The 72089-nt window shown below is 44.5% G+C and overlaps 1 protein-coding gene across 1 annotated transcript; it reads right to left on the bottom strand.

Annotated features, from left to right (window-relative positions):
* Positions 1-41652: 41652 nt before the first annotated feature.
* Ccdc25 (coiled-coil domain containing 25) lies at positions 41653-71785 on the bottom strand. The gene is made up of 9 exons (XM_048421919.3): positions 71632-71785; positions 70127-70174; positions 65460-65499; positions 58659-58710; positions 53853-53928; positions 51420-51523; positions 51059-51261; positions 47278-47323; positions 41653-43051 (listed from the first exon to the last, which is right to left on the bottom strand). Exons 1-9 carry the CDS (start codon positions 71657-71659, stop codon positions 43022-43024), a joined length of 627 nt encoding a protein of 208 aa, XP_048277876.1. The 5' UTR covers positions 71660-71785; the 3' UTR covers positions 41653-43021.
* Positions 71786-72089: the final 304 nt, after the last annotated feature.

The raw sequence follows: 72089 nt of genomic DNA, 5'->3' as shown, positions 1-72089 counted from the left end.
TCACATCTTCACATTATTGAGGTGATAGCCAACCAAACTCAGAAAGATCCAGTATCTTAAATAAATGTCACAGAAGGTAAGAGAGAAAAATGTTACACATTAAATAGACTTGAAATTCATCTTCAAATAGAAGTCTATTGAAAATAAAGAACTTAAAAACATGTCAACAAATGCAAGATATAGCCAGGGTTGGACCTTACTTCAAACAAATGAACTTACAAAAGTATTTTTGAGAAAAAAGAAATAAATTTGAATCTACATTTATTATTAGGCCACATTAAAAGTAGTGCTAAATGAGGTGATGGATCATGACTATGGGTTTTAAATGTCTGTATTTTAGAGAGACATCTGTAAAGGTCAATGAAGGAGTTGGATGTAGAGATGGAGCTTTAGCGATGTGGTTGGCTCATGAGGCCTTTGCCTTCAGCGAGGGATTAAGCCATTGATGGGTTTAACAGGAGTATTTTTATACAATATATTTTGGTCATATTCTTCCCCCTTCCCAACTTCTCTCAGACCCTTCCCACCTCTCTATCTAACTTCAAGTTCTTTTTCTATTTCTCAAACACAAAATAACAAAGATGAAATTCAAAACTAACAAACTAAAATATAGAAAATAATAAGACCAAAACAAAGCAAAACAACAACAACAACATACACACAAAGTCCATTTTGTGCTGGTCAGATAGATGATCCTGGGCGCTGGCACTGCCTTTGAGTGTGGTAGATAAAACCAGTGAGACTTCATTTGAGAAAACTGATTCACCACCCCCCCCCCTTTCTCAAGGCTATCAATTGCAAATAACTTTGGCTTGGGGTAGAGCTTTGTTTCCACTTCCCTTTCTCAGTGCTGGGCTTTTGTCTGGTTTGAACCTGTGTGGGTCTCCTGTGTGCTGTCACGGTCACTATGAGGTCACATGTGTGTTAATCCTGTTGTATGTAGAAGACTCTATTTCTTTGGCGCCGTTCGCAACCTCTCGCTCTTACAATCTGTCGGCCTCCTGTTCCACGTAGATCCCTGAACCTTGAAGGGAGGGGTTTGGTAAAGACATCCCACTTAGGGCTGAGTTTATCCAAAGTCTCTTACCCTCTGCACATTGTCCAGTTGTGGGTCTCTGTGTTAATTACCTTTTCCGGCAAGAAGACGCTTCTCTGATGAGAGCTGAGTGGTGCAGCTCACTACGGAGTATAGAAATATGCCATTATGAGTCATGTTATTACTATATTTCTTTGTCAGAATAAGAGTAGTAGGTCTTTCTCTAGGCCTATGACATATCTAGTTTCAGGTTCTTGACCACTTTAGCAGTATCAGGGTTGAGCACCACCTTATGGGGTGTGCCTTAAAACCAATGGGAAAAAAAAGTGGTTGGTTACTCCTATAATGGTTTTGCAAGTATTGTACCAATATACCTTGCAGGCAACTCTCTATTGTAGGTCTCAGAATTTGGTGATATTGAACTGGGTGATACTGGCACTTCTTTTTCTCCTCCAGTAGTGTGCAATGCACCTTTTAGCACTACGAATGCTAGTCAGCAGGGGTGAAGTTCTAATTGAGCACCAGCTTGATTTCTCCAAGTTCAAAGACAAGTAAGTTGTATCTTTAACAATAGGGCCTTACCATCAGGTTATGAAGAGTAACCAATAAATAACCTTAATCTGTGATATTTGAGGGTGTCTATGGGCTTTTGGTCAATGAGTCAAAAAGATGTAACTTGACAGATTTTTTTTTTAGATAGGGTCTCACTGTGTTTTTCTGGCACTAACTGTATAGACCAGGCTGGCCTCAAACTCATAAAGATCCACCTGCTTCTGCCTCTCAGCACTGGGATTAAAGGCATGAGTTACCATGCCTGACTTATTTGATGTGTGTTAAATTTGAATGGACTATGCTATGTGGGGTAGCAGAATTGTGAAAAGTAGGGTCTCATTGGAAAAAGTGAATCCCTGGAGTCATCCCTACTAACAGTTAATCTTCATTTTCAACCTGACTATATTTGGAACCACCTCAGAGACACACATCTTGATGTGTCTGTGAGGGTGTTTCCAGAGAGGTTTAACTGAAGATGGAAAACTCACCTGACTGTGGGCAGTGCCATTCAACAGTCTGGGGTCCCGCACCAAATAACAGAGATGAAGAAAGAAAGGAGTGGACAACCAGTGTCCATATCTCTCTGCTTCCTGACTGTACATGTGATGTGCTCAGCTGCCTCATGCTCCGGCCACTGTGCCTTTCCTACCTGCCGTGAGGGACTGTATTCCCAAACTGCGGTCCAAAATAAACTCTTCCTTCATGTTTACATTGCCATGTGTTTAGCCACAGCGATGAGAAAAACAATGAACACGTTCTGGAAAGACCTATTTGTCCTTGGCAGTTCATGTGGTTCTCCCTGCTTCCTAGCTGCCATGAGATAAGAAGCTTCTTATGCCCCATGCCTTTCTATCAGACCAGAAACATACTGTCAGGTGACCATGAACAAACACATCTGGATCTGCAAGCCAGAGGAAAGTTTTCTTTTCTTAAACTGTCTCAGTGATTATGTCCCTGCAATGAGAATGAACTGGTACAATACCGGACAGGTTTAGAGGAGGCATGATGTGGTGTCTGGGGTTTGTTTTAAAGCACTTCATGAGGGAAGATCAGCAACCTAAAATCGGTAGAACACTCATAATTGAAAAGCTGGGTAGCAGACTCAAGTGGGTTGGTTATCTAGTCTGTTTTGTCTTTGGGTTTGTTTAAAGCCTTCCATCATGAAACTCAAATGGTGGGAAGAATGGCCATGACAATAAGAGATGCAGCATATGATATTCTGAAAAGAACAAAAACAGTTTCTTTCCCTCTTTGCCATCATAAAGCCCCAGGGGACCAAGCTGCTGGACCTTGTGCTTTTCCCATGTCCTCCCAGAATGTTCTTCCTTTCTGTTACTCATGCCCAGCTTTATGTGGGATGTCCTTCTGTGTATGTAGTACTTTGATTGGCTAATGACTAAAGCTGCTTTGGCCAATGGCTTAGTAGAGTAAAACCAGGTAGGAAATTCAGAGTTATAAAGAGAAAGTAGGCAGAGACAGGGAGATGCCATATAACTGCCAAAGGAGAAAGATGCCACCAGAACCTTACTGGTAGGTCACAGCCTCATGGCAATGCACAATGAACAGAAATGGGATAATTTAAGATGTAGGAGTTAGTTAATAAGAAGCCTGAGCTAATAGGCCAGACAGTTGCAATTAATATAGTTTCTGTGTTTATTATTGGGGTCTGGCCATCCAGGAAACAAACAAGCAGTCTCTGACTACAAATGGTGTCCCATATGGGGGAACCACATTCACATAAAAACTGAGAAAGCTTGGGAAGAAATTCTAAACACAAAAGAACAGAGTTAAGCACAACTTCTTGGTAGCTGCATTTTTTTTTTCAGATAGCCTCTGTTTGCTGGCAGCGAGCAGAGCCACAGCTCCTCTAAGAGATTTCTAACTCAGCATAGGCAGCAAAAAGTGTGAAGCTTCTTTTAAAAAAAAAAAAAAACAAAAAACAAAAACAAAAAAAAAGCAAAACAAAAAAAAAAACAAAACAAAAACAAAAAAAAACCTTCCTGGCTTGTGCTGGCAGCATGGATGTTCCTGGTCAAAAAATGATTACAAATATACAATAAAGAAAAATTCAGACAGAAAAAAAAGCCCCTCTAAACAAGTCACAATGTGTTTTTAAAATGTATGTAGGCTTGAAAAAGAGGGAAAAAAGAGTATAGACAGTTATAAAAAAGTAAATAGGTTTTAAAAACAAAGTTTTTAAAGAGACAGTAAAAATAATAAAAAAATACAGACAGTCATAAATTCAAGTAAAAAATAAGCCACATAAAAATAAAATATTCACAGAGAGTCTAAACTATGTGTGTTATTATGTTTTCTTTAAATTTTTTGACTGCAAAGAGACATTTGATTCTGGGGGTTGCTAAGTTAAAGCAACATAAAGATATTTTGACTTCAAAGTTTGTGTCTACAGATATGTTGCTTTGGAAAAGAGGTTCTGTTTTTGTTTCCACAGAAGATTAAAAAAAAAAACCTGTGGATTCCTTGCAGGCTAATGTAGTTAGATGGAACAAGAACCCCTCTCCCCAAATGGTTTCCATACACTTTAAAAAATACTTCATCCTAAAAACAGCAAAAAGCAGTTTGGAAAGAGCTATACCCAAATTCCCAAAATGATTGTTTATAAATGTTTGTTTTCACTTAAAGGGGGATATGATGTAGAGATAAATACTTTACATTGGTATGAACTTTGGTTTATTGCCAATGGTTTAGCAGAGTAAAGCCAGGCAGGAAATTCTAACAGAGACATAGAGAGAAAGCAGGCAGAGTTAGGGAGACGCCAGAACCTTACAGGTAGACCACAGCCTCGTGACCATAAGCAGATTAATAGAAATGGGTTAATTTAAGATGTAAGAGTTAGTTAATAAGAAGTCTGAGCTAATAGTCCAAATTAATATCATTTCTGTGTGTTTATTCATGTCCGAATGAGCAGCCTCTGGCTACACCACCTCAAATGCTCTCTGTGGCAGATAACTGCTGGGCTGGGCTGTCAAGCATCCTTTCCACCCACTCCAGCTATCAACACTCCTGTCCTCCTATGAATAAACACTTTTAATAACATCATGTGGTTCACATGAGACTGACCTCACCACCCACATCCCCTCCAGGTCTGGCTGTTGGCAAAGCCACAGTGACTACAGCAATGGGCGTGTTGCCAAGGCTGCCCATGAGCATCAGATTAGCTCCCAGACTTACTGGAAGTATTAGATAAAAGACACTCCCCCCACCCCCGCCCCACCACGGGGTTGCTAACTCAGAAGGTGAAAGCAAGCCTGGACTTCTTGGGGCTATAATCATACACACACCCAAACCAGTCTCCCCCTCAGCTCTCCAGCATATTAATTAATAAAGGACCCCTTGGCTTGAGAAAGGACAGACAGAGCTAGAACAACAAAGATGGGGGAAGGATGCTGGTGGTGATGATGACTTCCTCAGCAACAAGCCACAGCATGCATGTGGAGCGCAGAGGCCATCTTTCAGGAGTTGGTCCATCCTTCTGTTGTGAGGTCCATCCTTCTATTGTGGGTTCCATGGATCAGAGACCATCAGGCTTAGGTGCAAAGTGCTTCTTCTCATTGATCCTAGCAGCTCAAATTCACACATTTCGTAAGGCTCCTGGACTATGCTTGCCTAGGACCTACCGACTTCCCCATCCTCTCTGGCCTTCAGCCTCTGCCTTGTTTTTTCAAACACATCACCTTCCTGATCTCTCTCACGTGGGTCTAGCGGGTACCATTCTCCATTCTTCCCCATGACCTTTGTATGGCTGGCTCTTCCCAGCCTTCACATCTACTCAAAGGTCAGTGTCTCCTCTGAAAAGATCTCCCTGATCACTCTTTCTAAACTAGAGAAATGCTTTGGTGTGGAGGTGGGTGACTTTAAACAGGGCCTGTTTCACATGCACGAAGAGCATTTTTCACATGCAATTGGTACCACAGCGGTCTGAGCACGTATGTGCTCCAATGACAAACTGCAAGTCCCCAGGGGCATCTCTCCCTTCCCAGACTGACAGAAAATACTTGGTCTTTGTGAGCAGAAGTAGAACAGATGTGATCCAAGCTCCTGGTCTGAGGAGGACTGGTCTTGTTTTGACCTGATGATCACTTGTGCCAGTCAATAAACTCTACCCCTCAGCCTCAGATCTAATCTTCCACTCTTACCATACTGGGAAAGAACTCTTCCCTTGCCCAGCCACATACACCTTGCCTAGTTGGGTCTACCTTACTGAAATGAAGCTGAAATGCAGAACACCACAGTCCTGGAGTTCAGAAAGAGATTCCCCTCTTTTCCCATCTGCCCGCTGCTTGCTACAGGGCTGGTTCTCATCCTCCAAGCACTGGGCAGCCTCCCATCTCATTCTGAAATTGCAATAGAAATTCCTTTCCATGGCAGCCAATGAACCCATAGTAGTTTCCCCAAGACAAAATCATCCATGCACCCTTCCCCTGTTGAAATCCTAACACCAGCCTCTTTTCAGATGTCTGGGACTCCTTTCTCCAAGATCAGACAATAGCATTAGAGACACCAGAACTGAGACCCCTTCTCAGCTCAGTGGGCCCTTGCTCAATGTTTTTGAGCTTTGACAATGGAGGCATTCTCCCTTGTTTCTCTAGCCTAGGAGAGTGAAGGCTTCCTAGGGTGGCAACTTCCATGATATTGTAGGGTTTTCCCTTGCCTTTTCTTTAGGGGATAAGTCCCTGACATTAAGTCTTTTTATCAGCCTTCCCCTACTACCTAGTGTGGTCTCTGCTCCCAACTGGATTCTGAACTGTACAGTCACCCAGAGAGGCCAAGAGGGAAACAGGGTATGTAGGTCAGTCAACAAGGAGAAACAAGGAATGGCTAGGGATGTGATAAACCTCCTTAGGATCTGTGGGAAGAGAATGCTAGAATAGAGTAATAAAGATGAACCCGAGAAACTCATTCATCAAAAATATGTATTTAAATGCCTCTGTACTTCATGAATCCTGGTATTTGGTAACTGGTCTTTGTGTCTATAATTAATGACGCATTTGGGTTTGTTCCCCTGTAATTGCTCCCATCTACAGGAGGGAATGTGTTGTACTCATGACTAGTGATGAGTGGTGACTAATGATGAGGAAGAAAAGGAGAAAGGGGACAAACGGAACACAAAAAAAGGAGAGAGTGATCTCAGAGACCCAGAGAGACGCCAGCACTGCCCATGTCTGTGTGCAGTGAGGACTTCTAAGGATGTATCAGGAAAGAACACACTAGAATGAGCATTTTCCAGATGTGCCTAGGAAGGGAAATCTTACCTGCAATTTCCACACCAAGTGGCTAGGGAGGACGGTACAGGGAGCTGTTGAGGTGGGAGCTGCAATCTCCTATTTCTTGACCTGTATAAAGGGATACACGATTGACTTTATAGTTACTTTTAAATGTATGTTTTCTGCTTCTTTGAATAAATACTTCACAATTAGAAAAAGAAAGGAAAGAAGAAAGAAACAGAGAGAGAGAGAGAGAGAGAGAGAGAGAGAGAGAGAGAGAGAATGGGTGTGGAGTTCTGTGTTTGAGGATGTTTTCCGTAACAGCCTCCAGATAACCAAACTTCTTAGATGCTGGAAGTCCGTCGTACACACTCTGAACACAAGTCCAGAGCAAGTCATTAAGAAGAGGGCTTGCAGGCCGGAAGCAGAGTCTTGTAGGCACATTCCAAGTAACCTCAGAGCGTCCCAAGAAGAGTGATTTCCTAAATCACTTGCAGAAACATCCAGCAGAATAAAGCCACCCTCCAGAGCCAGGAGTCTCTAGACCCCGCTCCCAACCACAGGATGGGCTTGAGGGTAATGGCAAAGGCTGCTCTTGTTTGCGTCCAGCACATTAAGCAGAACAGGCCTTTGACCTGGCTGGGGATGGAAGTCTCTGAGCAATAAGGAAATGAAACAGGAGCTGATGCTAAAAAGCCCGATTATTCTGTGACCCTTCCCAGCTAAGCCAGTGACTCAGCTCGGCACTGATGCTGTGCACTGAGCTGAGGCATATTGTCCCTCATAATCTTCCCACAACACAGACGGGGAGGCAAGTGGGAGAACAGGATTCCCAAGGCACTGCGCCTGGGACACAAAAGTCCTGTTGTGCTTGGATGTAAAAGTGCAGATGACGTCTAATCAATCTAGAATCTGGGGGATCCTGTGCCTGGAAGGGTGGCCCAGCCAGGTTGTCTCAAACCTCAGGCTTCATAGACATTCGTGACATAGAAACAGGCACAGGTGGGTTGTCTTGGCTCTATACAAGCTAAGTTGGACCCAGCAGAAGCCTGTGGGTCCACATCCAAGACCAATTCTGTAACAGAATCCTGGCCCCAGGATGCATACTTTCAGAAATGAAATAGATGGACCTTTTATTTGGAGACCTGCCAACTCTCCCAGTGCACATGAACCTGAGGAACTCACCAGAACTTGCCCACTTAGTCTGGGATTTCTAGCCCTTTCTCATCTTGAGCATCTGGAATGAAATAAAGGAATTACATATAAGTATAAATATAGGGCATGCCTTTTGGGTAAGCAGCAAAAATGGCACTCTTTGTTACCAGTTTCCTTTGACAGTCGGATGGTTTACAGCCGGTTCCACCTGTTCACACACAAGCAGTTGCCGGGCAGTGGTGGCACATTCCTTTAATCCCAGTACTTGGGAGGCAGAGGCAGGCTGATCTTTGAGTTCAAGGTCAGTCTGATCTATGGAGTGAGTTCCGGGACAGCCTAGAACTACACAGAGAATCTCTTGCTCAGGAAAAAATAAAAGTAAAAATAAAAAATAAATAACACACACAACCATTTAAAGGAGAGCTGTCTCCATTTGGAAAAGCTATGACCTTTAACCCTGAGGTCCCACACCTACTCTCTCGTTCTCTTATTCTGTTTCTCTCTCTCTCTCTCTCTCTCTCTCTCTCTCACACACACACACACACACACACACACACACACACACACACACGGGAAATGATGCATTCCAAAGGTTGTGTATAGCACCGCATGTAGTTGTAAACACTGGAGATTAATAGGAGATAGGAGAACAGGTCAGCTGTGATGCAGCTGTAAGACAGGAAATTATGTAGGTGTTAAAAAAAAAAAAGCAAAGCCAGGGATAGCTGGGCACGTCTGTAATTCCAGCACTTAGGAGGCAGAGGCAGGAGATTGTGAGTTTTAGGCAAGACTGAGCTATAAAGTGAAGCTCTGTCTCAAACAAACAACAACGACAAAACAACCACAAGTTTAGGGTGCCGCTCAGCAGTTCAGGGTAGAGCTTGCATGAGGTCCTGAGGTCAAGCTCCACTATGGGTTTAAAAAGAAGTAATCATGGACCGGCAAGATGGCTCGATGGGTAAAGACGCTTGCTGTCAAGGCTAATGGCCTGAGTTCAATCCCTGGAACCCACGTGGTAAAAGGAGAGAATTGGCTTCTGCAAATTGTCCTCTGACCTCCGCCTGTGCATCACAGCAAACACGCCCATCCTACACAGAAAAGAAATACGTCAGAAATGAATAACTTTTCAAAGTAACCAGACAGCCATCTTCTGGACTAGTAAGGAATTTTAAAAAGGACAATTTAAAAGCTAATTCTTTTTTTTAATATGCCAAGGTCCAAAAAAATGCATAGTAAGTGTCTACACTTATGTAGACACTTCTAATGTAGACGCTTCTTATGTAGACACTTCTAAATACTGAGGCACCCATGGAAGTCTCCTTAAAGCCAGGTGATAGAAGCTGTCAATGCCAGAGATTTAGGAGCAAAAGCTGACCTCTCCTTGTGTTTTGTGCCTTTGGGTTTTTATAGCTGTGTGAAGAACTGTTTTCATTTTTCATTTTTTTTTTAAGTCAAGATGGGGCTGGAAGTGTAGTTCAGCTGGTAGAACATTTACTTAGGATGCACAAGGCTCTGACTTTGATCCCCAGCACAGCAGAGACAGGACATGGGGATCTACCCCTGTAATCTCGGAGCATGGGAGGTGGGGGCAGAAATGAAATACAAGGTCATCCCTGGCTACAGAGGGAACTTGAGGTCAATTAGGGATGCATGAGAGACTTAGCCTCCCCCCACTGGCTCCTTCCAAATAAAAGTTAAGTAGGTGGGTTGCCTTTGCAAAACAGGAAGTATTTGCTTTTAACCAGCTTGGGGACAGTTTGGGAAGTCAGCAGCTCAAATTCTCTTTCTTCCATGATACTTGTCATGACATCATGATTCATTGTAACACACTTCCATAGCCTCTGACTCTTAGTCATTTCGTGATGACAATGACTCATGCTGACAGCCCCTGCTAGCAAGGGGGAGGCTGGCTCCCGACCATGTTGCCCTCTCTCCACCTGTAAGCTGCTTTATAGGAAGGCCCTTATCTGCTACATTAAGCTTATCCCTGCTGGAATTCCTGTAAGTTAAGTTTCGGTGCACACATGACTCCTGTATCCTTCCTCTGACCTCATTCGCAATTGCAGATCCATTTCCTCGTGACTCCTAGAATTCCCTTTCTGCATTCTGCATGTGCTTAAATCCCTGCCCCCTTCACCCAAGTTATCCCACCAGGTCACTCAGGTTTCCAGGAGGAACTAACAATGAGAGACTTTTAAAATCACCCCAATTTTGCCAAGGAGGCAATGCTGGACTACGAGTCTGCTTCTCTATTCTAGCTTCTGCCCTTCATGCCAAGATCATTCTCCCTCTCTCTGCACAATCTCCAGGAGCATGCTGCCACTTCCGGCCCCAGGAAACTGTCCCCAGACCCCAGGAAACACTAAGTAGAGTGGTACTGACTTGCAATCACAGCAGTGAGAAAGTGGGGTCAGGAAGGTTCTAGAGGCTTCTGGGCAGCCATTCTAATCCAGTTGATTAACTCCAAGTCAATGAGAGTTCCTGTTTCAAAAGAGATGGACAATGTGGTAACTGGAAAGAAATTGCGCCCCCCCCCCCTTAGCTCATAGGGAGTGGTACTTTTAGGAGGTGTGGCTTTGTGAGGAAGTGTGTCACTGCATGGGCGGGCTTTGAAGTTTCCTATGCTCAAGATACCACCCACTATCACAGTCCTTGCTGGTGCCTTCTGATCAAGATGTAGCCAGCACCATGTCGGCCTGCAGGCTGCCGTTGCTCCCTGTCGTGATGATAATGGACTGAACCTCTGAACTGGAAGCTGCCAACTCAATCAAACGCTTTCCTTTGTAAAGTCGCCATACTCCTGGTGTCTCTTGACAGCCATAGACACTCTGAGAGACAAAATTCCTGAAGAAGACATTCCAGGTTGTTCTCTAGGCTTCACATGTACATACCAGAATGTGCATGTGATTATGTGTGTGCGTGTGTGCTCACACACATGTACACATCACACATGTACACACATCCACTGTTAAAAAGTTGTTTTCTTTTGTTTTAATGCTAATCAAGATGCAGTAGTAGTCTGACTGGGTACAGTGGCACATTCATCTAATCCAGCTCTCATGGGGCAGAGGCAGGTGGATCTCTGTGAGCTCAACAGTGAGTTTCAGGACAGCCGGGACTATAGAGAGAGACCCTGTGTCAAAGATAAAAATGATCCCGTAGTAGTCCAGTTAGCTTTAGGAGTCAGAGTTGAGGGTGTGAGTCAGCTAGAGGAACTGTGATCTGAAGGTAGGGCATTGGAGAAGACAGGTCTGCAGAGTAGGGGCCAGACACTGTGTGGAATTGAAGAGAAGTCCTGGTAACACCGGAAATCAGGACCAGAGAGGAGGAAAAGAATGTCATCAATGAATCACTGGTATCTCAAACATCAGGCTGAGGAACGCAGAGACTAAAGCCTACACACCAGAAAAAGGTCTGTCATCCACCCGAAAGAAAGAACCCAAAGACAAACTCTGAAACAAACAAACAAATCTAAGAATTGAAGCATTGTTAATCCCTCCGGTTGAGAATAAGACCTCTACCACAATTTAGAGCCAAATTCGATGCAAGTTTTAATTAAATACTGGCCAGGAAGATGGACTCTGGCTAGGCTCAGTCCTGGGTTCCCAGGAAATGGCAATGAGTTACATTCTATAGAAGCTTCAAAAGGCAAACCTACAAGGTCACCATATTTCCAATCAGATCCAATCAGGAGCAAGGATATATCCTGACGCATTCCCTGCCTACATACCTCCCACCAACATGTTATCGAGTACATCTTGTGCAGTTGGGTCAAACGAACTTATTTAGGGGCTTGAAAACAGGTAGCTTATTATCTCCCATAAACAACAGGCTCTAACATTTCAGGAAGTCCCTATCCTTGGGCCAGGGGCTTGCAGATCAGAGGCATTCCTGTTTCATGGATCTTTTAGACACCGTAATTAAGACTTAAAATGTAACTTTGACGCTCATGGCATGACTTTAGAGACCAGGAAAAAATGTGTGGGTTTTTCTCACAGCTATACCTAAAATAAGTCAAGGCAAATATGAGGGGCTAAGCCCATGATTGAACTGTGCAATGGATCCAAAAGTAATGCTCTTCAGGAGAAAATAAGAGATCCCATGGTTTCTAAAAACACATCAATAGCAATATTCAATTTAAAAAAAAAAATAGAAGTTTCCTAAGCTTGAGAAACAAAACGGTGTGACCCTGCTGTCAATAAAAACTAGAAGACATCGAAAGGATGGGCACCTAATGTCAGCAGACAAAAACAAAAACAAATCTTGATAATAGTATGTTCAAATAACTAAAGGGAAATACGGTCATAATGGCTGACTAAATAAGGAATCTTAGAAAAGAATCAAAAGATTTTAAAACAGGAAAAAAATAGGAATTCTAAAATTAAAAATTAGAAATACACACTGGATGTCTTCTATGGCTCCGCAGAAGTGAGCAAGGAAAGCGTGTATTTGAAAACACATACAAATCAGTAAAAATTGCTCAAATTAGAGGACGAAGAGGAAAAACTAGAGCAGGTGGGAATTTTTCAAATGGTCTAACACACATGAAGTTAGGTACTCGGTGAAGAAACTTCAGAAGAAATACAAAGAAAAACCACAACTGTGTGGTGATATATTTTCTGAAAATATCTCTTGTCTTCAAAGAGGCTGAAGTTTTTCTGGCCCTTGAAGTCAAGTTAATAATATGCTTTGCTATCTAAGACTGTGTACTTAACCTGGTGTCCTACCGTGTACACAGTCTGTTTAAGTTGAACCTCCCTTTAAGAGAACAATAGAACCAACCTGGCCTTGGATCCCTTCTACCTCAGTTGAGACAGAGTCTCTTATTGTTTGTCCTTATAAGTAACTGTGATATGGCAAATGGGAAGTAGATAATGAAATGTGAAGGGGTACAATATGGACCCTGAGTAGACATTTAGATGCTGCATGTAATAGTTATCCGTTCATCTTGACCAAACCTAGAATAACCTGGGAGCAAGGCCTCTGAGGATGCCCGTGACATGATGCTTTGATTGTGGTAGCTGAGATAGGAAGAACCACTTGGAGTGGTTGACACCATTCCCTAGGCGGGGTATCCTAAACTGGACAAGAGTGGAAAGAGTGAGCTGAGCCCTGGCATGCAAGTATTGCTCTCTTTGGACTGTCGGCTGCTCAGGCTCTGTCCGCCTTGAATCCCCCACCACGATGGACTGCATCATGAACTGTGAACTAAACTTTCTCCTTCTATTTTCATTAGAGTGCTCTATCACCGCTACCATAAAAGCAACTAAGACACTAAGCATTCACATTATTAACCCTGGAACAAGAACTAAAAGAAAATATGTCACTCATAAGACAAAAGAAAATTAAGGTGGGTATTTAAAACTGCTCTGTTAACTCATGAAGAAGCAAAAACAGAGCAAAAGATGAGCAAAAAGCAAACAAATGGGAAAAAAGGTGATAGATGGGCTCCCTATTCTAAAAAAAAAAAAAATGGCCTCCATACTGAGTGGCACTGTTAGGAGGTGTAGCCTTGTTGGAGTGGGTGTGGCCTTGCTGGAGGAAATTAGTTAGTGTGGAGGCAGACTTTGAGGTTTTAGACGCTCAAGCTATGCCTGGTGTGACACAGTCTCTCCCTGCTGCCTGCAGATCAAGTTTAGAGCTCTTAGCTCCTTCTCCAGCCTCCAGCATCATGACGGCCTTCATGCTGCCATACTTCCTGCCATGATGAAAATGTACTACACCTCTGAAACTGTAAGACAACCCCAATTAAGTTTTTTCATTTATAGGAGTTGCTGTGGTCATGATTGTCTCTTCACAGCAATAAACACCCTAACTAAAACATTTAGTTTGGTACCAGGGTACTGAAGTATTGCTGTGATAGGCCAGACCATGCTTTTGTTTGAAGGAATATGAACTTTGGAACTGGATTAGAAAAGCAGTTGAAGGTTTTAAGTGGGGCTTAATGGATAATACTAGTAGGAACATGAAGGGCAGTGGTATTGAAGGTGGTTTGAACTGTAGGTATCTGTCTCAAGAGGTTTCAGAAGAGAAAAATATCAATGTGTGGTCTAGAAACTGTTCTTGTGATATTTGGGCAAAGAATGTGGTTGCTTTTCTCCCTTGTCCAAAAAGTTTGACTGAGGCTAACTTGAAAGGTTTTGAATTAATTCCATTGGCAGAGGAAATTTCAAAACAGCCTAGTATTGACTCTGTCATGTGGTTATTAGTGTCCACTATTATGAAGATTTGTAATGAAAAGGAGCAAGCTAAACAAGTAAAAAGATAAAAAATACATAGGTTAAGGAGAAAAGAAGTGCCGGGAAATAGAATGGAGCTAAATCTTGTGTTCAAGGAGATAAACAGATTAAGGAATGGAGTAAATAGACTGGTGACCTCAGGGCAAGACCTCACCCAGTTAAGCTTCCAATTTGTGGGGGAAAAAAAATTAAAAGGGAATTAAAGAACTGCTTAGGGCCAGGCAAGGTGGTGCACACCTTTAATGTCAGCACTCAGAAGGCAGAGGCTTGTGGATCTCTGAGTTGGAGGCCAGCCTGGTTTACCGAGTCAGTTCCAGGACAGCCAAGTTTAGGCAGTGCAGGCAACCATCAAAACCAGAAAGCTGGTAAATGGGTAACTAAACGAGGGGACCTTGTTCCAGCTCCAGCAAGCAGCAGAATGTGGCAGCTTCGGTCTCTTGGTTCTGGCTTTTGAGTCAAGGACAGAAGAAGGGGGATATGGAGTTTTCTTCTACAATTAACGAAAGTTGTTGAGGCCAGCTGTGTGGCAGGGCTGTCCCTGTATGTAGGCCCAGAGCAGACATTGTGTGAAGCTTGGGAAGGGGAAGCCTGGATTGCCTTGGGGACCCCCAAGATGCTGGAGATGCCAGAGTCGTGGGGTACCTGCTGAGGAAAACTGCTAACAACGCTGAAAGGAATTGGAGCTCTGAAGTGCGTTTTGACATCAGACCTGAAGATGTAGAGTTTAGAGCTTGCCCAGCTGGTTTTGGCCTTGCTTTTGACCCACTATTCCCTCACTATTGCTCCCTTCCCTACTTTTGGGAATGGTAATGCATACCCTGTGCCATTGCACTTGCTATTGCAGAGGACCTAGATTTGTTTCCCGGCACCCACATGGCAGCTCACAACCATCTGTAACTCCAGTTCCACGGGATCCAATGTCCTCTTCTGACCTCTGTGGGCACCAGGCACACATGTACTGCATAGACATCAATGCAAGGAAAACAAGGAATAAATCTTTTTTTAAAAAAAATTAAAAATTCAAAAACGTGTCTCCTGTGTCAATGTGTTCAAGATTGTTCCCCTTCTCTTCTATCAGGTTCAGTGTAACGGGATTTATTTTGAGGTCTTTGACCCACTTGGACTTGAGTTTTGTGCAGGGTGATAGATATGGATCTATTTACATTTTTCTACATGAGACATCCAGTTATTCCAGGACCATTTGTTGAAGATGTTTTCTTTTCTCCATTGTATAGTTGTGGCTCCTTTGTAGAAAATCAAGTATCCATAGGTGTGTGGATCTATGTCTGGGTCTTTTATTCAATTCTTTTTATCCACCTGCCTGGTTTTTATACAAACCAAGCTGTCTTTATTGCAATAGGTCTGTAAGAAAACTTGGGATCCGGGATGGTGATACCTCTGGCAGTTTGTTTGTTTGTTTGTTTGTTTGTTTGTTTTATTGTAAGGATAGTTTTAGCTATCCTGGGTTTTTTGTTTTTCCATATGAAGTTGAGTGTTGTTCTTTCAAGGTCTGTAAAGAATTGTGTTGGTATCTTGATAGAGATTTAGATACTTTTGGTAGGATGGCCATTTTTACTTTGTTTATCTTACCAATCCATAGCATGGAAGATCTTTCCATCTTCTGATAGCTTCTCCAATTTATTTTTTCAAAGACTTGAGGTGTTCTCAACAATTAATACATGGGATATCATGAAACTGAGACATATCTGTAAAGCAAAGGACACAGTCAACAAGACAAAACGGCAGCCTACAGAATTGGAAAAGATCTTCACCAACCCCACATCTGACAGAGGGCTAATCTCTAAAATAAATAAAGAACTCAAGAAACAAGACATCAAAAAACTAAATAATACAATTTAAAAATGGGGTACTGACCTAAACAGAGAATTCTCAACAGAAGAATCTCAAATGGCAGAGAAACGCTAAAAGAAATGTTCAACATCCTTAGCTATCAGGGAAATGAAGATCAAAAGGACACCTGTCAGAATGGCCAAGATTTAAACACACACACACACACACACACACACACACACACACACACTACAACTTATGTGGAGCAAGAGGAACATTTCTCCATTGTTGGTGAGAGTGCAAACTTGTACAGCCACTTTGGAAATCAGTATGGCAACTTCTCAGAAAATTGGGAACCAATCTACCTCAAGACTCAGCAACACCACTCTTGGGCATATACCCAAAGGATACTCGATTATATGTTAAGGACACTTGCTCAACTATGTTCATAGAAGCCTTTTTTGTAATAGCCCAGAACCTGGAAACAACCTGGATGACACTCAACCAAAGAGTGGATAAAGAACATGCGGTACATATATTCAATGGAGTATTACTCAACTGTTAAAAACAATGACATCAGGAAATTTGAAGGCAAATGAATGGAATTAGAAAAAAAATCTTGAATGAGGTAAAACAGACCAGAAAGAAAAACATGGTATGTACTCACTCATAAATGGATATTAACTGTAAAGGATAGCCATGCTACAATTCACAGACCCAGAGCCTAGAGAGGCTAAGTAACAAGGAGGGCCCAAATGGGGATCCATGGATTTCCCTGGGAGGGGGAAATAGAGGAGATTTTCTGGTTGGACTGGGAGCATGGGAACTTGAGGGATTTTGTTAGGGGTGGGTAGAGGGGAACAGTGCTGACAGAGATGACTGGAAAGGGGTTCTTTATGGAGCTGGATAGAAGTCTGAGGCAAAGGAAACTTCCAGGAGTCTGCAAGGCTCCAGCTAAGACTTCCGGCCACAGTGGATGGGTAGCCTGAACTGGCCGTCACCTGTGATCGGATTGGTGACTACCCACATTGTCATCAGAGGGCCTTCATCCGGCCACTGATGGAGGCAGATGCAGAGACCTACAGTCAAAACCTGGGCTGTGCTTGGGGAGTCCTGCTGAAGAGACAGAGGAGAGATTGTAGGAAACGGGGGGGGGGGGGTCAGGAACATCGCAAGAAAACCCACAGAAACTGCTAGCCTGGCTCATAGGAACTCACAGAGTCTGAACCGACAACCAGGGAGCCTGCATGGTGCAACCTAAACCCTCTGCACATATGTGACAGTTGTGTAGCTTGGTCTCTATGTGGAACTCCTGGCAATGAGAGCAGGCTCTGTCCCCAGTGCTTTGACCAGTTACTGGGAACCTAGTCCTCAGGCTGGATTGCCTTGCCCAGCCTGAATACTGGGGGAGTCGCTTGATTTTATGGCAACTTAATATGCCATGCTTTGCTGCAGATCATGGGAGGCCTGCCCTTTCTGAGTGATCATGGAGGAGGGGTGGCTGTAGTCAGGTTGTGAAATAAATAAATTCTAAAAAATTAAAAATATCCACCTTAATGTTATCTACATTAAGTACACTTCAACTACAAGGGTAGATTTGAAGTAATGATTGGCAGAAGATACACCATGGAAATAGTCTGCTTAAGAAAGCTGGCATGGCAGGGATGCATCATCCAGCCTTGATGCAGGGGGAGGAGCTTGATCCTGCCTCAATGTGATATGACATGCTTTGTTGACTCTCCTGGGAGGCTTGCTCCTTCCTGAATGAAGGAAGAGTGGATGGAGGGGCAGAATGGTTGGAAAATGGGGGGAGGGAACGAGAAGAGAGGAGGGAGGGAAACTATAGTTAGTATGTAAAATAAATGAAAAAATTAATGAAAAAGAAAGAGAGAGGAGGAGAGAGGGAGAAAGAAAGAAAGGAAGGAAGGAAGGAAGGAAGGAAGGAAGGAAGGAAGGAAGGGAAGGAGGGAAGGAGGGAGAGTGAGAGAGAGAGAGAGAGAGAGAGAGAAAGAAAGAAAGAAAGAAAGAAAGAAAGAAAGAAAGAAAGAAAGAAAGACAGACAGACAGACAAGCAAGCTGGTGTGAGAGCCAGGGCTGGGTCTCATTTGGCAGCATATTTGCCTAGCATGGAGAAGCCCTGAGTTCAGTCTCCAGCTGATACATGCCTGTAATCCCAACACACAGGAGATGAATGCAGGAATATCTGAACGAGTTCAAGGCCAGTCTAAGTTACTTAGCATGTTTGAACTTGGCCTCCTTGGGTTACAAGAGACCAGGTTTCAAATGAAAAATAAATATGTAGAAAAGGGAAAATTAGACCCAAAGTAAACACAATTACTTTGTGATAGCCATGGGAACAGAAATCAACAACAACCAAAAACGCCACAGGAAATAGAGTTAGAAAACACAGGGTTATTTGAAGAAATTAATAAAATTGATAAATCCCTAAAAAAATAAAAAACCTCTAATTGAATATTAGAGAAAAACATAGTCTAATACCATAAAGGAATGATGTTATTATGTAGACAATATAGACATTAAAGGGAAAATAAGGAAATAATGTGTACAACTCAGTGCAGGTGGCTTTGATAATACATAAAATGGATATATCTGAATAACACAATAATTAAAGAAATTAATTTTTTAAACTAAAACAAAATGTCCTTACAAAGAAAATATGGCTTTGACATTTCCACAGGTGCAGTCTATAAAAGACTTAAACATGATGCAATGCAATTCTCATGAATACTCAGGATATAAAAGGCAATCTCAGCTTATGTTATAAGGCCAGTATAAATCTGATAATAAAATCAGACAAAGGCAATAAAGAAAACTGCAGACAAATGCCGTAAAGAACTTAGGAACAGTATTTATTAAGCAGCACAGCCAACAATTATTAACAAATCGAAGGACGGGAAGATGGCTCAGTTAGTGTCCCGCAAGCTCGAGGATCTGAGTTTGCTCCTCAGAGCCTGTGTGTGAAGCTGGTGTGGCCATGTGCACCTGCCATCCCAGCCCGGAGGAGGCAATGACAGACGGCTCTATAATGTGGTTCATAGGTCAGTCAGTCTAATCTACAAAGCAAGCTTCAGGCCAGCGAGAGAGCCTGCCTCAAAGAACGAGGTGGAGCACTCCGGAGGAACCATGAATGAGGTTGAACTCTAGCCTCTACACACATCTGTGCATACACAAACACACCCACACGCATGCATACACACGCATGTGAACCACACTGAATCTAATACATGGAAAGAAGCTATAATGTATGATAGCCAAATGGGCTTTATTCCAGGAATGTAATGCTGCGTTGACAATTGAAAACCAGCTCACGTCACTCACCACTCCAACAGAACAAAGGAGGAAAACCACTTAGCCATTTCTACTGAAAATCATTTGACAAGTCTCAAAACCCCCTTTGAATGTAAAAAGCAAATTATAAATGGAAAATTTCCAACTTAATAAAGAGCATTACTTTATACGTTTCAGTCTACAGATAACAAGGTGCTCTGTGGTAAGAGAGGAAATGGTTTGGTTTTTCTTTCTTCTATAATCAGGAATGAGATCATACCTTCATCTCCACTTCTGTTCAATACTTTCCTGGGAATCATTTCTGAAGTCACAAGATCGGCAAATACATCTTGGAAAAGAAGAGGCGAAATTGTCTTTATCCACAAACCTCATAGAAAACTACAGAAACCCCTGAGGAGTCCCACCAGAAAAAATAGTAGCAAATGAATTCACCAGTGTTACAGTGTAGGACAGTATGCAAACATTCTTTACTCTGCTGTATACTAAGAGCAGAAATTAGTAACTTCAAACAGTCACAGAGTCATTACATAAGGTACACAGAGAAATGAAATTATTAAAGGATGTATATGACCTTCATAACAAAAATCACGAGAGACATTTTCAAAGGTTTGTTGTTGTTGCTGTTTGCTCTGTTTGTTGTTGTTTTCTGTTGGTAATTCGTTTGTTTCTGCTTTTGCTTTTTTGCCTTCTTATAGCCCAGGCTGGTCTCTAACTCACTTTGAAGCTGAAGATGACTTTGAACTTCTTCTCCTCTTGGGGGAGTGTTGGGGTTACAGGAGAGGGACTTCTGATGTATGGCGTGCTACAGGGATCACAGGGTTCATGCATGCTAGGCAAGCACTCTACCAATGAGCTAGTCTATCCTGGCTCCTGATATATGTAACTCAAATGAACTTTAAAAACAGGCTGAGCAGAGGAAACCAGTCGAAAGAGAACACGGTGGGATTTCCCTGCGTTATAAAATAGGCGAAATGCATCAGAAATCAGGTGAGATGGGCAGGTCTGACTGTAAAGTTTCTTGAATGATCCAGAGGTTCTGATTAGTGGAGCAATTGAGTGGTTATATACATTTATTAGAATCCATTGACTTAAGTATGTGTTGGGGGTAATAATGGCTCAACACAGTTCATTCCCTAAACTCTGGAAAGGTTTATTCCCCACTATCCATCAGTAAGATGACATCTTCTCCCTTTCAAGTACACTTCTGCCTTCTCCCTATTCCTGTACCTGTATACACTCCTTGGCACATGGTTTCCACCTATTGGTACCTTTCATACCGGCAGCCGTTTGCTTCTAGGGTCCATGAGCAACTCTCCGAGTCTGACCAGAGGGTTTCTTGAGCCTCTGAAGATAGTGCATGTTCTGGATCAAAACTGGGAAAGTCCAAGAAAGTCGGAGGCTTCTTTATCATCTGCAGAATCCTGTACCACTTCTGGCTCCACCTCTAGGCTTGGCAACAGGCATGTGATGTATGTTTGGTAATGTTTGTCCAATGCCTAGAATAGACCTCAAAGTTCTATTTCAGTAAGCAGGTGCTGAGCCGGGCCAGGAAGCCTAAGGCGATGACTGGCTGACCTTTCTTCAGAGGCTCACCCAGGTCCTTCCCAGGGCTTAAGATCTTACCCCTCTGTGGGGTGTTCCGGAAAACAGATAAACTGCTGACCTCAGCCCTACTTAGATATTATGGGGTAGCCAAAGTATTCCAGAAACAGCCTCCCTCCCCTTGCCTGCTCATTTCCCGCTCCAATGAAGTCATCTGAGCGCAGGGGTGGGGGGGGCTGTAGTTTTCTTTCCTCCACACCTCTCCAAAAGACTGCCATGTCCCAGGCTGCCTGGGACCAGGACTGACCTTTCGGGGCAGTTTGCTCAAGTGCTCATAAGCAAACAAAAACAGCCTTCGGGTTGGCCAGGCCTGGCAGCTTGGGATCGAAAATAACCGGAACGGCTGGTGCGCGCCCTTGCCTCCCTGGGACCCAGGACCTTTGTCCTCCCAGCCCTATCCCTCAGGGCTTCCTTTGTCAGAACTCTGGTCTCTGCTGGGATTGGGGACAGGAGGGGGACAGTAGTGACTTTGAACAATACCACTGTGTCTGGCCAGGGAGCCTGCTTGACCTGATTAGGCTTCAGAGCCTGGGGCCGGGACCAAGGCAGCCTTCAGAAACTGTTTTCCACCCGGACAGGCACACTTGTCACTCCTGTCCGTGCAGTGGCTCCTTTTTGGTGAATTAGCCAGGTTGATTCCTTCGCACAGTGCCGCGACGCGATGGCCTTTGTGATCTCGGCCTACACAGGCGCTGGGACCTGCCTGGTCTACTTACTCTTGTTGCCCTTCCCACCAGGCAGCTCTCCAACAGTATTTTTCTCACTGCAGCTCTTGCTCTGGCCCTGCCAGGCCCAAAGCACCCGCACCAGAGTCCAGCTGGCACCCACTTGAAAGCCTTCCTGCTGAGAGCCTCAAGGTCGCCCACGCCCACAGCCCTGGCCCTGGGGCAGGAGCACAGGGCCACGAAACAGAGCCAAGAAAGTTCCGGAGAAAAATCATCCCCAGCCGCAGGAGGGCGCCTCCCATCCCCTTCCCTAGGTGGGCATCACAAGCCCTAGCTTGTGGTCCACCATTCCCATCCTGCACCTCGTGTGCCTGGAGACACCCTGGGGATACAGAGAGCGCTGGGGCAGCACTTTTGAGTTTGTTGGTACAGATGGATGGGAAACCAGAGTGCAGATTTCCAAAGACTCTGCAGAAACAGTGAAAGTGGAGAAGGCAAGGGTGAGGCTGGAGGAAGGGAGGGGTGGCTGGGTGGGCCGGACAACCAGGTCTATCCTTCGTGTGTTGGCAAAAGGCGACCATATGAAAGCGTCCTTGAGAAAAAAAATCGAGCTAGTCAGCTTGTAATGTGCTTGCTTACAGCTGGCATTGCCAGGACTGTTTCCATATGAGGCCTGGGGGAAACTGAGTCAACCAAGATCACACAGCTCTTTCAAAGGGAGTCCTCCACTTACTAAGGCTCTTCTTGTTTGTTTTCTGGTTTTGTTTGGTTTGTTTGGTTGGGGGCTTTGTTGTTTGGGTTGTGTTTTCCTTTAATTAAACGATTATGAGTGTTTTTGTCTTGCAAGTACATTATGTGCAACATGTGTGCAATATGTGAAGGGGCCAGGAGAAGGCCTAGGTATGTTTTCCTGGAACTGGGAGATACAGTTCACTCTTTTCTTTCTTTTTTCTTTTTTAAAACTTCTTCATTATGTACACCGTGTTCCACCTGTGTATATGTCTGCATAGCCAGAATGGGGCACCAGATCCCATTGTAGATGGTTGTGAGCCACTGGGTGGTTACTGGGAATTGAACTCTGGACCTCTGAAAGAACAGCAAGTTCTCTTAACCTCTGAGCCATCTTTCCAACCCCGACAGACCATTTTTATCCACTATGTGGGTGCTGGGAACCCAACCTAAGTCCTCTGCAAGAGCAGCAAGTGTTCTTAACTGCTGGACTACCTCTCCATCCTGGTTGTTTTGAGACAGGGTCTCAAATAACCTGGGTAGCCCAGGGTGACCTTGAACCCCTGATCCTGTTGCCTCCATCTTGCACATGCTAGAAGCACAGGACTCTACTATCATGCATGGCCTCCTAGAAGATCTCCAAGTGCTCATTTGTAGACAGAAATTTGGGAGAGTATACAACAGGATGTCCATGTCAACAACGAGAGGAGGAGTTGTTTGGTTTTCTGAACAATTTTGTTCATCTTTTGCTTTGCTATGTTTCCTGCTAAGCAAGAACAATGTGGGCAAAAAATTGAGGGAAAGTGTATCTTTAAAGAAAAGATACACTAGACATTGGGCACTCAGCAGGAAGAGGAGCTGGCCCTGAATAATGATAATGAAAGTTAGATAGTATTGCCTAAGGAGAGAGAGAGAAGGGAAAGGGGAAGCGGGCCTTCACTGGAACTGTGGCTCTGTTGTAGGATGCTTGCTTGGCTTGCACAAAGTCCCAGCACTCCAGAAACAGGGTGGAGATGCTAGTCTCAAGTCCCTGGGAGGAGGAAGAAACAAAGACTGAAAAGGAGACAAAGAGGAAGAAATCAAAGACAAAGGAGAAGGGATGAGAGAAGAGAGAAAGAATGTGGACACCAACCATAAGGAATCTTGCAGGTTCTTAGGACTCAGTGCTGGCTGATCCAAAACAGAATCAGTATTAGTCAGTGCCCTCATTCCCACCCTATCACTTTCCTTTGTGTCAATGTTATAGACCCTGGGGTGGACTTGGAACGTCTGGAAATAGTATTTCCAGCTACAAATCACTGTATAAATCACGTAGAGTCTCTCTGTGTGGTGTGCTTTCTATGTCTGGCTCTGGGTCTCTCTGTGTCTGTCTCTTTGTCTCTGTCTCAATCTCCCTCTCTCTCTCTCTCTCTCTCTCCCTCCCTCCTTTTTCCTCCCCCCATCCAGAAGCATCTTTCCTCCTATTTCAAAGTGTTCTTCTTGTCCTTCTAAGACAATACAAACTGGAGACTGGAGGGACCTTTGCTGCCAGTTCCCTACAGGATAATCAAACCATCCTCGGTGATGTCATGTTTTCTAAGTAGATGTTTGCTTTAAAAGCTGCAGAATAATCTAAACTTCCAGCCCAGCATCTCCCCAGAGATGCAACCTTAATGTGGACTCGGCCAAAGAGGAATTCACACCCCTGCTCATTAAGGGAGCCATTAGGCCACCAATTAGTTAGAAACTTCTTCATACTTTCCAACCCCTGTTCCTATAAAACTCTGTATTTCCGTGGGTGCCAGGGACAGAGAAATGAGTGCTCTAAGCAGGAAAGAGGAGGGACAGGCCAAAGAAGCCTGGCACTGAAAGCAGAGTGACCTCCACCTGCCTCTCTCCAGTGCCAGTGTCTTTGATTACAGGGGCCCTAGCTCGGGAACTTTCTGCTAGAGTTTGGCAGATTCAAGCGAGACCAGTTAGAGATCAAGGCTGATGGTAAAGCTACCCCAAGGGCCCTGGGAATTTTATCCTCACTGGGTGGAGAGATCCAAAGTCAACACCACTGTGCCAGAGGCAGGGGGTTAGGAAAACATGTGCAGCCTGAATATGGTGTGCCCCATCACCAAACAAGCTTCCCGGGCTTGAGAACCATGGGGCCTTAGGATCAGATCCCAATGGAGTGAGTGACCTCAAATTATTTGCTTAACTTTTTTAAAACTGGTTTTTTAGGAGTTGGAGAGATGGCTCAGTGATTGAGCGCACTTGGCTGCTCTTTTTAGAGGACTCAGGTTCAATTACCAGCACCCACATGGCAGCTTATAACTGCCTGTAACTCCAGTTTCAGGGGATCTGACACCTTCACACAGACATGCATGCATGCAAAACATGAATGCACGTGAAATAAAAATAAATAATTTTTTAAATTCCCTGTTTTTTAGAGAGGAGTCTCACTGTATATCCCTGGCAGACCTGGAACTCACTATGTAGGCCAGGCTGATCTCAAACTCACAGAGATTGCATGCCTCTGCTTCCAGAGTGCTGGGATTAAAGGTGTGTGTGACCACACCTGACTCAAACATGTTGTCCTAGTTACTTTTCTATTGCTATGCTAAGACACCATGGCCAAGGAAATTTATAGAAGAGTTTATTTGGGACTTAGAGTTTCAGAGGATTAGAGTCCTTGGCCATTATGGCAGGGAGCATGCTGTGGTGCTGGAGTCATGTCTGAGGGCTCACATCTTCAGATATAACCACTAGGCAGGGAGACAGTGGAAATGGGGAGAATCTTTTGAACTCTGGAAGCCCACCCCCAGTGACACGCCTCCTCCAACAAGGCTGCATTTCCTAATCCTTCCCTAGCAATTCCACCAACGGAGAACCAAGTACTCAAATATATGATCCTCTGGGGGACTTTTTCATGAAAACTACCATACATGTTTATAGTGTTTTGAAAGAAAATGGCCCCCAAAGGGATTTGGGCACTATTAGGAGATGTGGCCTTGTTGAAGTAGGTGTGACCTTGTTGGAGGAAGTATGTCACTATGAGGGCAGGCTTTGAGGTCTCATATGCTCAAGATACATCCAGTGTCTCAGTTCACTTCCTGTTGCCTGTGGATCAAAGATATAGAATTCCCAGCTCCTTCTCCAGCACCATGTCTGCCTGCATGTTGCCATGTCCTACCATGATGATAAGGGACTGAACCTCTAATCTGTATGCCATTCAATTAAAGTTTTCCTTTAAAAGTGTTTTTAGGGTCATGGTGTTTCTTCACAGCAATAGAAACCCTAACTAAGACAGTGCTTTTGGACCTGACCATGGGAATTTAATTATCTATTCATATATTCATTTGCTGGACACCTATGTGTCATCTACATGTCAGATGCTATGCTAGGCACTTGGAGGTACAAGTCATCAAATTTCTGTCCCTGAAGTGAATATATATATATATATATATATATATATATATATATATATATATATATATATCTTACTGACTTAATTACTTTTCTACTGCTGTATTAAGATATTATGACCAGGGTAACTTATAGAAGAAAGAGTTTATTTGGACTTATTGCTCCAAGGCTAGAGCCCATGATAGTAGAACAAAGGCTAAACAATAGAAGCTAAAAACAAGTAGAAAAACAGAGTACAGTGGGCATGTCCTATAGCTTTGGAACTCTCAAAGCCCATCACCACAGCCACACCTCCTCCAACAAGGTCAAACCTCCTACTACTTCCCACTCAGTCCCACCTATTGGGAACCAAGTATTCAAACCTTTTGAGTCAATTGGGATCATTTTCATTCAAACCACCACAGTTGCTGAAGACAAATTAAAAGTCAGTTCTAAAATAGAAGTCCACCCTCCTGATACACACTGGACAATACGGGGGGCACAGAGAGATTTGGGGGCCAGACAGATGTTTGCAGAAGTGACATCTAAGATGAGATTTTTTTTTTCAAGCAAGGGAGAGTCCTGGCAAAGAAAATGGGAAGAAAATGGAGTGAGTGCTGAGAGCTGGTGCAGAGGAAGCTGTGTGAGTGCACGGAGGAACAGGATAGGACAGGGTCAGTGATGGAGTAGAGTGTGTACTACGGGGAAAGTCCATATGGAAAGTAATGCAGCACGGAGGCCCTCTGGGCTGTGCAGGAGCGGAGAGGTCACCCTGAGTTGAGTTTCCATCTGAGTGCTTCCAAGCACAGTCTTCCCTGAGGAGAGACATGGAAGGAAACTGCTGCTGAAAACAACTCAAGAGACCATACAAACTGGAAGAGAGAGAGAAATGGGGGTAGAGAGGGTGAACGTGAGCAGCAATGAGGAAGGAGAAGCCATGGACTTTCTGGAGGGAGGGCAGGGAGCCTGGAGATCGGAGAACAATCAGTCTTCCAGCAGGAGGAAAAGGTGCTAGTTTGGAAGGACACCTCTGGGAAAAGCTAGCCTACCCCCACAGAGCCGAGAGAGAGGCTCAGAAGAATCTGAGGATACTGGGTAGGAAGAAGGTAGGGCAAGAAACGGAGGACACGAGGTAGAAACCTCTCTACCTTTTAATTGTCAGCGGTCAGATACTTGCCTCTTGGGCTGGGGATTAGGGCGCCTTCTTGGGAGGAAAAGAGTGGAGGAGACAGCGCACTCAGGGCTCCAAGCACCCTGTTGGGAGGGTAAGAGTCACAACTAAAAATAAGTGGCTTGGGCTGGAGAGATGGCTCAGAGGTTAAGAGCACTGCCTGCTCTTCCAAAGGTCCTGAGTTCAATTCCCAGCAACCACATGGTGGCTCACAACCATCTGTAATGGGGTTTGGTGCCCTCTTCTGGCCTGCAGGCATACACACAGACAGAATATTTATTATACATAATAAATAAATAAATATTAAAAAAAGAGAAGTGACTCGCAGAAGTCTAACCATGGAACAGTCAGGCTCCTTTGACCTTTCTCTTGTTACTTTGCCCATGGCCATTTGTCTCCAGGAAAGTGACAGAGGTGACAACGACTGGAATCTTCACGTTATGTACAGATAGGATCCATTCTGAAAGATGGGTCCTGAGGTGAAGTTATCAGCATGGAAACAACACAGAATCTGTGCCAGGGATGTGGCTCGGCGGTGCAGTGTGTGCTCGTTGTATTCAAGGCCTAATGTCCAGTTCCCAGTGAGGACATCAGCTGTCTTGGAGTACACACACATAGCAGAAACAAGGGAGATACTGCCTCAATCCGGTGGAGGGAGAGCACCAACCCCGGAGAGCTGCCCTCTGGTCTCCATGGGCTCTTTGGCATGCACATGATGGCACACACAGAAATAAATTTCATTTCAGTTTAAAAAATGAAAGGTTCCTGGGTCATACCTAAGCCCTGGGTAATAGATTCAGAGAGAAAAAATAAAGCGAGGGTAGGATCCTGGCCTCTGGCTCACACTGCTGCAGACACTTGCTCACCCCAGCTTCCCTGAGGTGAGCCCCATTGAACCCCAGAGACTGCAGTCACGCATACCTCTGGAAAACGGAAATTCAACACTAGGGTAAAGGAAGCACCGGGGAGGACAAGATTCAAGTCCCATGGGAGCCAATTCAGACTCACCTTCTCCCTCCCAGATTCCCCAAAACCCTGAGAAGCAGTGGGCCTCTTTGTCCAGTTGTCAGCCCTTCTGTGTCTAGAGGAATGGGGTGCTGGCTTGGTCATCTGGGGCCAGAGAATCCAGCTGTACCACCTGCCTGACCCAGATGCATGAGATGCCTGGCCACAGTCAACTCTGATTCAGACCTTTCAACCCTTAGCCAGATCCTCTCCTTTCTCCTGCTCCTCTCGCTGTCCCCTGATCACACTCCCTAGCAGACTGGCTTGAGCTGTTCTCTTCTTGGAACCAGGTATTACAATTCCTAGGTCAGTGAGTTAGACAGTGATTGACAGCAAAAACTCAGAGAGACCTGTCTTACGATTGAACAATTCCCCCTTACTCCCATTTTTCATATTCTTATAGCTTGGGGACCAAGAACAATTCTCTCTTGAGGAGAAAGAACTGGAAAGGAAACCAGTCTGGCTTTATGTTTGCACAGCATTTTCTCTCTGCAAACTCTTTTGCATGCGTTATTCCACACATCTGACCCATACGGTCTCTGTTTCTATTTGTTATTGGGGACTCTGAGTCAAGACTGTGCTCTGCCTTCCTCACCAACTTCTCTTTCTTTCTTGTAGAGGCCAGAAGAAGGCTATCTTTAAAGGAAACACCTAGGACACTGAAAGAGGATCTGCTGCCCCCCGAAAGGGTGGGATCTAGGCTAAGGGAGGCACCAGACCCGGAGCAATGGAGGCAAAAATCCGTAGCACACACTGGCATTAGTGATTCGTGGAAATAGGTACAACTGGAAACTCCCCATCCATTGCACCTGGGCCAGACAGACAAAGGCTGCTCTCGACTGTAATCAGGCTTTGATTGGCAGTAAGTGGTAGTAAATGTAGAGACACTCACAGCTGTTCAAGGTAGACTAAGTAATCAAGGTGCTTAGAATAAGGGATGGTTGAGCACTTGGCCCTATGCAGGAAAATTATATCCCCTCCTCTAAGGTTCAGACAACATCATAGAAGTGGAGAATGTAAGAGCTGGAAGGTAGGGGGATGGACTGTGGAATTCTGTCTTCAAGGCCCGACACAGCCACGGCAAATGATCTCATGGCAGCTACAGTTGCCTGCGTCGGGCCTGCACAAGACTGCCAGTCAACAGTCAGTAATGGGTGAAGGAGAGGTGCACAGGAGCCTACCCCTCCATGCTGAGCTATCGGGGAGGGACAGTCATGGTCTTCAGTTGTGTGCCCAACAGTGAGCCCGCCAGGCTCCAGTTCCAAACACACTGTGCTCACGGGCTCCTGGTTGAAACCAGTGGCTCACCAAAAAAAAAAAAAAAAAAGGCATGAATATGGGAAAGAGACTTGTAGGGAAGAAAAGGGGAAAACAGGGAGACAGGGAGACAAGGGAGGGTGAGGGTAAGCCGAGTACACTATATAGATGTATCAAAGAATAAATTTCATCACTAAAAACAATTTTAAAAGAACAGGAAATCTCTCAATACTTAGGAAAAGTGGAAAGATCCATGAGTCCCCAGTCCCAGTCATAGAATATATAAATATAAACAAACGGCACCCATCTTCTGCATGCCATTGCCACCGACTTCTGTTGCCACAAAGGGATTCTTTTAGAGGCAAAGGCGATGTGGGATTCCCCTCTGTATGCTGTGAATACCATTTGTTAAAAAAAAAAAAAACCTGGCTTGGCCTGATAGGGTAGAATAGAGCTAGGTGGGGAAAACTAAACTGGATGATGCTGGGAGAAAGAAGGCAGAGTCAAGGAGAAGCCATGGAGCCAGCACCAGAGACAGGCATGCAGAAACTTGGCCAGTAAGCCACTGCCACGTGGAGATACACAGATTAATAGAAATGGGTTAAATTAATATGTAAGAGCTAGCCAATAAGAAGCTAGAGCTAATAGGCCAAGCAGTGATTTAATTAATATAGTATCTGTGTGATTATTTCGGGAGTCTGGATGGCCGGAAAATGAACCAAGCGGGCCTCCTACAACACAAAGGCATCATGCCATCTGATGTGCAGTTGGAACTCAAATCTCCCCCATATCTACATGCCACATCCGGCAGATGTCTCTGGGTTTACAGGCTGGTGCTTCCTTTTTCCCTTATAAATGCTGCTTGTTGAAGAAACCAGGCTATTTTCCATACAGAGTTCCACATTCTGGACTCGGCTGTGTGAACGGGAAAAGAAGCTGCACCTGTTGTACCTTCTACAAGGCTGACTGGTGATAACATCTGTGGTTCTACAAAGCTGGAATTTAATGGCTAGGGAGCAAGTTATCTCGGGCTGTCCTTAGTTTCCTGATAGCCATTTATTGTGACTTAACATCCTCGTGGTTATTAGGTAAATCCTTTGGAATGTGCAAACAAACTCCCACCTCCTACCAACCCAAAGGCTAAGAATGCCACCACATATCACCAGAGGCCCATAGCAGAGGTTTCCTAAAATAACTATAACTCACCACCAACCTGATGTTCCCAAGGCTGGAGAGATGGTTCAGCTGTAGAAACTGGGTTCCATTCCCAGCACCTTCATGGAGATGGTTGACAATCATCTTCAGTTCCAGGGAATCCAACATCCCCTTCTGGCTTCCACAGACATTGCATATGTGATGTACAGATACACACAGGTGCAAAAACAGCCATACTCACAAAATAAAAAATAAATCAATATTTTAAATGCCTTGATTTGGGGCCTACAAGATGGCTTAGTAGATAAAGGTGACTGCTGCCGAGCCTGAAGATCTGAGCTCCATCGCGGAGATCCACATGCTGGAGGGAGAGAACTGACTCCCTCAAGCCCTAGTCTGACAGGCACACACATGCATACTCACATGCTCAAAAGTAAGCAGACAGACAAATAAGAGGCATTCAGAATATGGATCTTAATTTATGGCTTTCCTATCAGAACACTGTTACCATAATGACTTCATGAAGCTGTTGAAGGTTGGAACGTGATATTTGGAATAACATCATTCTATGTCTCTGAGCCATCATGGTTGGTTACTCACATTTGCTTCTAGAATAAATTCTGTTGCCTTTGAGGTGAGAACTGTGTTTTTGCGTCAACAGCTGACCACAAGTTTTAAATAGTATGCTATCCCATGTGTTTCCTGTAACATAATAGAGCCATAAGACCAGAACAGGAGATGCAATTCGGAGCGGAACTCTTCCATGGCGTGTGCACCGTTAGGAGGCAAATGATATTTACTTTTTATTCTGTGGTATCAAGGGAAACTGACCAGAGGCAGAGTGTTCCTGTGCCTCCCGCCTGCTCCCAAATAACCAGTAGCCACTTTCCAAATGACTGACTCGGAGACATAATATAAATTATAAATGCTCGGTCGATAACCCAGGCTTATTACTAGCTAACTCTTACACTTAAACTAACCCATATTTCTTTTCTATGCTTTGCCATGTATCTTGGTACCTTTTCTCAGTATGGCATACCCATCTTGTTCTCTCTCTGTCTGCCAGCAACTCCCTGACCACGCCCTTCTTCCTCCCAGCATCCTCAGTTTGATTGCCCCACCTAACTTCCTGTTTAGCTATTAGTCATTCAGCTTTTTATTAGCAATGAGAGCAATGCACATTTGCACTGAACAAAGATTGTTCCGCAGCAACTGGCAGCCATAATTACGTTCACTGGCTTATAAAGGGTTTATGAAACAGTTGTGTAAGTACTAACATCTGCATTGAACAGCTGGGATTCCTCCAGAAAGAAGCCTTTCCTTGTCGCTCCAGGTAATGATTCTCTTTCAGTGTAGTTCTTATAGGAAAGGTAGACAGACTTGTCCATCCATTTCCCCACTGTTTGTTGCTGTTGCTATTTTACAGTTTTCAGAATAAGTCTTATCTTTACCATCCCAAGATGACCTCTAAGCTAATTTTTGGTTTTACAAGAAACTCGTGGTTTTTAACAATGTTAGTGCATTTCGGTCCACAGCACTGATTACTTTTATTTGTGTCAAATCATCTCATCTTGGCTTCCTCAAATTTGTTTCTTCCTCTAAACCAGTCTTCGTTGTCTTTGATAGTTCCTTTTCTTTCAGGAATGTTATTTTATTTTAGTGTTTTAAAGCTATATTTTTTAAATTGTGTGTGTAAGTGTGTGCACATAAGTGAGGCCAGAGGAATTAAATTTCCCTGGAGCTGGAGTTCAGGTAGTAGTTAGCTACAAGATGCAGGTGCTAGGACACAATTCTAGCCCTCTGGAAGTACATGTTCTTAACTGCTGAGCCAATCATCTCTCTAGCCCAGGAATGCTATTTTTAAGTTCTTGTATTATCTTGACTAGCTCCTGTCCTAGACAGTTTGGAACCCCTACACCTTTCAGGGGTACAGAGGGGCCACTATCAGGCCACTATCTGGGCCTATTGCTTAGGAAGTGTTGGTTCTACCTCTTAGACCCCAGGATTAGCCTAGACCATCAGAAGCAGAGGGAATGTCATTCCAGGCTGCCGGAAACCTCGGTTTCCTTCATCCCATCTCTCACTCCACCTGCATATTGATATGTTACTGTGTAGGAGGAATCCACCCTTCGCTCCATCCTGCCTGCTGTCCCTGCCCCCAGTTTGACTTCTTCCTAGTCCGTTCTCAACAAAAGGGATGCTTTCCGACAGTTATTCAAAACCCATATGCCACAAATGGAAAGAAAACTCAATTACATAAAAAAGATTACTGTGTGTAAAAGGCAATATACGTAAACTTCAAAGATAACAAACTAGGGAAAATTCATTCAACTTGTATCACAGCAAAAAATCTCATTATCCTATAAATCAAATGATTTGAAAAGGAAATAAAGAGATAGAAAAATAAATATAAATGACCATAAAAGGATGAGTTTGACTCATAATACAAAAAATATTTTCAAAGGAAGATAACTTGGGCAGAGATATAGTGGTACAGCACTTGCCTAGTGTACATGAGGACCTGGGTTCAATTCCCAGGACCTCCTTGGGTGGTGAGTTAGTAAATGTATCTAAAATAAAATATGCTTCCTGCCCCCTTAACTGAATAATTCCTGTCCTGAGAATTTATTCTACAGATCAATCTGTACAAGTATGAAAAGACTCTATGGAGGGTTATACACTCCAGTATGCCAACAATTAATCCAAGTGCCCATCTAGTAGGAACTATCTTTAAAATGGCACATGTAGAAAACAGAATACCAGGGCCGGTGAGACAAATCAGTGGGTAAGGAAGCTTGCAGCCAGATCTGATGACCTGAGTTTGCTCCCCAGAACTCATGTGATGAAAAGAGAAATTTGTCTCCTGCAAGTTGTCCCCTGACCTCCACAGACAGAACTTGGCATCTCCAGGCTCACGCATACATGCACACAGAACAAATAAATGTAAAAGAAAGAAAATGGCATATCCGGAATTTTTGAAGGAATGAGGATGTTCTTTGTCTGCTGATAAGAAAGATCTCCAGGGCACGCAATGATTAATCACAGTCTGGAATAGCATCTATGTGTGTGGCCCACAATGGCCAGCTATTGTCCAGAGCGTTTCCTGTTTTCACCTAGGCACAGGACAGAAATGATTCACAGCCTCCTTTGTAACAAGACAGGTAATTGACTGAGTTCTGACCAACGAGATGTAAATAAAAAGGACTGAATGCCACTGATCAGAGGTGGCTAATGCCAGGGTGCCTTATAAAAATGAAATCAGGACATGTGGCTGTGGAAGGCAGGTGGCCAGCTGCATCCCTAGGTTGAATAACTAAACCACATGTGGACAACAGGGACAGTCCCCTGATGACAAAGAAAGTAGGTATGAACACGAGTGGAAAGAAAGCAAGGTCCAGTCATGGAATGGAATGGAGCTGGAAACAGCAGAGTAGTTCCCTGGTTTAGAAGAAAAAGAGGCCAGAGAGAGAGAGAGAGAGAGAGAGAGAGAGAGAGAGAGAGAGAGAGAGAGAGGAGCACAAAAGGAGGTAGGGAGGCCTGAGAGTGGCAAGGCTCCCCTGGAGATCAGCGTACCCAGGCCAGACATGGTGCACTATTGAGAGACCCAGGAGTTCACGGGAAATGACTGAGTCTACAGAAAATGTAAGATGAGCTTGGATTTTTTTTTATACCAAAAACATAAAGCAATGTTCACAGGACATATGAAAATACTTAAACGCTAGCTAGAATGGTTCCTATTGGTCAAACTGGCCACCCTATGCATACCAAACATACTCCTCAATGAATAGCTGCAGGCAATCCATGGCTGCTGAGAAATGGAGACTCAGTCTCCCCCAGGGGTGAGCACCCTCATGGGTTATCCAGTCCCAAGTGGTCGGCCCTAAACACACGTACATATTAGCAACACTAGATGGATTCAATAGGTTTTATACATATATGAGCCCACCGCCTGGGTACTGGGAATCAAACCCAGGTACTCTGCAAGAGTAGCAAGTTCCCTGAACTGTTGAGCCAGCTCTCCAGTCCTGATACATTTACTTCTTTAAACCCAGCCTGATAGAACAAGTGTGTGTAGGAGAATAGGGCAGGGCCAGACTTCTCAATATAAAATACGATTTTCACTTTGAACTAGATAATTATAGCAACTATCCAAGAAATAAACCAATTATCAGATGGACAGAATACACTTAGCCGCTGAACGGTGACCAGATGACAAAGGGGACTGAGAACACAGAGGAGGGTGATTCCCAAGCCAAGGCCAACATATCTATAGAGAAGGTATGTCCTCTTCCTTATCACTACCCTCTGTCTGTTTGTCCGTCCCCCTCAAACTTTCCCTGCTGTCCTCGTCCCTAGTTACATCCCCTCAAGGCCTCCCCCCGGATCCTCATGTGCGGTCTCTGCCACCAACACACAGAGGTACCCATCGCTCACCCCAGGTCACCCTGAGCCCTCCACACACTTGTGACATTGCCTGATTCACCTGTAGCCACCCTGAGACACTCTGAGCAGCCCTCGGAGATACTTTAAACATGACCTTCTCTGTAGAAACTTTACTGGCTCTGGCCAGGGAAACCTGGCCCTCCTCCTCGTGTCCTCAGGGCCTGTTGTCACCTAGCCACCTGCTAAGACGTCAGAGGGCAGTGACCTCACAGGAAGACTCATCCTTTTCATCAAGCAGTCAGGCCAGGCTGAAAGGGAACGATAGCAATATACTTAATTGAACTGTAATTAAATTACTTAGTATACTTCAATATACTTTTTAACTGAACTGTAATTAAGTAATTACAGTTACTTAATTGAACTGGATGGGGAAAAGTTTTTCCACAAATGCTAGACTAGAGCTGGCCAGAAAGGGATGGATTTGAAGGGGAGTGGGAGGTCTGGGACTCTTTAGACTCCATACACCCCTGGTGCTCAGCCTGTGGGACCTCTCCCTCCAGCTCCACTGTTTCCAGACACAAGTAGGTAGAGGGTGTGGTTCTGGCTCCCTTGGCAACGGGAAGTGTTTCTTAGGAAAATGTTGCCAAAGAATGGAGTTGACTTGGGCTGCAGAAGATGTCAAAAGGAGCTTTTCAGCCCTAAAGATACCACAGGGGTGGATGTTCTCTCTCTGCTAGGACAAATCAAAACTCCAGAGAACTGTATAAAAGCAAAAACCGTGAGTTTTTGTCTTCTTTGAGGTCAGATGTCTGTGTTCTCATAACCACAGAAACACAGAACAATCCTCGTGGACTTCTTTCGAAAGGGAAAGAGTCACCCACCCCCTCCCTCTAAACCATCCAAGTCCAGAGTCACTTTGCGGCCTAGGAGAGAAAGAAGCAGTGGCTATGTCTGGAATCTAACCCAAGAAGGCGGAGCAGCCCTCTCCCTCCTGCCCCCTCAGCAGCTAGTTCCCTTTCCAGGACCTGTTACCTGCCGTGAACTTCAGGCTCAAAACACTAAATGGAAAATACAGGAATAAGCAACCTATAATTTGTAAATAACTTTCATTAGAGTATATTGCTATTGCTCTATTGAATTAATGGCTGTAGTACTCTTTCTTTGTGTCTAGCTTATGAATTAAACATAACTCTGAGTGTGGACACATAGAAGGAAGAAGCATACTGTCTCAAGCATGGATGGGGATAACATTCTTTTTTTAAATATTTATTTATTTATTTATTTATTTATTATGTATACAATATTCTGTCTGTGTGTATGTCTGCAGGCCAGAAGAGGGCACCAGACCTCATTACAGATGGTTGTGAGTCACCATGTGGTTGCCGGGAATTGAACTCAGGACCTTTGGAAGAGCAGGCAATGCTCTTAACCACTGAGCCATCTCTCCAGCCCAAGGGGGGATAACATTCTTGTCCAGGGCTCTAGAAGGTTTCCCTAACCTAGAGTGAATTTTGATGTTCGGTATTGAGCAACTCAACTGCAGTAAAATGCTTGTGAGCGGCAAATCTGGACATATAGTTAGCTGTCTAATGACAATTACAGTATACCTGGATTTTATACATTTTTAAAGACTTATTTATTTATGTAGTTTACGTATGTGGGTGTTTTGTCTGCATGTACACACACCAGAAAAGGGCTTCAAATCTCATGGGACGACAGATAAAGACAGTTGCGGTGTGCCACAGAGGTGCTGGGAATTGAACTCAGGACCTCTGGAAGAGTACTCTTAACCCCTGCCCCATCTCTTCAGCCCATCGCTGCCTTTTAAATGAACGATTATCCTGTGGCTGCTGTTTCAGTCTGGAAACAGTACCTGTCACGTGTCTGCTCCACGCCACTGAAAAGGTGCCTGTTGTAGATGTAGATTAGTTCCCGTTAATAGCGTCCCCCTCCTTCTTGGGGGTGGGGAGGAGTGTTGTTGGAAGTGAAGCTGGATAAAGACCCTGGTCGTGCCTGCCCACAGCGTCCTCCGGGCTTACGGTCAGAGTACCTCCGGGTTTCTGTGTGTTTAGTGAGGTCATATTCTCCCTGCAGTGAGGCAGTGAGTCAACATCAGAAATCCCTCACCCTCACCCTGATCTGCCAGTCCCTTGTACCTCCATCCACATCACACTCCTTGCCAAGTCCTGTCACCATCCTGAATGCTTAGTCCCTGCAGCTGCTGTCACATGCTGCTCTCCCTCGCTCTACCCTACAAGGCTCATTCATCCTAACCCTGCCCACCCTTCTCCTTATCCAAACCAGCTGCCTCCTGTCCAGCACCTCTGCCTGTTCTTTCCATGGCTATACAGGGAACCAGGCCTTAGCTCGTTGTTTTCACTTCCCAAAAGGCTGAGAGCCAGGCCACCGGGGTGTGTCACTGTCTCCAACGATCCTCTTCTCCGTCCTCTTGTGTTGCTGCTCCCCAGCTCCTTCAGGGGGTGCCCACCTGCTCCTTCCTGTGCCCCTCTTCAGCAGACTGCCCCACCTCCCCCGACCACACTGTCACCCTCTTTTGTGTATCCTTATACTCAGTGCCCTCCCTTCCTACCGTAACCCACTCACCTCTCATCAGACCCCCAAACAGGTTCTCTGACCCACCTTTCCACGACACCCCCCTTTTCACATCTGATTTCCTTGCTCTGGATTGAGCCCTTCGATACACTCACTCAGCCCTCATGAATACCTTAGGCTCATTTTAGGGCATCACCAGCTGTACCATTTACAGTCTGACTGTCCCGTTCCAGATGGAGAAAGTGGACCGGTTCTGGTCTTTCTGGCTGCTGCCTCCGTTGACACCTCATGATCCCTTTCTCCCACAGGTGTACTTTCCCTGCCATCCTCCTAATCCCACTCCTACTGTTCGAGGTCCTGTGTGACGTCATCTACCAGTGCCTTGAAGCTGACCACTAAGGCCTTTGTCCCTATCTCTTCTCTGCAGCAGAACTTGCTCCTGGCATTGATGAGTCCTGGCTTCCCGGCCATGTGAAGGATCTCTAGGTACCGAGAACCTGTGAAGAGACCTCTCAAGGGCTTCTGGGAAGCATGGGAAGCAAAAGAGGATCTGAATTTGCAGTTCTGATTTTCCAAAGGTCAACGGTGAATTCCCAGAACTCTCGAGGTGATGAGTTTGCCATCAGTCGCAGGTACAATTGTGGGATCCAAAGGCCCACTCTATGTACACAGGAAGTCCTGCTTTCTTTCCTTCAAGGCTGCAGGACTGGTATACCAGGAAGATGCCAAAAAGACTTTTCTGCACTTCAAACAAGGTGTTTTAATAGCCATATGCGCAAGGAGGAAGATACCGCTCAGATTAAGGCAAAATCAGGATTTGCAACTGGTGGAGTGTGCCAAATAATGCGAATATTGGACAGATCTCTAGCAGAAGGAATGTTTGGTAAAGGAAGTATCCAAGGTCTGCCACCTTGGATTCAATGCTTTTCCAATTTTCTAATGACAATATAGACAGGGCGTTTACAGACAAGTAGATGATACAGATAGAACATTTACAGACACATAGATATTATAGACAGAACGTTTACAGACATGTAGATGATATAGACAGAGTGTTTACAGACATGTAGATGATGGTTATGAGTGTGATTATGGGGCTGGGGAGGTGGGCGGGCTCATAAAGTGCTCGTCATGAAAACATGATGACTGATCTCCAGGACCCAGGTACAGTGGTTCATGTTGTGACCCCAGGGCTGGGCTAGCAGAGCCCAGGTACAGTGGTTCATGTTGTGACCCCAGGGCTAGACTAGCAGAATCCAGGAACAGTGGTTCATGTTGTGACGCCAGGGCTGGACTAGCAGAGCCCAGGTACAGTGGTTCATGTTGTGACCCCAGGGCTAGACTAGCAGAACCCAGGTACAGTCATTCATGTTGTGACCCCAGGGCTGGGGCAGCAGAACCAGGCAGATCCCTGGACCTTGCTGACCAGTCAATCCACCTAAATCCGCAAACTCCAAGCCATTGAGTGACTGCACCACTCCCTCCCCCCAAAACTCAAGCAAACAGAAAACCAAGACAGATGGCGCCTGAGAAGAAACACCTAAGGCTCACCTCTGGCCTCCACACCGGTATACATGTGTCTACACACATGCATGCACACACTCCACAAAGTGATATTAGGATAACGAATCAGAATTCAACTTAGCTTATTGGTCAATTCCATCAAGATGTCTTTAATAGAAAATTCATCAAAAACAATACTGAAAGCTGGTAGTGGTGATACAGGCCAATAATGTCAACACTCCAGAGGCTAATGCAGGAGGAATGACCCATCAAGGGTAGAGTGAGATCTCCTCATAAGCAAACCAACAAATGCTCAATATTCAGTAGAAGTTATAGAGAAAAATGATAATAAATCCCATAAAAAATTCAAAGTGGGGATGGCCATCAGGGTAAAAGATGGAGAAAAGCTATGAAAAACAAAACATATGACAAAAATAAGAGTTGTAGGAATGGAGGGGGCCCCAAAGTGACCTTTGGGGAGCAGGGACTTCTGTCATTGCGATCCCTCTTTAAATGCCTATTTTTGTTCATACACTCTTTTTATACTTGGTGCTGATTTTTTAAAGGGATACTTTTAGAGTCCTATAGGACAGTACAGGAAATACCAAATCCCAGAGTGATCCAGTGAAGCAGAGCATTTGATTGATAGCGCAAGTCAGAGGCAGCTGACCCACATCAGTCACAGAATCCGCTCTGTCATGCTCTGCCCATCTGAGGTCCTGGCAGGACCCAGAGCTCAGGGGCTGTTCTCTCTGAGGAGTCAGGCAAACAGCTGTTGGGGGCCCGCACCCCACATACGGTGAGCCTGCTTTCCCTTGATGACAATATTGGATCCTAACAAATGAAGGGTTTAGGAGCAGCCCCAGCTCTCTTCAAAGCTTCCCAGCTATTATATGGCAGAGACCTAGCCTGGTCTCTGCAGCACCAGATGCCAGAATAGCCAGTAGCTGAAGCCACTGTGAGGCTGACCCTGGCGAAGTAACATAACTTCCTAGAGAGAGACCTGTGGGAAGTCCTGAGCATGTGTCCCAGGCAAGGCGCAGGCCTCCTCCTTAGACCATTGCAAAGGGTACCACAGGAGAGTCAGGCAGCTCAGAGAATCCTGGAAGTTCCTTCACCTCCTGTGCATGAGACGAGACTGAGACTTGAGCATTGTGTGTCCAAATGAGAGGCAGAGCCAACTCCAGAACCAGAGCCTTGTTTGTAAACACAATCACTATTGTCTTCTTGCTAGCAATTGGCTTTTGTTTTTTGTTTAAATCAGTGAGTGGTATTGTATTGCTATTATTCCAAAGGTGAAGCGCTCTCAGACACGGCTGCTCCCAGGAGCATAGGTCTTCCAGATTGCTGCAGGATGCTGGTTAACCTCCAAACCTTCCTAAGGATCACCCCAGACCGAAGCTGAGGCCGCTTACTCTCTCCTGCCCTCTGCTGGCCCTTCCCTTCATCTCTTATTTGTGCAGGATGCAGATGGTGCCCGATTAGGATGGCACAAATCAAAAGCTGCCATCACCCAGAGATACCGCTGGTGCTTTACCAACCCTCAGAAAATGATAAATTTTCAGAGCAGAAGGGCTGGGAGAAAGCTCAGCACTCAACCTGACTCGGTGCTGCTCAGAACTGAGTGGTAGTTTGAGGGCTATGGAAAAGCTTGGAGCCAACCTATAAAAAGGTAGAAATTTTACCTAGAACTCTAGATTTTTAATATCACGGATGTTCACAATGTCTCAAAATAGAGAGCAAGAAGTGGCATGTAGAGCTGTAATTCAGTTGCAGGACATGGCAGTGTGGCTCTTGCCAAGGGACAAGGCTAGTCACCTTCACAACTATGTAAGGCACAACTCAAAAGGGACACATACAGGATAAAAAGGATAACATACAGAAGCAAGTCTACCAGCTCCCAGGGCCAGCTGCAGATCTTCATCACTCAGGGACCTTCACAAACCTATGAGTGGCCTGGAGTGGGGGAGGTCCAAGTCCTGCGGAGAGGCTGACATGTCACCTACCAATGAGGCTTTACTGCACCTGTGGGCCCATCTTGGCTATGGTCTCCGAGAATGACCCTGCCTGGAGAATTCTACAGACAGGACACAGGTTGGAACTGTCCACCGTGGCCAGGTGAAGGACAGTGGTACAGTTGGACAAACTGGACTGGCCACATTTGGTGAGTGGAATTTCCTTTGGGTTAAACAGAAGCAACAGGACAAAGGTGGGCTGGACCTCCTTCTATCAAACTCCTAGGACACATGTGAGCAGCAAGAAAGACGGCTTTGATGATGGCAGTGACTTGTGAACTGTGTCCTTACAAGAATAGTTCTCTGCTTTTTCTAAAGACCAAGTGAACTGGAAAAACTAAATAGGGGTAAAGAGGCGAGGGACAACCGGCATAGAAGAGCCAAAGGGGTGAAAGCTAAGCATTCAACTCTGAGAACTCTGGAGACTTCCAGATATGCTGAGCCCATGTAAGTGGAGTTTTGAACTACTTAGAATCTAGACCCCAGCACCTGACATTGAAGAGATCTTTTTCCCCGTTTGTGTGTTCAAGGCTCTGCAAATGCAAAGTGGACACAGACAATGGTGGCTGCAAAGCCTCCCAATGAGGTGTCTATAGTCGAGAACTCAAGGAGCTGAAACATTAAACAGATGTCTACAGGGATTTGGCAGGAGGGCTGCAGGACTGGGCAGCCCCGCCACCACCGGTTCACACTTGCTCCTGCTCAGATCTGAGAAAAGGAGGTCACCCTGCAGGCCCCACAACAGAGCCTGAGGGGGTAGGGCTGTGGTCCAGTACCTACCTCGAAAGCACAAGACCTTGAGTTCACAGAAGGAACCTACAGTAATTGAGTTTTTTTTTACAGCACAACTAGCCTCAAACCAGCTTTGAGGTGGGGGGCTGCTCTTTTTTTTTTTTTTAAATAGAAAGCAAGTTCTAAGAATTCATATATCAATGTTCTTTCTGATAAAAATGATACTTTATTATAATTTTTTAAAATCACAGAACTCCAGTCTAAATATCACTCACACACACACACACACACACACACACACACACACACACCCTCTGGTGTTGGCTCCCATACCCCCTCAAATCTGGCTAATGAGTTATGCTTCAGGGAATTTTTCCAGTTCAACTCATACTTTACTTGGAGTACCACGCATCACCGGTCTTCTGGCTCTGCCAAACTTCAGTGACGACAGTTGGTACATTTGCTGAAGAAATCGTTTCTGCTGGCTCAGCAGCCCAGTGCTGTGGGCACTGTGCGGTATGATCATATCTAAAATATGATCTGCACGACGTCACTTCCCTGCAGGCTTTGCTCTCTTCCCTCTCACTGTTTTGCTGGGTCTCTCCAGGGTTCCCTTAAACACTATAATAAAATGTATCAACTGGACCAGTACCAACGCTCCATGTGAAGTCACCGAGCCTACAACTTTGCAGTTACAATTCAAAAATAAATATTATTTCAAGGTGAGGAGACAGACGACTTGCTGACTAGGAAACTGCTTGATTCTCTCTAAAACTCACAATCCACTGTGGACTTTTGTTTCATGATACAGTCAAGAAAAATGAGGCAAACTGTCACTCACACTGCTGGCAGAGCACCCCATCCTGTCCCCCTCCACAAAGAGAAATGACAGCAGAGCCTAGTTATCACATCAGTGGCTTGGGTCACTTGAGGTTCAGGTAACAAGTTCCTAAAGTTGGTTATGATCAGTTATGTAACCACGATGCTAGGATGGGGACGCTCACCTTGAGGAGTGAGCTAAGAGCTGGGCTAGCTACTCCGACATCAACTACAGAGAACCTGTCAATACTGAAATCCAACTGTTAAGGGACTGGGTGTCTTCAAAATTCATATGCCCTTCTTTTAACCAGGAAATCGACAGCAAGGGTGCTGGCCTGAGTAAGCCACCGACAGTCTGAATGGAAGCAGAGATATTTTAGAGATAGGGAACGCATTTTGCGACATCTGTTTCCAGACCACAGCTATAGAAACACTTCCCAGAGTTGGTCTGCTTGAATGTCTAGCTCAAGAACAAAGGCAGCCAGCCCTCACGAGGTACTGACGTATGTCCTGCCAAAAATAGTCTTCTTTTCCTAAAGTTGTAAGTTCTCTTCAACTATATTACACATCTGTTCTTTTCATCGGCAAAAGAAATGACTTTAAAAAAAAAAAAAAAGGTCCAAAATGAATGATGTCTACGTAGAGTGAAGGTAGAATTTTGGTTGGTTGGTTTCTGTAATTCAGAATATAGACACAATCAAAAGAGCTGTGATGGTCTGCACATTCATTTCTTCCCAGGGTCCTTTGCTCAGCTCACATGAACTCATCGGAGTCGTTGCCATCCTGCAGGGGACAGAAAGTGAGAGGATGAGGCCTTGCGGACGGTCAGTCGGTATCTTACGTTTACTAGCACGCTAACCCACCACCCCTCTTCTTATTCCTTATTCTTGTCATTGGCTCTTGGAACGACCAGGGAGAGTAGCCACAGCCTACGACATGCTCGTTACCACAACCCCCAAGTTACAACAGAAGCCCACTCCAACTCGTAGAGGGTGGGATGAGGGTGAGAAAGGGGAGGAAATAGCTAAGCATTTCGCATGGATTCTCAATTTTAAAAAGGGAGGAACTGAGATGAGGGCAGGGAACCTGTTTCCCTGGAGTGACTTACTCTCTAAGCACAGCTCACGTCACGCCGAATCCCCGAAACACACACGATTTAGAAAAGAACCAATCCTCAACAAGTACACTAATCAACAGTATCCTGATTCCTCAAGCCAACAACACTGCCATATGCAAGAAAATAAATAAAAATAAAAAGTAAAAAAAAAAAATCTGCCCTAAACCCCAGTATTTTGAGCCTCATGGTTTTCATAGATTTCTGATTTCACAAGATAGCTGATTATTGTTCCTCCTTTTTAGTAGGTAAAGTCCTTAAGCCAAACAAAGGCTAGTAATCGAGCTAGTCAGTTAGGTCTCTTATACACGACAGTGCACAGGCAAAGGGCCAATCTTATTGCATGGCTGATTAAGTCCCACAGGCCACACAAGGGTGCAGCCCCAGCTCCCTTGCATCGGCAGCACCGGCCACTCCACTGGCTTCAACATCTATCTCTTACTGCCTAACAGCAATACTGCCAAGAGCCAGAGGCAGTATTGCCAGAACCCTGGCTGGAAATGGTAGGAAAATACTAGGTGAGGGTAGAAAATGGCGATTTTTATAAAGGCTGCTTTTCTCTGGTTTTAGCCAGCATCTCTGTGTTGTTCCTCTTCCCCCTTCTTAAAAAACTATTTTAGAGTGTGTGTACATGTACTAAACACATGCAGAAACCCTTGGGAAGTCAGAAGAGGGCACTGGATCCCTTGGAACTGGAGTTTTAAGAGGTTGTGAGCCGTCATGAGGGTGCCAGGAACAGAGCCCAGGTCCTCTGGAAGCAGCAAACTCTTTAACTGCTGTGCCTGGAGCTTCTCTTTTATTAGCACAGGAATCAGAGCCTCAGGAAAATTGGCTCATCTGTTTGTGTTTTATCTGGGTACCAGGACTGACTGCCTCAGAGTCCTGAACTTCAAGTGCAGCATCAGACACTGGGAAGAGTCAGTGTGCATCTTCAAATGTCAGCTTCCCCGTCCAGCCCATGAGGACACAGCTCAGCAAGACTGCCTGGTAGTTAACAAGGAAGGTGCGAGTCCTTCCGGGGGCTATGCATTAGATGTGTGTGCAGAGCTCCTGCTGACCAAGGGCAGGTATTCTGGGACCACAGGAATGCGTAATTATACATCTGTGGTCTAGGACTTTCCTTCGTCAACTATTACATTTCAGATTCCCCAGCTTCAAAGCTACACCTCTTTGTTACCCAGTGATAAGTGATAAGCAAGAGGACTGTAACAATGACAGTCTATGCCTCCAAGCCCAAACCAAAAAGGACAAAAAGTGACAGATAAAAGAGGTTATGCTAAATAGAAGACTAAAAGCTCAGATGAAAATCTAGCTCAGGATGGCCGGTGGCCCAGTACTTGGGAGGCAGGGACAGGCAGATCTCTGTGAGTTCAGGGCCAGTCTGGTCAACAGAGCGAGTATCAGGACAGGCTCCAAAGCTATAGAGAAACCCTGCCTCAAAAAAGAAAAACAAAAAAAGAAAAGACAGAGACAGAGACCAGCATTCTTCCTGATGAGCTTGCACAGTCCTATCTTACATAAGCATCAGCCTTTGAATGAAGACCAAGTGATCACACCACAATTAGGTTGTTAAAGACAAGAAGGTAACAGAACAGAAACTGAAGCCTTCCCATTTGAGCACCTCACTCACAGCAGCAGTAAGTAACAGAGCAGGAGGAAGGGGGACCAGTGAGCATTTGTCTCTAGTTGAACACTGTAGTCCTGGGGCTCTTAGTGACAGTATCTGTGTATACACATGCACCATTGGTCCCTTGCATCTGTGGGGGTCTATGTCTGAAAATCCAACCAAATGCAGACAGAAAGCACTTAGGAATCCCACAAATATATGCATAGGCCTTTTTCTTGTCATTATTTCCTAAGCAATAAATTGTGACAACTGTTTGCATCTACATTACAACTGGTATAAATAATAACACAGGATAAAACACATGGGGAGAGAAAACCTAAGTTACATGAACATATTCTTCCATTTATAAGGGTTTTGAGCATGTACAGATTTCAGATTTTAGTATTCCTAGGGCCTTGAGACCAGTGCCTCACAGGTATCAAGAGCTGACAGATGATGCCTGTGCACATACATATCTGTGCTTCCAATTCCAGAACATGGAAGCTTTTAAGATCCACCGTGACAAGACTGTTATGTACAAGGTTGAAACACAAGCCAGATTTCTGGTGAAAAGTTTCTAAATAGGAAGTCTGGATAAATACTAGTCGGCAGAGCAGAGACTGGAGCACTAGTTTTAACTGAATTGGACTTGGAATTGGACTTCTCTTAATGTTAAATTGCTCTGAGTTGTAAGAAATCCAAGAATAACGTTCAGAGGGCTAAACAAACTCAGGGCTCAGTAAGGACCATGGATGACTACCTATGTCATGACAGATTCTAGCACGGTCTTCACGGCACACCCTTGTTTACAGGTTACAACAACCTCATGAGGTAATGTCTCTGTACTGAGCAACATTCACCCTAGCAAGGCTAAAACTATAGTAGGCTCACCCTAGTGACAGTTTAAATCTCCTGACTTCATACTCGGTCCTGTAGGACTACACAGTGCAAGTCTGGAATTTCTCAGAAATAATTTATAAAGATACATCTTGATTCATAAAGGATACTCGAAAATTTAGTCCTTCACAGAGGTGGGAGTAAAGATACGATCTTACACATTCTGGGATAGGTACTGGCTGTAAACAATGTTTAAAATCCTACTGATTCCAATTCATGCACTGAACTCGGTGTTTGAATAGATAACTTTACTTGGGAAACTGAGACATAAGTAGCCGCTGGGCCGCACAAAGTTAGCGTGACTAAAGAACACAGGTTTAACGTAATTTTTATGTAAACAGCCTTTGCAATTCGTTTCTAACACACCTGACAATACAGACCGAAAGCCATTTTAAAGCTATATTATACAGATCTGAGCCAAATGTGATGGGTACATGCTTGTAATCCCAGCACTTGGGAAGCAGAGGCAGGAAGAGAGAGTCTAAGACCAGGCTGGGTTAAGGAGGGTTTCATGGCAGCCTGAGCAACAAAACAAAACTCCATCTCAAACAAAACAAAACACCTGAAACATGTCAACACTTATTCCTAGTCCTAACAAAGATGGAAAAAAAAAAATCAGTGTTGCTATTTAGGCTGAAACAGATGATCTCTGTATTTGGTACATTTATTTTTAATTGAAAGGAGCAATTCTGGTTCTGTTTAACAGTACTGTGGAATCTATAGCTGCATTAGTAGAGGAAGTTAATAAATGCAAATACATTTGAAAGTCTGGAAATAGAAAGGAGCAAGGAAGTGGACTGCAGGGGGCTGCCACAGTCTGGATCTGGAGACATCCCCAAAGGCCATGTGCTGAAGGCTTGCTCTCCAGAACATTTAGGAAGTGCTGCCTGGTGTGGAGAAGTCAGGTAACTAAGGCATGCCCTTCATAGAGTACTGGGACCCTTCCTCTTTCCCTCTTGGCCTCCCAGCTGCCACACGGTGAACAGCTTGCTGGCCCATGTTTTCCCACCAGGATGTACTGTCTTAACATAGGATCAAAGCAGCAGGAAATGACCATAGCCCAAACCCTTCGAAACCCTGAGTCAAAAAAAAGCTTCTTTCCTCATAAATTGATCATCTCAGGTATTGTGTTAAGTGACAGCTGACTAACACACTGTGCAATACTAACAGGTCTGCCCTTGACAGCAGGTGAGGCATCAGACTCTCCTTCCGTGCAGTGACCCATATAAAATAAACACAAGAGCACAGGGAAGGAAGGCAAGGCCTGCCAGAATCTACCCCCAGTGTGCTAGATGGTAAGCAATCTGCAATACAACAATAGTAACTCAATTACTAAAGACTCTCTATGAAGTATTTCAATGCACAATATTAGAGTAAGAAATGTGAACATACTTGATTTGAAGACATATTCTCAACTTTCATTAGTGATGAGTAGCTCCTAGAAGAAAAAAAAATATTCAAAGTGAGGTTATCACTCAGTAAGCATTTCACGGGTGGCTACCACCCTAAAATCCACATCTTGCAGATGGTTATCACATTGGCTGAAGGCCGAAGCCAGTTATTGAAACCACCCACTCTGATGAAAGCAGCACACAGAGTGCCTTTCTGAAGGCCACATTTTCTCCGGGCTCCCTCCTTTTAACCCAACTGCCCCAACACCTTTTTAGATGCCTAAAAGGCATTTCCAGACTTCTGGTCCACATCCAAGACAAAATCTATCCCCTACTGCCTAGAATGGCATCACTGTCCATTCCACTTCAAGCCAGAAGCCCAGGAGTCATTCATAGCTTTTGCTACCATCAAAATGGATCTTATCCTGTCACTAGTGAATTTCCTCTCACTGGGGGAGTCTTCTCTACCTCCAAGTCACCACCATAGTCCAAGTGTGGTGTAGACAACTGCCAATCACTTCTTAACTTCTACCAACACTGCCTCTGGCTCCCTCGAGAACTGAACAGGCAAAGAGCTCTTACTAAATCACAAGCCACCACTGGGCCATGCCTGCAAAACCCAACACACAGGAGGCTGTGGCAGGGATTGCCGCAAGTGAGAGGTCAGCCTAGGGTACGCAGCCAATTCCTGGTCATGCTGAGCTACAGAGTGAGATACTGTCACAAAAAAATTAACTAGCTCATTCACTCACAAGCCTCATCATCTTTGCTTTAAATGTCAAAAATATTACTTCTTGTGTGTGCATGTAAGTGCAGCATGCACACTGAGTCAGAGAATGGCTCTTCATCTGCCATGAGTTTTGAGGATCTAACTCGGCTTGTCAAATATGGGGGACAAAATCTTTACCTGCAAAGGCACTGCTCCAGCTCTGCTTGAGACTTTTATGATATCATAACGCTCAAGAGGAAGACAGGCAAAAAAGGGCTCTACATGGCCTGGCTCCATGTTCCTTGAGCCTTCTCAATCTAGTATTCCAAATATTTGGGACCTTGGTCCTGTTTCATCTTGTTGCCTCCCATATAAGGATCCTGAACCTATAGAATAGCTGCCAGAACTCCTTGGTTCTGATTCCAGGTTCTAGAATTATTCTACCAGGGAATACATTTTCATGTATCCATTCATGACACAATGACTGACTACACATGAGAAATGTTGTCTTGTCCAAGAGGTCACAAGGCTCTGCAGAGCTTACAATCAACACAAAGAGTCCCAGCACACGGAGCAGTAGACAGCAGGAGGGGTTTGGGTGTGGTGGTACTTCTGTGATCCCAACTATGTGGAGTCTAAGGCAGGGGATCATAAATTTGAGACTAGACTGGACAACTTGGTGAGACTGTGTCTCAAGGCAAAAATGTTTAAAAGGAATAAAGCTCAGTCAGTGGTAGAGTGCTTGCAAGCACAAGGCCCTTGGTTCAATTTCCAGTCTTTTAAAAAGAGTAATGAGCACTGGGTGGTAGTGGAGCCTTTAATCCCAGCACTCACGAGGTAGAGGCAGGTGGATCTCTGTGAGTTCGAGGCCAGCCTGATTTACAGAGCAGGTTCCAGGACTAGCTCCATAGTTACTAAGAAACCCTGTCTCAAAAAAAAAAAAAAACAAAACAAAACCCAACAACAACAAGAACAACAAAAAACAAACAAAAAAGGTATTGAGCAATAAAAAGGAAGGAAGTGGTGGAGCAGTCCCTTCTTAGAGTCTGGTCGTCCTCTGACCAAGGTTTTGTGCTGATGCCTTCTATATGTTGCTCCTGACTACAAACCCACTTCCCCACAAACACCCCACGACACCTGTGAACTGAATCTTTCCAAGTCACTAAATGCACCATTTTTCAGGTTTCCTTGCTCGTTTAAGACCCTGACTCTGGTCTTGCATCAGAGGCAATGGATTCAAAATTATAGATGAGTCTCAATTTCCTCTCTACCACTTACAGCTGTCCAGTCACACGTGAAGCTCCTTGCTGAAGACAGCTCTGCCTAGAAACCACGTTTATGTATTTAAGCTGATGACACACTGGCCTGTGACTTCCCACTGTACTTCCGTCCTGAACTTCAGCCTCGCTTACAAAGCCACAAGTCCCAACTTACATCCCCCAATTTCAAATACCCCAGCTCTTTTATCATAATGGTTCACTTCGGATATGCTATCTATCCAAGTCTATTTTTCTGATCATTGCTTTTGCCTTCTGGCCACTGCCTATAAGGAAGACTCAACTTCATGTTCGTGTTTGATGTGATAATTCACAAAGTCAAATAAAACACAAAATTAAAGCAGGTAAGCAGCACAGAGTTGATCTGTTGCCTAGAAAATTCAGAGACAGAACTTAAAGAGATGCTAGCATGATAAGTGTATTAAAATAGATTGCAGGGTGGGGGGCGGGGGGCCCCAGGCTTCACTGGAGGCCCTGGGCTGATAGTTAAGACCCTGTGTCTCAAAGGCTCAAAAACAAGTCCACAAAACGCTGAAAGCACAAAGTCTGCTGCTGGACTCTTACAAACTGAAGGACTGAGTTTGTGGAACAAGCCCTGACAAGCTGTTATCCTCTGAAACAGTGGCCCTGCCTCAGGTTTGGCCTCTGCAGCCTGTGATGGAACACAAGAGAAACAGGGGCCACACAACTGAAGCTCGCAGGGTTGGTTACGACTAGGTGAAAATGGAAGGACTGGCTGAACTTCCGGAACAGATTTCACTCTGCACGATGGAGAATTTCCCCCTCATTTCCATCAGTATTTTTTACTGTAGATACTTGGAAAACAAATCTAGAAGATACTATGGTGCACATATCACAAATGACATCCACGGGCACCCACGAGTTTCATGGCTTCAAGTTATAAAGACAGCTTCCCGTTAAGGGAAACAAGAGGGGCCTCAGAGACAGAGCTCTGGGATGGAGCAATTGCCGAGTGCGCATGAGGCCCGAGTTCAATGCCCAGCGCTACATAAAGAAAAGGAGAAAAAAAAGAGAGAGAGAAATAAATAATAAATAAAGTGAAATAACTTTATGGTTGAGCTGTCTGAAAGGGTCGCAGCACTAGGAGGGCTGAGAACACAGGACTAGAAGCACACGGCGCTGGAACACACTGCAGATGGGACAGCTCTAATGACAGCGAGATTCCTGGGATGATGTGATTATGTCTGATCCTTAAAGCAGAGAAGGCACAAGAAGGGGCAACAAGTCACAGAATGTGGGCAGCCTCTGCAAACCGGAATCTCCTCTAGAGCCTTCCGGAAGGGAACTGCCCTGCCGACTTTATGTTTGGATTAGTCAGAACTCCTCGGTCTGTCCTTTTCTTCAAGGAGTTAAATTTGGGGCCATCTGTTATGGGAGCAGCAGAAAACTGATACAGTCAGCGTTCTCACGGCCACCTTCACTACGAGTTCAGGAGCCAACCTATATTTTAACAGCTGTCTACAACTGCAGGACACGGAAGCAGGCCCCATCACATTAAAGGCATTCAACTTTCAGAGGGCAGAAAAGGCTTGCGAAAGCGGCTCTGAGTTAGTCAGCTACACGTCTCTGTCCCAACGGCACAGCTGAGCAAGATTACACACTCCCTTACCTTTTCCTTCTCAAGAACAGACCGGATTCTGAGGAAAGCTCACAATGGCTTACAGTGAAGGACAACTCATTCAACACTCGGAGCTTTACTGTGCCCTCCTCCCACCAGAAAATCTGTGAGCAGATAACCTGTGTCAGCCAACAGTAAGACCACAGCCCCATCATACCTAAGTTCATCCATTTCCCGTTTCTTCTTCATTTCTTCTTTCTCTCTCCTTTTCATTTCCTGAATCTGGGCTTTTTTCTCATTCCTCTCTTCGCGGTCTCGGCTTTCTTTCTCTGCTGCTAGGTCAGGAAACTTCTCCGATTTGGTCTTTTCTAATCGGTTCAAGATTTCATTCACTTTCTTCTCTACGGTCACAATTTTTACCTTTGAGGGAGGTAAGGGGGAAAGTACTTAGCCTTAATTACTTTTCTCTCACCTAAGAGGGGCAAGTCTTGGGCTTTCCTCACCCAGTTTAACACCCTAGGAGCAGCACACTCAGCCTGGAGCCCGGCCCCGCCTCCTGTGGCGGTATGAACACTTACATCCTTCTGCCTGTGGAAGCCTATCTGCCCCACATCCATGTCAGCTGTTTTCTTCAGGTTAGACCAGGGCGTGTATACCACATTAACGTTGTTCATCTTGCAGCCTGCCGAGAGAGACTGTCTTCAACAGGCAGGAAACATGAAACCAAGCGGTGTAGCCCTCACCCACAGCAAAACATCATCCACCCATCCCGGAAAAGGCTTGAGATCGGAGATCTTGACACCTCCGATGTCACAAAGCACAAAAGACAAGTGGAAAATCAAGCATGAAGCCAAAGTATTACTGTGGGAAAAGCAAGGGTAAATGACCAACATCAGGGGCTTCCAAGAACTCCCTAAAATTGAATACAAAATTATCATGTGCATAGTTTTCAAGAGAAAAGAACCAAGTGAGTCTCCCTAGACTCTTGAAGGAATCTTTGAGGCAATAATGAGTAACCAGTAATATACAGCTAATATACAGCTACAGCTTGGGATTTCAGAGAGTCACCCTGGCAACACCTAACCAGCTGCACGAGCTCAGAGGTGCCTATTACTCTCTGACCCCATCTGACATTGAGGACACCAACACGTTTAGGAAGGTTTGTTCGGTTATCAGTGGAGCCCTTTTCCCTAAACAAACCTGATTCTGACCTAAAATGGGCCAATTTAGCAGAAACCAGCAAGTTCAATCCCTGTTCCCTTGGTGTTGTGCAGGAAAGAATTTGGCAACTACAGAGCTGCTAGTGGCGTGTCCCCTGCACTCTCACGATTCTCTGCTGTCCTCAGCAGCATCCTCTGGTACTGATTAAGAGGGGAACTCGGGGCCCAGCTTCAGTCTGTTATGTGAGCAATCACTGGAAGGCTAAGGGAGGAAGGGGAGGTAATTCCCATGTTAGCATTCCTCCCCCATGTTCTCTCTAGAACTCGTAAACTGTCAGGACATTAAAAAGAAAGAAACAGAGCCAAGAATAAGCGGTCGACGGCTCTTTGAACCAAGGCGCATTTGCGAGTTAGGGGCACAGGGAAAAGCAAGGCAGTGTGTGAGAAGCTGGATCACAGAAGAGCTTGCTTGTTTCAATGCTCACTTCAGTAAATGAAGATCTAAGATTATCTAGTCTCCTCATAAAACAGAATGCCGTCACTCAGAACAGCCTGCTGATTTATGGAGTTGAAAACTGGTGGCTCCAAAAGGTGAATTTTAGACTTTTTTGTATACACTCGTAGTTTGTTATTAAGGCCGCCTGAGTTGAGGCTGAAGACAGCAGACTGCATGAAGGAAGGCTGCCAAGCTCTCATCATGCAGTCAAGGACCCCGTGCCTGTTATCAGCTGTGTTTGCTCTGGATCATCTTCCACCTTCATTTATAACCACTTATCTCTCTCTCTCTAGCCAGGTCTATATCCTACCCTAAAATCTCAGTCATTCAGACCAATACCTCTAAACCCCTTCATAACTGCTATCCCCATCCTAGACCTTTTGTTCAGATTAAATCTTATCTAGTAGAAATGAGCAGGCACCAAGCCCAGTATTTTAACTACTGCCTAAAACACACAGGGCACTTGTTCCCAGCCCTCACTGCACACTGGCTCACCCAGAGAGCTTCTGAAAGAAAACAACACTCAGGGACCACCCAGACCATCACAGCTTAAAGGAAGGATAAAGCATGGAAGAGAAGGGAAAAAGAAAAGATATGGTTTAAAATCTCTAGCTCTAAGCCTGGTGTAGTCACACACACCCATAGCTAGCATCCAGGAAGCCGAAACAGGAAAATTATGAGTATCAGGCCAGTGTGGGTTACACAGTGAGTTCCACACTAGCTTAGGTGAATTAACAAGATCCTGGCTCAAAACACCCAAGCAAAGGGCTGGAGCAATGGCTTAGTAGTTAGAAACACTAGCTACTCTTCTAGAGGACCCGGGTTCAATTCCCAACACCCAGGTGGTGGCTACAATTGTCTGTAACCCAGTTCCAGGTAATCTGACACCTTCTTCTGGGCTCCAAGGCACCAGACATCCACATGGCATAGACACACATGCAAATAAAACACCATACACATAAAATTATATTTAAATTTTTAAAAAGAAAAGCTGAAACAAACCCCTCTAATTTTAAGATCTGATGACAAAGGATGGCAGCAGACAGCAACACTGACAGCAGAGCTACGAGACACACCTCCTCAGCTACCAGCACTGCACCGCTCCCACCAGTCTGAAGCAGAGCAGGGAAAGGGAGAGTCACAAGTGCCAAGACTCAGAGGGACAGTGGGGCTTAGAGGAGTGGGAGATCAGCTGCTAGTCCCCTGACAAGCAGCAGAACTGCCCCCTCCTCAGCCTTCTCTTCTGGGGTCCTCAGATGCATGCCAAAGTCAACAGCACGCTTGCTAAAATGGACTTCATTCCAGACACAGAGAAAGTGCATGTTGACTCAGAAAACACTCCTAGGAAAACTGACCTTGAATGCTATTGGCCTTCACGAGGTGGGCGCAGTCCATGAGAACCTCCTTTGGAATGTCTTCTATCTTCTCTCCCTGCAACATAAAATAAACCGAACAGTCCTCTTTGGTTACTGATGGTCACTGGAACACTCACAGCATCTGCTTCTTACCTGAGGGACACAGCCTTACAGCAAGCAGGGGCTCTTCAGGTCGGTTACTGAACACTGAAAGATGAAGTCAATTTACCATGTCCACACAGGATGCTACCTGAACTAAGAGAAGGCACCAACACAGAAAACTACACTTTACACCTTTTAAGAACCGTGCTGCAGATATTAACTGCAGTTATAGCCCAGGAGCTTTTGTACTCATTCTTTTCTGGAAAGCATGTGGAGAAATGGTGCCCATTGAACATCTAGAAGTCTCCCTGCCTGAGGTCTCTATAGCCGTCCTTTGAAAGAGACGCCTTGGAGTTCTGGACCCCAAACATCTCACAGACCTTCTACCCCCCCCAACCAAAATCAGGGTGAATTCCTGTGTTGGATCCCCACTATTTACCACAAGGGAGAAATGACAGAGGTGCCACTTTCTCTACAGAAATTGCTATCAATCAAAGATCTGAGTACGTAAAGCTATTTCCAAAAAACAAAAACATTCCAGGGGCAAGAGTGGGGAAATCAGTTTAGAATCAGGTTCTATTAGCCATGGGATTATAGAAACAGCTGTCAGATGACAAGTGCTACATAGAACTCAGTGCTGAAATAACTGTCTCACTGCTGTGCTTCAAACTTCCATAATTTCCTAGTATAAGTGTGGTGAGTGTGTGTGTGTGTGTGTGTGTGTGTGTGTGTGTGGTGTATGTATGTGGTATGTGTATGTGTGTGTGGTGTGTGTGTGGTGTATGTATGTGGTATGTGTGTGTGTGTGTGTGTGTGGTGTGTGGGTGGGTGGGTGTGTTGTGTGTGTGCGTGGTGTATGTATGTGGTATGTGTGTGTGTGTGTGGTGTGTGTGTGGGTGTGTTGTGTATGTGTGTGTGTGGTGTATGTATGTGGTATGTGTGTGTGTGTGTGGTGTGTGTGTGGGGGTGTGTTGTGTATGTATGTGGTGTGTGTGTGTGGTGTCGTGTCTGAGAGGTGAACCCAGAGCCTTCCTTCTATATGCTAGGCAAGTACTCTATCACTAAATTACATTCCCAGCTACATTTAAAATTATGTACACGAGAGTTTCTTAAATAAACAAATGTTGACAAATCTGAATTTGTCACTACTTGAAGGCATGGCCCATCCTGTATATCTCTCAGACCACCTAAACAGAGGGCTCTGAATTTATACCTCTTAACACAGTGCTGTCATCAAGAACAACAGTCATTACACGAAGCTACAATTGAGTGGCAGTGGCAAAACTAATAAGAGATAACAAGTCCACACTAAATCAGTCAAGATGGTTAAGAAACAGTCAGTCAGTAGCTATCACTTGCTGAGTGCCCACCATATAATAAGGTTCTCCATGGTCAGTGAATGAGCTGAGAGGTGACCCCAGGCTTCGCGGCAACTTTAAAATTCTGGCTATGACCCTTGGTGCTTCGGGGATTTTTACGGCACACATGTCTCTTGGTCCCTGAGGTCAGGCGTGCCCCAGTACCCCTCCTACAGCCGCACCTCCTGCTCCCTATTGTGCTCCTCCCACTAAGATGAGCAGCTGGGGCTGCAGCAACAGCAGCAGCAATGAAGAGCTCACAACCAGGGGTCTAAGAACACGTAATGTAAAGGCCACAGTCTTGCTTTGCTCCACTCACACTAGTGAGCTAAACAAGCTCCAAAGAGTTGTGGCTTCTCTATAGGTTTCAAAACAGAAGAGTAGTAGAGAACACTACCGAGAATCTGTATCTTTACACAGTTGAATCAGATTCAAAACACAGTGAGGCCAGGCATGGTGGCTCATGGACATGGCAGACAGCCAGGACTGCTACACAGAGAACCCTGTCTGGAAAAACAAAACAAGCAAACCCCACGATGAAGGAAAGCACACAGTGCTTAGTACCTGTCCAGAGGCTACTCTGAAAAGTTTGGTTTAAGGTATGCCAGCTCTTAACCCTCACAATGACCCAATTAGGGAAGCAGCTGGTCCCTTCTATACAGGAGGAATAGGCAGTTATGTGCCACAGAGCCAGGATTCCAGGATGTTCTACATTGCAAGCTCCAGACCAGTCACTTACTGAGACCCTGACTCAAAAGAAAAGGCCAAAGTTAGGTGCCGAGGGTTGTCTGCCTACAGTCCTATCTACTCATAAAGCTGAGCTGAGAAGTTATTCTGAACCCATGATCAACACAGTGCAACTGTCTCTAAAAACAAATAAGAAGCATCCCTCCCCTCTGAGACAGGGTTTCTCTATGTAACAGCCCTGGTTGTCCAGGAACTTGCTCTATAGACCAGGATGGTCTTGAACTCACAGAGATCCTCCTGCCTTTGCCTCCCAAGTGCTGGGATTAAAGGCATGTGCCATTACACTCAGCAAGAAGCATTTTTAATGAGAATTTATAATGCTGAAAAATTGTACAAAATCTAAATTCTGACAAAGTACGTTTCCTATTAACCGTTCCACTATTATCAGCTCACTATAGTCAGTCAAAAATAACAAGAAAACAACGGTCTGGTGGCTGGAGAGATGGCTCAGCGGTTAAGAGCATTGCCTGCTCTTCCAAAGGTCCTGAGTTCAATTCCCAGCAACCACATGGTGCCTCACAACCATCTGTAATGAGGTTTGGTGCCCTCTTCTGGCCTGCAGGCATACAGACAGAATATTGTATACATAATAAATTTAAAAACAACAACAACAAAAAAAAAACCAGAAAACAACGTACTAATGAGTTTCCAAATCATGACTCTCAAAAGTAATGCTATAGACTGAGACAGAGTCTAACTACATCACAGATGAACAGAAAGAATGGCAATGGACAGCTTAAAGGGAACTTTCGATAACAATGTTTTGAATGGAAACCACAGACAGAAGATCCAAATCATTACATCACTGTTCATCGTTCCCAGCTCTGCAATTTTCAGTCTGACAACTGTAGAAGGCTTCTGAAACACACAATGACCCCAAATTAATTCATATCCAAACACTTCTGGTATCACTTCCCATGCTTCCCAGTGACGTCACTGCAGTCGCTGTTCTGAACACACAATACATGCATGCTATCATGCAACTTGAGAGCAAGGAATACTGCCAGATACTGCAGTTCAGGACTGAGAAACTATTGAATGTTATGAATTAGTCATATTCTGGTATTCTTGTAATCCCAACATTCAGAAAGGGGATCACAAATTCAAGGCTAGCCTGCTCTACCTAGGAAGATCCTGACTGGCCAGGACTAAACAACTAGACTTTGTTTAAAAAAAAAAATTGGCCAGGTGTGATTGCACATGCCTGTGAATCCAGCACTCAGGAGCAGAGACAGGCAAATCTCTTTGAGTATGAGGCCAGACTGGCTACCTAATAAAATTCTGTTTCAAAATAAAAACAAAACCAAAAATTGAATACAATTTAGATTAAAATAAATGAATAAGAGGTTGGGTGCATGTCAGTGGAGCACAGGGACAAGCTGAAAGGGATCTCATCTCACTAGAGCTGAATATAATATAAGCAACAGAACACAGCACCCAAATACACGCAAAGGCCTAAGGCATATAATAAATACAAGTCCTTGCTGATGCAAATAAAGCAGAAAGGAAGAAATCCCCTTCTTCATGAACCCCAAATGATAAAATGGACTCTACCCATAAAAGCAGAACTAAGCCCTGCCCCTGCCTGAGTGGAAGCTGAACCCCAACTTGATTTGTAGCAACCAAGTCTGGAAAGGCAGTGCCATGGTGGAGAAAGATGGCAAGCACAGCCCTGGCCAGGCAGTCCAGGTTCGTGGCACCAGTATAAGTCAGACATGATGAATGAGAGGCCCCCTTCCCGCTGGGCTTTTCTTCCCCTCAAGCCTATAACCTCTATCCAGTCATGAGAAAAATTAAGACACATATTAACTGGAGAGTCATTCCATAAGATCAGTGAGTGTACTGGCAAGGTCACAAAAACAAGGGACACCATCATGAAAATCAGGGCAGAGGGGACAAGTGAATGCATTCGGCACCTTACAATGGTTTCTGGAAGAGAAAAGGGACATCAATGGAGAAACTGCTCAAATAAAGTTCAGAGTTCAATTGAGAGCAGTAGGTGAGGTTGGCCTCATGGTTTTAAGACTCTAACATGTGGTGTGAGGCGCTAGCAACAGGGAAGCCATATAACGTTTGTAACTTTCTTGTAAGTCCAAAATCTTTTAGGTAATTCATACAATAAGCACACAATAAGCATCTGTAGTTTAACTATCAAAAATACATGGATAAGGGCAGATTAGAAACAAAGAGTGGTGTTGTTATCAGGGCACATGACATCTTAGCTCCTGTATTACCACCATATGGTTTTAGACTGTCCAAAGACACTCTGGGAACCGGGGAAGAACTGCCCTCACTGAGCCAGGTGGGCTGGGTGAGGAAGTATGGGAATGGAAACTGTATGCCAGCACCAAATGAATGGAAAGGGAGAGGAAGCAAAGATCTACAGACGATCTACATTGAACTGGCTAGACAAGCCAGGGCTCCCACCTGGGGAATCATTTGGAAGTTTCCATAACTATTTTCTGGGTAGGAGAAAGATATTTACTAATCTTTATGACTTTGAACATTTTTATACTTTAAGTAATGTAATCACACAAAAAGAATATATGATGCTCATCACTAAGGAGAAAGTCATGAATTCATGTTTACATTCCATTACCTTTTGCAATCGAAGGTATACATGAGCTGAAGAGAGTTTGTCCACGTGAAACCTGCAAGGAAGGAAACCACTTTTAGCAAAACAACCATGTCCTCAGCCACTTGCATCAAAAGCATCCCATTCCAAGAAAGTACTCCCTGGGACTTATTATAAAACTGTCGCCATCTCCAAAGGGCTGGCCAGCAACCTGGAGAGGCAAATGGAACCCGAGAGCTGTGCAGCTGGTGTGGCTCCAGGCCAAGATGAGTCAGATAGTGAATATGAAAACATCCTGGGAAGAGTGAAGTTTCAAGTGACAAAAAGAGCTATCAGTGACCAAAGGCTTCACAGAAGAATTGAGATTTGGCTGCCCCTGACTAAAGCAGAAGCCAAGAAAAAACCAGGAAAAGAATTTCAATGAGAAAGGATGGAAGAAGTCAGTGAAACTCCACTGTTGCTGACCTGGGAGCCTTTCAGGACTGCAGTCCGGAGAAGAGGAGAATATGGTTTCTGATACCCTCAAGTTTACAGCGACAGCAAAACAAGGATCAAGTTCAGATTTAGAAAAGTCAGCTCACCAAGCAGACTACATCATTAAATGGATCAGACTTAGAATTCTTCCAACGCCCCCACGAAGCTCCATCACGGACAATGGCATCAACGTGCATCCCTGGGTGGACATGGTCTCTATGGCACTGGGCTGTCCTAAAATCAGTCAGGATGCCCCACAGCATTCTTTCTTTCTTGGCATAGGGCGTCACTACACAGTCCTAGCTGCTGGGGGACAATGGTCTTTTATCTTGTCACTTGTATTATTTTTAATAAAACACTCATTGGCCAGTAGCCAGGCAGGAAATAGAGGCAGGACAATGAGAACAGAATTCTAAGAGTGGAAAGAATCAGTCTGCAGTCATCATAGAGGAAACCAGACATAGAGCAAGCAAGCCAAAAAAGGCACCAAGCCACGTGGCTAACACAGACAAGAATTATGGGCTAATATAAGTTATAAGAGTTAATAAGAAGCCTGAGCTACTAGGCCAACCAGTTTATGATTAATGTAGGCCTCTGTGTGTTTATTTAGGACTAAATGGCTGTGGGACCTGGTGGGACAGAAACCTCAGTCAACACCTGGCTGATCTGGTACTTGCTATGTAGACGGACTAGCATTTTACTTACAGAGATACTCCTGCCTCTGCCTCCTAAATGTTGGGAATGAGGTGGAACGTATCTCCACAGCACATTAAAGTCACTTTTCTTAAGGGTTTGTACTAGGTAGTTTTATGTCAACTTGACAGTAACTAGTGTCATCATCCAAGGAGGGACCCTCAAGTGAGACAATGTTTCCATAACATGGGGCTGTAGGCAAACCTATTAGTGATGGATGTGGGGGATTCTGAGTAGAGCTACATGTTAGTGGGAGTTTGAGTTATCTAGCCCATTGTGGGTGGGGTTACCCCTGGACTGGTAGTCCTGGATTCTATAAGAAAGCAGGTTGAGCATCATGGGAAACAAACCAGTAAGCACCACCCCTCCATGGCCTCTGCATCAGCTCCTGCCTCCAGGCTCTTGCCCCATGTGAGTTCCTGTCCTCACTGCTTTTGTTTTAAAAAAGATTTATTTATTAATTATGTATACAGCATTCTGTTTGCATATGTCCCTGCAGGCCAGAAGAGGGCACCAGATCTCATTACAGATGGTTGTGAGCCATCATGTGGTTGCTGGGAACTGAACTCAGAACCTCTGGAAGAACAGTCAGTGCTCTTAGCCTCTGAGCCATCTCTCCAGCCCCCTCACTGCTTTTGATGATGAATGTTACACGGAACTGGGAGGGAAATGAACCCTTTCCTCCCCAAGTTGTTTTTGGTTAAGGTGTTTTATTGCAGCAATAGTAACCCTAACTAAGACAGGGTTCTTATTATCCATCAATTTAATGGAATCTATTAAAATTGATGTGACATTTTCCATGCTTATAATTCATCAAATGAAGTTGACTCACTTTGTGACATGCAGAGATGGGCCTAGAATTCAAGCATCAACCAATGAACTGACCTCAGCTGAGAAGGAACACCTGCTACTCTTAACTTCTGCTTGTTTAGTGACAGCCCTTCCTACACACACCTGACACAGTGACTCCGTTAACTTTAGCTGGAGCTGTCCCTAACAAGGTTTAAGGAAGCCTATGGAAGCTGACCATAGTGGCAAAGCTCTATAATTCCAGAAGACAGAAGTATCATAAGCTTAGAGTCAGCCTGGACTACTTAGTAAAACCCTGTCTAAAAACAAAAACAAAACAAAACAAAACCAAACAAAAAACCAAACAAAAACCAAAACCCTAAGGACGCCTCATTACACCCCCTAGATTTCCCCAGGCATTTTTTTTTTTTGTTCTCAACATCTATTCAGGGTGTCAAAGGGGTCATACATTCATACTTGGTACAGGATATAGACAAGTATGGTTTAGTATGAAGACTAAGATTATGCTGTTTCTAATGTCCTCAAAGAAGCAAAATATCTTGTTATTTGTTCTGGATACAGAACACTATTCAGACTTCAGGCAAATGTTGCTTCTTAGTCTTTACTGATAGCCAGAAATGGACATTACATAATATTTGATTCATGTTTTTCCAAACTGTTCATTTACTCATTTGGGTTCCCATGTAAAATTCATATTAATTATCACCTTTATTTGGGCATTTTTTGTACCCAGAAAAATCCCTTTTATAAATCTAGACATTTTGTATATTTCATTCTCCTCTCAGAATCTTTTTTTTTTAAAAAAATATTTATTTATTTTGTATACAGTGTTCTGCCTCCATGTGCCTACATGCCAGAAGAGGGTACCAGAACTCATAGGTTGTTATGAACCACCATGTGGTTGCTGAGAATTGAACTCAGGACCTCTGGTAGAGCAACCAGTACCCTTAACCTCTGAACCATCTCTCCTGTCCTTCCTTTCAGAATCTTAAGGAAAATATTATGCTGTGAACTGACCTCAAGTGAGAAGGAACATCCGCCACTCTGACTTCTGCTTATTTAGTGGCAGCTCTTTATTAGTAACAGCCCTTCCACTAGCAATAGTAGCTATATTAGATTTTTTCTTCAAGGTCTCCTATATGGAATGCTGTCAATAGAAATATCAAACTAATTCAATATATATTAACGAGTTCATACCTAGGTATGAACTCATAAGCACTCATAAGAGTATCATGGCTAGAATGGTGGTTTGAGTAAGAATGGCCCCCATGGCTCATATATTTGAATACTTAGTCACCAGGCAGTGGAATTCTTTGAAAGGATTAGGGAAGTGTGGTGGGTATGTCAGTGGGGTGGGCTCTCAGGTTTCAAAAGCTCATGCCAGCCCCAGTCTTTCTCTCTCTCTGCCTGATGCTCTCAGCTACTGCTCCAGTGCCATGTGTGCCACCATACTCTCCACCGTGATGATGATGGACTAAGTCTCTGAAACTGTAAGTAAGGTCCCAACTACAAGCTTTCTTTTATAGGAGTTCTGTGGTTACAATGTCTCTTCACAGCTAGTATATACCAACTTCAGTCTTACATTTACCAGTACATAACTACAGAGGGCAGAGACCAACAGAAATACAGGGTTTGAAGTAATTCAGAGCAAACTTGCTGTGTTTGCTAAGTCTTTCTACTGTTCCTAAAAATGCCCACTTAAAGTTTAAACTATGCCCACTTTTAGCCTCTTGTCCCCGTTACATTCCCATCCCTGCTCATCTTGATCCCCTTCACTAACTCGCAGACTAGAATTTTCGATAAAGGAACAGTTACTTGAGGTGCAGAGGCACAGGCAGTGAGCGGCTCAGTTTCTTGAAGGGAGGGCTGTGCAAATACTGTGCATTTGGCAGTCTGGAGGTAGCAAAGACACACATCTCTCTTTTCCTCACTTGAAAACTGATTTATTTCTAAACTCACTTAATGCCTAGAAGAGTCTTTGCTTAAAGGAACCTCAGAAGGTTTACCAGATAGACTCAGCTGCTGCCACAGGTAAATCCCCCAAGGCAGCCTCAGGGAATATCAGGTTACCAGCAGAATGCAGAAGAGCTCAGGGCCACTCTTCTGTCCAGGACAATCCCTGGCAGATGGTCAGGACTGACAGCACAGGGACTGGAACAGGGCCCTGGAGGATCAGGGCTATTCCAGCAGCCCTGAGTTCTCAAATAACTTCTGGAAATAAAAGTCAACTGTGCTGAACTTTGGTCATTAATCTCTAGACTATTAAAGGTGCCAAAAGGGATCTCTAGGTACCAGTTGATATAAGCCTGGTGAGTCTCAAGCTTAAAAAAAAAAACACAAACAAACAAACAAAAAACAAGCTGCAATTTACTATTTACTAGTGTGGGTTTTAAATTAGAAACTTGTCTTCTACCTGTTTAATTTTTAAAAAGTTTAAAAGTTATGATAAACTGTCTTTCAAGATGTATCTTAATATGTAACCTTTCCTACATAGGCAGGGATCCTCAAATCTGTATGCTAACGTACAGCATCAGTGAACATGGTACCTATAATTCTAACACCTGGAAAACTGAGAGAAGAAACTTCTGTGTTTTCAAAGGCAGCCTGGGTTACACAGGGATGCTGTGGGAGTTCCTTCCGCTCCTTCAGCCAATCGCCGCTGAGTTACCAGCCCATTGGGGCGTGGTCTCTCTCCCTTTAAACAAAGCAGCGGCTGTCCTCCACTCCCTCTTTGGCTTCCGGCTCCACTTCCGGCTCCTGGACTCCTTTCCTGTTCGCGCGCGGAGGGGCTGTTGTCTGGGACGGTAATCTGTAAGTTTTTTCCCCTTTGAATAAATAACCATTCTATTAATCATAATTCCAAACTGGTGTGGGATTGTCTGTGACTTACGCCTTCACAGGGAGTTCCAGGGAAGCCTGAAATAGTCAAACTCTAGCTTGAAAAAACAAAGGGGCAAAAAGTATAGCAGGTAACTGCCTAACAGACACAGTCAGTGCATCAGAGAGCCCAGGATCTGCGGGAACTACTTCAGCTGGGGACGACAGCCATGCAAAGGAGAGACAACAGGAAGCAGTTCCTGGGAGGAAGCTTCCAGGGGGTGTTTGTAGGATGGCAGCAAGTGAGATGAGTGGGGAGTCAGTAGATATAACGAACTCTCATTATGCGCCAATGACCTTAGTAGTTCACGAAGCAGGTGAAGAATTGTCCTGTTGAAGACATAGGGCCTTCTGAAGGAAAACCACAAAGTCCAGAAATTCTGAGCAGTACAATCTGCCCACCTGCACGAAGGGGCCCTAAGCAGGGTCTTATCTGGTGGTGCATTTGAGCTGAGAAGTTAGGACACTGTGCTGTACCAGCTTTTGTTTTTATAAGGCTTTAACATTCCTCGTGTGTTGGCTATGTCCTAGCTCTCAGTGTGGAATTTAGAATGAACATGCCCACTGGGGCCGTGAGCTCTTCATTACCAAGTAGGTAGAAGTCCAAGAGGTCCTTTGGGGAGGCCCTGCAGATATGTGGAGGCTTCCAAGTCGCAGGTAAGGGGGAGCAAGTGGAGCTTGAGTTACTCTCCATACAATACTTCCCTGTTAAGTGCTCAATGCCGCACACCTCACTAGAAACTGAACGAGCGCTTCTGAAAAGTGGCCATCTAACCTCATAGCACTCCAGGGAGATAAGGGGGAGTTCTCCAGCCCACAGCTGGAGAAAAGAGATCTGTAGAATTACAACAATGGGCCTGGAGGTGGGGTGGAGGGCACAGCAAACTGAAGCCAGAAGAATGGCGCCCTAAGGAGAGGGCAAATCAATGATTTGGAAATTGAGCGGGGCCTGTGAGATCCTGGGCTGGGCCAGTAATAACCAGTGCAGACCTGTTCTGTTCCTCATCTGTAAAATAGGCATGATAGCAGTACTTCATAAATGCTGAGAAATTAAATGTATTGACACTTGACAATATTTGGCGGAGTTAAGTGCTTGAGAAATGTGCACTAAGTGTTGTGGGATATTATTTTAAGATATGTTACATTAATTTACACTGTGGAACATTTGTTTAATGATGCAAAGATGTGCTGCATTCTTTTATGCTGCACTTGTTTAACTCTGTGAAGTTGTGCTACTTTGCCTGCCTATAACATCTGATTGGTCTAATAAAGAGCCAAAAGGCCCATAGCAAGGCAAGATAAAGGACAGGCAGGGCGGCCAGTCAGAGAGAATAAAAAAAAATGAGGAAGAGGGAAGAGTGAGAGAAGAAGACACCAGGGGCCAGCCACCCAGTCACACAATCCACGGAGAAAGAAGGAAAGAAAGACATGTGGGATAGAGAAAGGCAAAAGCCCAGAGGCAAAAGGCAGACAGAATAATTTAAGAAAAGCTAGCTAGAAACAAGCCAAGCTAAGGCCAGGCAATCACAAGGAAGAATAAGTCTCCATGTATTTACTTGGAAGGTAGGTGGTGGGACCCCAAAGACCAAAGAGCTAAGAAAAGAAAAAAAGAAAGAAAAAAAAAACAATTACAGCCAAGTAAACAGGGCCTGAGAACTTATCCAGGGAGAATGACACTCTACTCAAATGGTTGAGACTAGGTTCCAGGAGACAGAATATGATGATCATCAGAATAAGCAGTGGAAAATGGTCATAGAAAAAGAAAGAGGCTAAAAAGGTGTGTTGGGAGCCCACACATTTCTCTTGGGTCATAGGGGTGGAGCACTGAGGGAAACCACAGCTATTTTACTCATGAACACTAGAAACAAAACACCACGTAGGAGGTGTTTTAATTAAAGGAGGCAGGTAGATGGTTATGTCTAAAAATCTAAATGATAACCTAAATGAAACAGAATAAAAATTGCAACTTACCAAATATCTTCAGGCCAGCCATACTTTATCAGATCTTCATCTACAGTAAGACACAAGAGGATGGAAAAAGAAATTAAGAAAAACTGTTAAATGGAAATATCCAGGATTTTTATTGTTGGGAAGGGAAAAGCAGACCATCCCCCTTCACTTTCTCCTTTCCTTAAAGGAGACAACAGTGGTGGAACTGGGAGGCTTGAAAAGAAGGACAGCTCTTAGACGGACAATTTACACCGCATGGCTTTTGTCACACTTCCAATTCAAAGCCCAATGACGTTTCCTTTGAATGAAACAAATACTAGAAAAAACTTCAGCAGCTGGGAAGTTAGGTAATTCTGACCAACTATAATGCTTAAATGCTAATATGATTTTGTTCAAACTTTAATGGGTTACATTATCATCATCATCATCATCATGATCTGGGAAACGTTGGCTGTTCAGTGGCTGCACTGCTTGCCTAATGTTCACGAAGCCCTAGGTTTGATCCCTAACACCACAGAAACCGAGTGTGGTTCACACAGCCTGTGATCCCAGCAATTGGGAGGTAGAGACAAGAGCATCAAGGTTCAGGTCATCCCTGGCCATATAAGGAGTTAAGACCAGCTTGGAACGTGCCTCAAAAGAACAGACAGATGGACAAAACCCTTGAAAATTCAGCAGGGTATGGCTGCATACACATGAGAAGCTGAGAAAAGATGGTGAGTTTGAGGACATCTTGGACTAAAAGGCTAGATCAAGTCAGCTACTAGTGAGACCTTGTAAGGCCCTGTCTTAGAACAGTGTCAATGAAAGAAAACAAACAAACCTTCGATTGTATACTTAAGAATATTATGAACAAAATATGCTTAAGAAGAAAATAAAAACCGTATCTGGAAAAGAATTAGCAGAGAAAGGAGCTGAAAGTGTGAAAAGAAATTGTTCTGGGAGGAAGGGAGTTTTGTGGGATATTTACACTGTGTAAAGATATTGCTGTGATCGGTTTAATAAAGGGCTGAATAGCTAATAGCTAGACAGGAGGTATAGGCATGTCTTCTGGGCAGAGAGAGGAAATAGGAGATAACTGAGGCACAGAGGAGATGCCAATGAGACATGGAGGGAGTTAGACATACAGAATACAAGAAAAGTAAAAAGCCCATGGTAAAACAAAGCTTAATAGAAATAAGTTAATTTAAGTTATAAGAGCGAGTTAGAAACAAGCCTAAGAAATAGGCTGAGCTTTCATAATTAATAAGTCTCTGAGCCATTATTTGAGATCTGGCTGGACAGAGAAAGACTTGTTACAAGGAAGAGTTTTGGGAGGATGATGAAAGAGCTACTAGAGGTGAGGACCTGACTTTTATTATTATAAGAATTGTATTATTAGTTGATATTTAAACTGTATATGTGGCAGGTAAGTACTGGTTAGAACTTCAAGGAAAACAGGTGATTCCTATGTGAAGATTTTAGATGTCTCTTAGAAAGGATAGCCTACTACTGGCTAAGATATATACAACACATAGGAGAGGGCACTTGGCGATAGTAGAGACCAGGTGGTTTCTGGCAGACATCAGGAATTAACTATGTAAGTGGGAAGCTGGGTAAATATCTGAAGTAAGGGAAAATATTAGTAGCAAAACATTTCTAAGTATGCTATGTATGGCTGAGGCCACCTGCTGGCTAAGAAGAGAAAATACCTGTTTTATCCACTGCTTACTTAGAAACTGCAGGGCTACGAGAAATAAATGGGAGGTACTAGGAATATCGCCAATAGGAGGCTTTAAAACACAGCTCCCTTTCTTATTGGGATAAACTGGAAGGGCTGATACCTCCACACGACTCCAAAGTGTCCTGATGAGCAAATATTCTATATATACACAATAACACAAAAGGGCTCTAGACATCCAGATTCAGGGCTGTGGAGACGGATGCTCATTGAGGTGTGTGTCTCTAGGCATCAATTCTACTACAAATACAAGACCTTTCTCAGCTCGGTGCCTCGAGCCTCGTTCACCATCCCTTCCACAGCATGTGCTAGAAATGACTGCATTTTGCCCACACTTTTAAAACATGCCCCACATTTCGGAGCAGTTTTAGCTTCACAACAAAATGCACATGCTTTGGTATGTGTCTGTATGTCTCTGTGTGTGTACACCTGAATGGAGCTAAAGCCCTACCAATGTCTTCCTCACACAGGTTGGAATGAGGCCCCACACATATAAGCCCTCAGTGAAGAGAAGACAACCACAGGAGGAGAGGGACAGGTAGGAGGGAATGCCTTGCCCTCTGCACCCCAGTTATACAGTGCAAAACCTGCATCACTCACGCAGCAGTCGGGTGCTTCCCAAAAGGCGCAGTCTCAGGTTCCACTTCTGATGCAGTAGAAAGATGCTGGGGACTATTATTTTAAGGTGTGTGACTGTTGTTTATGCTGCATCTGTTTAACTCTGTGAAGCTGTGATTCTTTACCTGTCTAAAACACCTGATGGTCTAATAAAGAGCTGAACAGCCAATACCGAGACAGAAATAAGGATAGGCGAGGCTGGCAGGCAGAGAGAATAAACAGAAGGAGAAACGAGAAAAGGAGGAGCAAAGAGAGAACAAGGAGCAGAGGATGTCAGGGGCCAGTCACCCAGCCAGCCACAGAGTAAAAAGGAAAGTAAGACATACAGAACTAAGAAAAAGGAAAAAGCTCAGTGGCAAAAGGTAGTCGGGATAATTTAAAAGAAGCTGGCAAGAAACAAGCCAAGCTAAGGCTGGGCAATCATATCTAAGAATAAGCCTCCACATGTGATTTATTTGGGAGCTGGCTGGTGCCCCCACAAAATTAAAAGAGTTAAACTTCGCACAACAGAAAGAAAACCATATTTGGCAGCAGACTTGCATTCCTATCCACTCTAAATAACTTATGGCTCTATAGTGGTGGCTATATTCTATATTCTATGTGTTCTATATTCACTGTAGAACAGGGTGATAGACAGCATCCTTTCCTTCATGATACCAAGAGGATGCTGGGGGATAAGTGAAAATAATCAGTGATATTATGGGCTATGAGGAGAAACCTAAAACTCAAGTATTTATGTAGTATGAATGACTTCACCATTAGGTCACATCTTAGTCAAAGCCATAAATTCATTACAATGAAAAATTGCCTCAAAATGTGTTATTTTATTTTGTTTTTTTATTTGTTGTCTCTCTTCATAATGATACACTCTTTTTTTTAAGATTTCTTTATTATGTATATACACACCAGAAGAGGACACCATATCTCATTATAGATACTTGTAAGCCACCTTGTCTCAGGACCTCTGGAAGCGGCCAGTGCTCTTAACCTCTGAGGCATCTCTCCAGCCCATGATACAGTCTTTTCATCTTACCAGCTCTGCTTTAAGGCAACCATTTTTTGACCTTGTTTAATAATGAAAATTACTGGCAGATATCTCTTACTGAAGAATGGTATGTGTGCTTCTTTTAATGCACACAAACTGTCCAATTCTAACTGCTGTCAATGTCAAACTGCACCTGACGAGACACTGACAGTTCTTGTAAGAAATGGGAAAAACAGACAAGGAGTACCAAAAGTTTAAACACATATAACAGTGCGACCGACCAGTCAGCTCTCCAGACTTACTGAGGCAGTGGCACCCAGCCCCAGGGACAGTGTTCCTGGGGAAGCAAGGTGGGGAGTGGCATCTGGGAGCTTAGGAAGCTCCAGGAGTCTCTCTACCAGCTAACAAGTGCTCACATGGGTTAGGAACTCCACACAGTCCTTCCCTAACCTTGACAACCTTTGGCGGTAACTACAGTCCATGAGCCTCTCATATCTAAGAAATCTGAGGGCCAAAGAGGTTGCACAACTACCGTGTGTTTGCTAAGGAGCTGATGCTGGTACGACTTCATAGCTGTCTTGTCTGAACCCTCACCCTTCTCCAGGAAGAAGGCAGCTGTTGGCCCATCTCAAGGAATGATAACCTCTCCAGTTCCTCTGAGGTTCTGTCTTCCTTATCTTCACACTGTGAGCAAACTCTGTGCTCTCTCCACTTAGGTGAACTTAGCTAACCACAGGGGTTCACATGCAGAAGCTCAGCACATGAGGGACTGAGGCAGGAGAATCGCTGAGTTCTAAGCCAACCTGAGCTATAGAGTGCAAGCTTGTCTCAAGGGAAAACAACTGTTCAACTGGGTCTGGCATGTAACTTCGCTGCAGTATTTGCCATCAGTGTTCACGAGGCCCTCAGTCCCACCATCCCCTCTAAGGCTGGGATTACAGTCACATAAGGCGCATGAACTACAACTAGGCTGCACACCAGACCCAGCGGAGTAAGACAAGCAGAGGAGAAAGCTACGGGAGGGGCCGGCCAACCGGTGAAACAATAATCAGATAGGAATGCATCTGCTATTCAGTGGCAGAGTAAATACAGTTACCAAAGTCTATGCCAAAGTAGCTAGAAGACAGGATGTTGTTGAATTCTCTAACCGACAAGAAATGATCAATGTTTGAGGTGACAGATATGCTATGGGTTCCAATTGGACCACCTCACAATGTGTGTATGGACTCAAAAAATATGGCCACTTGTTGTTCGCCAAGTATAATTTCCAAAAGGAATGAAAGAAATTAACAACAAAAACCGTAAACGCAACAAACAGCACTCACCTGCCGGCAATTTCAAAATCAAATGCTTTTGTAAACTTACTTTCGTATTTATCCTTTCCCATGTAGATAGTGTACGTAGATGAGTTAACTGAAACAAAACCAAAAAGACAATTAGTTAAGTTCACCAACAAACCTGCTTCACAGGAAACGCATCAAAGGCTTTGATAAGGAGCTGTAAGCCACACCTAACTTACCCATCAGCTCTTATATCCTTCGAGAACAAGTTTTACACTTTCAAGTAACCGGTATCAGTAGGACACAATTAAACCATAGCAAGAGCATTATAGTCTTACTGACCTCACAATAGTATCTCGTCCCCAAAGATGACGGTTGCCAATACTTATTGTTTGTTTCCTCCTTTACAGGGAAATAGCTTTTGATTTTTTTCCTTCACATCAGGGATAAAGTCTAACGGCCACTCACGGATCAGTCCTACACCTTGGCCTTCTTCAGTGATAATGAGCAACGACCATGAATTCAAGGCCAGTCTGAGCTACACAGTGAGTTCTAGGCCAGCAAGGGCTGTATAATTAGATCCTGTCTGAAAAATAAACAAACAAGTACCAAGTACACAAACACTGAACATCACTCCGCACTGGGGGACCTAGAAAGTAACGCCAACATTAGGGAAGCTTGACGCAGGAGGGTCCCTGTTTGAAGCCAACCTGAGCCACTCACTGTCTCAAGAAGGGTCAAAAAAAAAAAAAATCAACACACAATAGCCAGCTCCACAAGGCACTACACTTACGAGTCAAGACAGACTGCCTCTCAAGAGACCTGCCCTGTAGTTAGAGCAGGCAGCTTCTCATGCCACATGAGAAGAGCGGTGCTAAGTCATGTTAAAGGGATAAACAAAATGTATACTTAATCATGGCGTGGAAACTAGGTCTCAAAAGGTGTCTTGGGAAAGTCACAGCTATTTTTTTTAAAACGGGGTGAGTTAATCAGAGATTGATTGAAACAACATGGGCACAGCATTTCCTGGAAACCAAAACACCACTTTCTGGCCTTCCAAACCCAGCTCAGTGTGTTACCATATGTCAACCGGACAGCACTTCTGCCCCGTGAGGGGTTGTACTGACGTTCTAGTCCTTCTATTGCTTTCCATGGCACTCCTGCTCCTCCCTTCTTAAAAGGGCAAGGTACTCTTCCTGTAGGAGACAGCTGTTGGCACCTGTCTCATTGGTCAACGTCGCTCCTCCAGGGTGCTGCCAGAATGCTAGGGCGAAGGCTTGAGACGGGGAGGGTGTGCAGGAACCCACACACTTCCCGAGCCCAGGCAGCGTTCGAGGGTCTGTCAAATGGGGATGAGAATCATTCCCGGGTGTAAGGAGAGCGGGGGTGTATTCCCACGGCGCTCCCCAGGCCCTGACCAGAAGACCAGCAGGCAACCGAGGGGACGGCCGCGCAGCGACCCAGAAGGCGGTGGGACAGACGCCCGCGGGAGGATGCGCTCCAGGACCAGGTCCAAGCCCAGCGGCGGCTGGGGAATCCCGGCTTTGGAGGCAGCTGCGGGCAGAACCCAGAGGGTGCGGCGTCACTCACCACTGCTGCTGGTGAAGTAGAACACCATGATCCTGGTAGAAGAGTAGCAACTCCTGCTCAATTCGCGAAGCTCAAGAGCTCACAGGCGCGAGGATGAGCCGGCTTCCAGGCTCTCCTCCGGGCACTTCCGGCGGACGTGCGATCGCGTCACAACGCCCTCCTGTCGGCGCCATCTTTAGTCCTGGCGAAGAGAAGGCTGTTGGCGGGTGGGCGGGTGTCCCAGTGACTGAGGATTGCGCCCTAGCGGCCAGCTGAAGGAATAGCGCCAGGAAACCGCATCTTGTTTGAGGCCATAAAGAAAAAATTGCTTTTTCTCTGACTTCCCCTCAACCCAGCATGGGCTGCACGAATGCAAAAACGTCTCTTTCATAGTTACAGGTTCCTGTACCTGTGACATCCGTAGACACTCAGTAGGGGCCAATTCAATTTTAAATGAACTCATTCCTCCACTACTTAAC

The sequence above is a fragment of the Myodes glareolus genome, chromosome 12 (assembly GCF_982192425.1).
Source record: "Myodes glareolus chromosome 12, mMyoGla1.1, whole genome shotgun sequence".
Lineage (NCBI taxonomy): Eukaryota > Metazoa > Chordata > Mammalia > Rodentia > Cricetidae > Myodes > Myodes glareolus.
Note: the sequence above shows the minus strand (reverse complement) of the source record. Positions and strands in the feature narration are given on the sequence as shown.

Excerpts from the sequence above, each read along its gene's own strand:
- Ccdc25 (XM_048421919.3), bottom strand. The coding sequence starts at position 71,659 with ATGGTGTTCTACTTCACCAGCAGCAGTG. Across the intron at positions 70,175-71,631 it reads CTACTTCACCAGCAGCAGTG|TTAACTCATCTACGTACACT; the intron begins GTGAGTGACGCC and ends GTTTTGTTTCAG. Across the intron at positions 47,324-51,058 it reads CGGGAAATGGATGAACTTAG|GAGCTACTCATCACTAATGA; the intron begins GTATGATGGGGC and ends TTTTTCTTCTAG.